Source organism: Aegilops tauschii, chromosome 4 (genome assembly GCF_002575655.3).
Source record: "Aegilops tauschii subsp. strangulata cultivar AL8/78 chromosome 4, Aet v6.0, whole genome shotgun sequence".
NCBI lineage: Eukaryota > Viridiplantae > Streptophyta > Magnoliopsida > Poales > Poaceae > Aegilops > Aegilops tauschii.
The window spans coordinates 370,574,158-370,646,087 of record NC_053038.3 but is presented as its reverse complement, the minus strand read 5'-3'; the positions used below and the strand labels follow the sequence as shown (position 1 = coordinate 370,646,087).

The window sequence follows — 71,930 nt, the reverse complement described above, 5'->3', positions numbered from 1 at the left end:
GCATGATTTAAGCATTTTGTGTGACGAAGATGGAGCATGGCCAAACTATATGATTTTGTAGGGATGAGCTTTCTTTGGCTATGTTATTTTGAGAAGACATAATTGCTTGGTTAGTATGCTTAACGTATTATTATTTTTATGTCAATATTAAACTTTTGTCTTGAATCTTTTGGATCTGAACATTCATGCCACAATAAAGAAAATTACATCGAAAATTATGTTAGGTAGAATTCCACATCAAAAATTCTGTTCTTATCATTTACCTACTCGAGGACGAGCAGGAATTAAGCTTGGGGATGCTTGATACGTCTCCAACGTATCTATAATTTTTTATTGTTCCATGCTATTATATTATCTATTTTGAATCTTTAATGGGCTTTAATATGCTCTTTTATATTATTTTTGGGACTAACCTATTAACCGAAGGCCCAGTGCCAGTTTCTGTTTTTTTTGCCTATTTCAGTGTTTTGCAGAAAAGGAATATCAAACGGAATCCAAACGGAATGAAACCTTTGTGATGATCTTTCTTGGAACAAACACAATCCAGAAGACTTGGAGTTGAAGTCTAGAACTCCGCGAGGCGGCCACAAGGCAGGAGGGCGCGCCCAAGGGGGGTAGGTGCGCCCCCCACCCTCATGGGCCCCACGGAGCTCCACCGACATACTTCTTTCTCCTATATATACTCTTATACCCTAAAAACATCAGGGGGAGCCACGAAACCACTTTTCCACCGCCGCAACCTTCTGTACCCGTGAGATCCCATCTTGGGGCCTTTTCCGGCGATCTGCCGGGGGGGAATCGATCACGGAGGGCTTCTACATCAACACCATAGCCTCTCCGATGATATGTGAGTAGTTTACCACAGACCTTCGGGTCCATAGTTATTAGCTAGATGGCTTCTTCTCTCTCTTTGGTTCTCAATATAAAGTTCTCCTCGATGTTCTTGGAGATCTATTCGATGTAATACTTTTTGCGGTGTGTTTGCCGAGATCCGATGAATTGTGGATTTATGATCAAGATTATCTATGAATATTATTTGATTCTTCTATGAATTCTTATATGCATGATTTGATATCTTTGCAAGTCTCTTCGAACTATCGGTTTAGTTTGGCCTACTAGATTGATCTTTCTTGCAATGGGAGAAGTGCTTAGCTTTGGGTTCAATCTTGCGGTGTCCTTTCCCAGTGACAGTAGGGGCAGCAAGGCACGTATTGTATTGTTGCCATCGAGGATAAAAAGATGGGGTTTATATCATATTGCTTGAGTTTATCCCTCTACATCATGTCATCTTGCCTAATGCGTTACTCTGTTCTTATGAACTTAATACTCTAGATGCATGCTGGATAGCGGTCGATGTGTGGAGTAATAGTAGTAGACGTAGAATTGTTTCGGTCTACTTGACACGGACGTGATGCCTATATTCATGATCATGCCTAGATATTCTCATAACTATGCGCTTTTCTATCAATTGCTTGGCAGTAATTTGTTCACCCACCGTAATATATGCTATCATGAGAGAAGCCACTAGTGAGACATATGGCCCCGGGGTCTATTTTACATCATATAAGTTTCCGATCTACAATTCTAGTTTCTTATTTATTTTATTTTGCAATCTTTATTTTCCAATCTATACAACAAAAATACCAAAAATATTTACTTTACTATCTTTATTAGATCTCACTCTTGCGAGTGGCCGTGAATGGATTGACAACCCCTTTATCGCGTTGGTTGCAAGGTTCTTGATTGTTTGTGCAGGTACTAGGTGACTTGCGTGTTATCTCCTACTGGATTGATACCTTGGTTCTCAAAAACTGAGGGAAATACTTACGCTACTTTGCTGCATCACCCTTTCCTCTTCAAGGGAAAACCAACGCATGCTCAAGAGGTAGCATTAACGGCTTGACCTCGGCTGTCGCCGAACATTAACCGGGGGCTAATATTTGACCTCCCAACTTTAAGCTACTATGACTAAGTGAAAGTTATAAAGCCCGCATATCTGATTGCTTCGTTTCCGCTAACACAACCGCCTTCGGGCACCGAGACGTTGGCTAAGGGTTGTTTGTTATTGCGGAAACACCCTGCATAGCATCTACAAGGGGGTGGAAGCCGACGATGGGACACTTTCAACTGATAAACGGTCGCAACGGAGTCAAAATAAACATATCATCGGCATTTGTATTTAATATAGAAGGGCTGCCTTCCGTAATCATCGTTATAATGCCATACATATGCATCAATTTGACTTAAGATTTTGGCCAAGCTGGGTTGCCTGGCTCCTGTGCTTACCCCTACGTTCCCGATTGTTCGGCTAGGCGGTAAAGGGAGCACCTCTATGATTGTTACTACCGGGTCATCCGGGTTAGTACCTCAGACTGGGTGAAGCCGAAAGCTAACCATCTTAAAGGATATAATTGGTCGGCAACGAAGGAAGTGAAAATTTGGGTTCGCTAAAGACCACATAGTTCGGGAACTTTCCCCAAACTAAATCCTTAATATTTTGCTCCCCCATTGATCGGAGCTGAGGTTTTATGATCATGCTTAGCATGACAACCCAAAGAAAGGAGCCGATAGCGGGACTATTTTCTTTGGAAGACATTTCCTATGTTAAATAGTATTATAACATATCTCTCTGCGTACCTTTGTTTATAAAACCGTATAGCCAGATTGCCTTGTTTGTCGTAAATCTTTTCCCTCATAAAGGCTATATAAAGTAGGACAAACACTCCTCGGCTATTGGCCGAGGAGGTGGAAGCCGATGGTCGGTCAACAAAGTTTTGTACAATGTGGATCCGAGCATTAATGATGTAAAGTACTTGGATACATAGAATCATTACACATAATTTGTGATTTTACTCTGGATATCGATCCTTAATTCGGCCATCCGTGCCCGCATTAAGGCTCGGGGACTACTGGGCTTCGGGCTTATCATTTACTAATATTAAAGTGGCACATCGATCCCCCGATGTGGTGTTGCCACCTGACCAGTGTCTCAGGGGCTACTGCATCACCTATTCAATGCAGAAAATTCAAAGTGCTTAGTGTTCGGCTTGACCAAACTATGAGAAAACACGTCTTCGGACAACAATAGGCACCATTTGGGCCCAATCCGTCATCAAGCTAAGATATTACGGCGACTTCTCAAAACTCTCTCTCAAGGGCCCGTCCGCCGATCACTATCTCCTCTAATGTGCATCTCGGATTTTAGGCCGACACACACCTTGAGGGCTACTGGCTATATATCTCGTCAGTAAATAAATTGCATCAATCAGAAATAAAATGATCAAACAATCAGCCCGAGCCTGAGGTGGTGCATCACCTCGGAGGCAGTCCAGCATAAAGTTCGGCTGCGAGCGGCTAGCTCCATAAAGAACTTTTCAACGTTAAGCTCGGATAACACCCTTCAAACTTTTTCAAGCCAAGGTGATCTATGACACCTCGGATATAGTCCGGCGTTGGAGCTCGGATACAGTCCGGCGTTGGAGCACGGATACAGTCCGGCGTTGGTGCTCGGCTGCAAAAGATACCTCGAATGCAGTCCGGCGTTGGGGCTCGGATGCAAGAGGACACCGCTGCACGGGAACTACTTCAAACCCGAGGTGGGCGTAAAAATAACAAGGCATTGATAAAGGCCGATAACTTAAAGGGACTCCTCGGATACCCGACGTGTAAACTCTTCGGATTTACTTCGGCGATCCTCAAGATCGAAGATGAGAAGATTTGTTGAACCAGTTTTCAAGACCGACGACCGAAGATGAAGAACAGTTCGAAAGGATCGAGGAGCGTCCCCAACTTGAAGACCGGTTCAGGGGGCTACTGACGAAATCCTGGACTAGGGGGTACTCACCACATCGTCTCTCGACCAGGTGGATCGGGCCGAGGACCCCCATGGCGGTTCACTCATGGGCCACTTCGGGCAGCCCATGCCGCATACAAGGAGTATTCCACAAGACTTGGTGATCAAGACAAGGACTCCTCTCCACCAACGTATTCGGCTAGGACTCTTATCCTAGGCCTCTGGTGCATTATATAAGCCAAGGCCAGGCTAGTCGATAGATTATTATGACATTAATCATCATACCCCTAGGGTTTAGACCACAACATATGATCTCGGGGTAGATCAACTCTTGTAATCTCTATATTCATCAAGATCAATCAAGCAGGAAGTAGGGTATTACCTCCATTAAGAGGGCCCGAACCTGGGTAAACATCGTGTCCCCTATCTCCTGTTACCCTTTGATCCATGACACACAACTTGGGACCCCCTACCGGAGATCTGCCAGTTTTGACACCGACGCCTGCATCTATGCCTGTGGATTGGTCCCTCCCTTCTGCGGATGAATGCCAGAGCAAATTTATGGGTCAGCATTGGAGATGTATTTATATTTTCTTTGCAGAGGGAGTACTATGCTATATGCCGACTATAAGGTTGACTCTAGATGACATGACAATTTTTTATAGGCGCTTCTTACAGGTGTTAGGGCATGTACAATGGTTGATAAGATAGTCTTATCTTAAGTCTTGCATGTAATTTAGAAATGACAAAAAAAGATGTCTACTACAATGGGTCATCTCTTAAGAGATCATCTCTTGTCTTCTCTTAAATAAGAGGAGACAAGCCCTTTTCTTATGAGTTCTCTCTCCTCCATCTCATCATTTTTCCTACATGGCACTCCTTGTACAATGGTTGATAAGGTAGTCTTATCTTAAGTCTTGCATGTAATTTAGAGATGACAAAACATTTTGTCTACAATAGGTCATTGTCGGTGTCAAAACCGGCGGATCTCGGGTAGGGGGTCCCGAACTGTGCGTCTAGGATCGATGGTAACAGGAGACGGGGGGCACGATGTTTACCCAGGTTCGGGTCCTCTGTATGGAGGTAATACCCTACTTCCTGCTTGATTGATCTTGATGAATATGAGTGTTACAAGAGTTGATCTACCACGAGATCGTCATGGCTAAACCCTAGAAGTCTAGCCTATGTGAATATGGTAATGAGTATTCTCTCATTTGGACTACGCTCTCCGGTTTATATAGACACCGGAGAGATCTAGGGTTACATGGGGTCGGTTACATAAGAAGGAATCTTCATAGTTGGTCGCCTAGCTTGCCTTCCATGCTGGAGAGTCCAATCCGGACACGGGTATAGTCTTCGGCCTTCATATCTTCACGGCCCATCAGTCCGGCCCAATGAATAACAGGCCGGACGTCCAAGGACACCTTAGTCTAGGACTCCCTCAGTAGCCCCTAAACCTGGCTTCAATGACGAGGAGTCCAGCGCGCAGATTGTCTTCGGCATTGCAAGGCGGGTTCCCTCCTTCCAAACTCCAGAGTAGTCTTCGGATGCGATGATTGTATCTAGACCTGTTACACACACCACACACAACCGCAGAGAGAGTATATATTTTTACGCGAGTTCCATCCGCTGACAACTTTCTGCAACGTAAAATCACGTATGTCCGGTCATAATTTTGAACCATTTTTCGTCTGCCATCCCACGTTTCAAGACGCGGTTGTTATTGGCGTGTCTTGTCGAAGTAGAGGTCGTGTCCCCTTATTGCGGGATTCTCATCAATGCGGGCATGGGTAACCCAACCGTGTCATTTATACAGCCCTTGGGAATAGGCGGATCTTAAGGCGAGTGAGGAAGCATTTAATATATGCTGCCTTTATAAGGGGATAAGGATTCCCTCTTCCTCTTCTCATGCTTTGTCTCTGTCTCCGCCTTTCCAATCTCGAGCTCCAGCGCCCAAGTTCTCATCTCCTTTCCACTCAAGCAACCATGGCCGGATCCGGCGGTCAGGGCAAGTGGATGGTCTCCTCCGTCAAGGAGGAGGACATTACTGAGCTCCGAGCGGCCGGATATTTGGCGAAGGGAATCGCCCACCGCTTGTCGGCTGAGGGACAAATCGTCCCCACGCGGGAGCCCAACGAGAGGGTAGTATTCCTCCCTCATTTCTTCCGTAGGCTAGGGTTTCCACTCCACCCTTTCGTCTGCGGGCTAATGTATTATTACGGGGTAGATTTCCATGACCTGTCCCCGAATTCCTTCCTCAACATCTCGGCGTTTATCACGTGTGTGAGGCCTTCCTCCGCATCCAACCCATATTCGGGTTGTGGCTCAAAGTCTTCAACGTGAAGCCGAAGGTGGTGGATGGCCAGCACGCAGAGTGCGGAGGAGCCATGGTGAGTAAGTTGTCCAACGTCTCTTGGCCCAAGGGCACCTTTGTGGACACGGTAAAGGAGTGGCAGAAGCAATGGTTCTATATCACTAAACCTCGCGGCACCACCTGGGCCGCGGCTGCTGAATTCCGCCCCGACGCTCCCATGCGACTCACCTCCTAGGTCGAGAAGAGTCCGGACTGGTGTTCGCCTGACGAGCTGATAGCACTGCAGACGCGCGTCCAAAGCATGGTGACCAAGAATGTCAAGCTCGTCGATGTAATCCAGGTGATGCTAGTTCGCCGGATTCTTCCGTGCCAGCGCCGAAGCCGCCCTCTGTGGGAGTTCAATTCGAAGAAGCACCAGACCTTGGTGAGGCTCTTCGCGACTACTCACGAAAGCGCCTGGAAGTTGCTTTTTAAGGGCAACGAGAAACCTCCGGCCACGGATTCGGACCGTGGTCACGATTGTAAACACCCCGCCAGCGAGGTATGGTATTTTTGATGTACCCCCAACTTAATTGTTTCGAGGATGATGTGTGAGCTTTTATTATTGCCTTTTCAGGACTGGATGGAGAGGGCGAAGCAGATCCAATGTCCGGCTCCGCTGCCTGAAGAACCAGTCATCCCGCGTCTGGCGAAGATGCTGGTGTCGGCGCCATACAAGGTGCCGGAGAAGAAGGCCAAGAAGAGGGCAAAGGGGGCCAAGAGTGGCCCCCGTCGCAAGGGCACTTCGGACGTGACGTTCGAAGACGACGAAGCCCATTTCTCTGTCCCTGAGGATAATGATGAGGAAGAGGAGAAGGAGGAAGAAAACAACCCTCCCCTGAGGAGAAGGAGAAGAAGAGGGCGGCTTCGGCGCATCTAGAGGCGGAAACGCCCAAGAAGGGGAAGGGCGTCCCGGCGGTCAACACCGCGTGGGACGTTGACAGCAGTCCGGAACGACGCCCCCGTGCTAAGCCCCAGGCCGCATCGTAAGTGACATGGCTCGCTTGTGCGCACATCCGGCCCTTTCTCTCCATTATCTTGACATAGCTAACTGTACTATTGCAGTCCGGCCCGCGACCTAATCCAACGATCCTCGTCTGGAGGTTTGTTGGCTCCGTCAGAGATGGAGAGCATGTCGCCACCGCCCGCTTATTCCCCCGGGGCCAGGGATGACACCGAAGTGTTGTCCCGGAGGGCCGCTCCGAGCCGGGGAGGAGCCCAGGACGCCGTCCGGGAGGCGCCACGAGGCGAAGCCTCCACTGCTGGACACATGGGGGAGGCGACCCCCATGGAGACTGGTGAAGAGGGCCGCATCCAGCTCGGCCCTCAGCCGAATACGATTCCGGAGACCCATATGGCTCCGGAGTCGGACAAGCAGCCCCCTTTGAAAGAGGGAGGTGCGCCACTTCCGCTGGTGGCCCCTGTCCATCCAGGGATGCCGGATAACCTGGTGGAGGCGCTACGAGGCGCCTCCGTTATGGACGAGCACCGTGTCCTTATGGGCGCGGTGGTCGAGAAGGTTCAGTCCGCCAAGAGTGGACTGAACGAAGCCTGCAGCAACCTATTGACAGGTTTTGAGGTAAGTGACATAGAAAGAGAAAAAACCCATGTAGTCAATAGCCCCTGAGACACTGTCCGGTGCTCGGCGAGGAGAACCGGACAGGGGATCAATCTTTTATTGTAGGATACTAACATGATATGTATGCATAAGCAGGCGTCGCTGTTGGCCGCAACCTCGCATGCTGCCGAAGTCTCTGAACTGAGGTAGAGGCTGGAGCGGACCGAGAGCGAGCTCGGCGAGGTTAAGGTTCGGCTCCATGAGCAGCAAGGTAAGTAACGACTTGTTGTGTATTCGGAAAGCATAGCGCTGTGTATTGACTGTAGTATCGTAATATGTGCAGGAGCCGCGACCGAGGTCGAGGCCCTGAGGAAGGCACTGGGCGAGGCCGAGGAGAAGGCTGTCCAGCAGCAAGCCGCCCGGAAAAAGCTCAAGGCCCGGGTCAAGGAGGTCCAGCGGGAGCTCCAGGATGCGGTGAAAAAATGCGAGTCCTTGGAGCATGATGCGTCGGTTCAAGGGGCCGAACTCGCCAAGGCTCGCCAGAGCATGGAGACCACACAGAATGAGGCCCGGGCCGCCCTCCAGGAGATCCAGGAGGCCAAGAAGATCGCGGCGGGTAAGTCATTTAAGTTGCAAAGCAAGTATGCGGAAAAGCAGTACCTTTTACTAACCCGGGTTCGGAGTTCCCCAGGGGCTTTTGCGGATCTGCCACGCAGCGTATCAGACGCTGCGGAGTTCTACCGAGCCGAAGGAGGGGGTTCTACGGAGAAGCTATTCTGGTCGCAGTATGCGGCGCCAGAGCATCCCGTGTCCTTCACCGATCAGCTGAAACAGCTGGTGGAGCTGCACAGGGTGGCCGAACTAGCCATGAGGGATTTGATGATCCGGTTGTGGCAGCCGAAGTTGTGCCCGGCAGCTACTTCGGACTCGTGAGGCGGCTAGTGGAAGCCTGTCCACGGCTGGACGTTTTGAAGCGCTCTGCCTGTATTGAAGGTGCTCGTATGGCCTTCGCTCGTTGCAAGATGTGGTGGGCGAAGATGAACGCCGTTGAAGTTGCCAGCGGGCCGCCTGAGGGCAAGGAGCACCGCACACCCGAGAGATATTTTGCGGATGTCATAGAAGGGTCTCGACTTGTGGCAGCTCAATGTTCGCATGACATTTTATTTGAATAAATGTATTCATGTTGCCCTTGCCTTGTATTATGGAAACAAAGCCTGTAATGTAATTTTGTTGTGCTTTAATTGTTTCCTCCTGTGCGGCCGTGTTATTTGTAATCTGAGGGTTGGCCAGTCATTGGCTTCTGCCCTCGCGTAGGTAGTACGAAGGTGTTCGGGATGGAATCTAAACAATCTTGATCCAACTATATGGTCCTTTGAAGGAGTTGTTTAGCGCAACGAACAAGGCAATCAGACTATACGGCTTAAACGCCCTCACTTAGCCATAGGAGTTTTATAATAAAGCTAGTGCACAGCCCCTGGTCCAAGCCAGGGGGCTGCCAGCATCTGATTGGGAAGTGTCGATCCTTCGCATAACGCGGAAAAAATCTCCAACGATTTTGTAACCCTCGAACAGCTGACCGGCTCTCGCCGTATCATGATAGTCAGTTTTCGGCTTTCTCTACTGAGGTGCTCATCCGGTCAAGGCCAGGGCACAATCGCAGTAGTTCTCCCTTTACTACCCTAGCCGATGGAGCGGAACGTAGGGTAGCAAGCACAGGAGCCGGGCAACCCAACTATTGACCAAAGACATGATTCGGAGCCAATGCATATAATGCTAAATTCGGGGTGCCAAACTTATATATAAGAAGTGTTCGGACTTTGCTGCCATATGATGGGGCGTTGGGGAGCCCCTGGCGAATATGAAACGTACCAAAGTGTACGGATGCAGTCGATAAGCAGATCGAAGTAAAATGAAGTAAGAAACGGAAACCACATGAACTGGGCCGCAAACTATTTTCATTATAACTTGATGGATACGTCAAGGCGTATCTAGTACAAATATTGTGATAAGCATCCGGGCTATTTAACATGCCGGAATCAAGAGGGTGCAGCATGCAGGTCCTGAGAAATGAATATAAATACCGTCAAGAAGACGTATAGAGGTTACTCTACGCACCTATGCTGCTTGCATCCTTTATATGCCGATCCTTCAAAGGGACTGGTCAGCAGGCCCGTGGGGAAAGGAACCTGAAAAAAAGAAGAAGGTGAAAGTATGTGTGTCCGGGATCGGTCTAGCCAAACTGTAGATCCCAGGTTAGCTTCTGCCTCCGTCGATGTCCATGGGATTTTGAGTGTGTAATTATGTATGAGTGGTGCGATGCCACTACTTCATCGGGACTGGGACGGAGTGTAGGATCGAAAGTATGTCTAGAGGGGGGTGATTAGACTACTTGACCAAATAAAAATCTAGCCTTTTCCCAATTTTAGTTCTTGGCAGATTTTAGCATCTTAGCACAAGTCAAGCAATCAACCTACACATGCAATTCTAAGAGTATAGCAGCGGAATGTAAAACAATTGCATATGAAGGTAAAGGGATGAGTTTGAAGGAGCAAACGCAATGTTGACACGGAGATTTTTTATCTGTGGTTCCGATAGGTGGTGCTATCGTACATCCACGTTGATGGAGACTTCAAGCCACGAAGGGTAACGGTTGCGCGAGTCCACGGAGGGCTCCACCCACGAAGGGTCCACGAAGAAGCAACCTTGTCTATCCCACCATGGTCGTCGCCCACGAAGGACTTGCCTCACTAGGGTAGATCTTCACGAAGTAGGCGATCTCCTTGCCCTTACAAACTCCTTGGTTCAACTCCACAATCTTGACGGAGGCTCCCAAGTGACACCTAGCCAATCTAGGAGACACCACTCTCCAAGAAGTAACAAATGGTGTGTTGATGATGAACTCCTTGCTCTTGTGCTTCAAATGATAGTCTCCCCAACACTCAACTCTCTCTCACAGGATTTGGATTCGGTGGGAAAGAAGATTTGAGTGGAAAGCAACTTGGGGAAGGCTAGAGATCAAGATTTATGTGGTTGGAATGGAATATCTTGGCCTCAACACAAGTGTAGGTGGTTCTCTCTCAGAAAATGTATGTTGGAAGTGTAGGCATGTTCTGATGGCTCTCTCTTCGAATGAAGAGTGGGTGGAGGGGTATTTATAGCCTCCACACAAAATCTAACCGTTACACACAAATCACTAAACTCGGTGGGACCGATTCAAAGAACTCGGTCAGACCGATTTGGTTCATAATGTGACCGTTAGGTATTTCGGTGGGACCGACACATCAACTCGGTGGGACCGATATCATTAGGGTTAGGGCATAACGTAATCTCGGTGAGACCAATTACACAAACTCGGTGAGACATATTTTGGTAATAGACTAACAGAGAGTTGGTCAGGCAAACTCGGTGGGACCGATTCGCTCATCTCGGTTGGACCAAAACGTTACGAAAAGGAAACAGATTGTTTGCATTGCAATCTCGGTGGGACCGATCGCTCATCTCGGTTTGACCGAAATGTTACGAAGGGAAACAGAGAGATTACAATCCCATCTTGGTGAGACCGAGATCCCTATCGGTGAGACCGAAAAGACTAGGGTTTCTGGCAGTGGCTATGTCAACTGAACTCGGTGGCTCCGGATACGAAATTTCGGTGGGGCCGAGTTGGACTTTTGGTTTGCGACATATGTGGATATGAGAAAGTAGTGGAGGGTTTTGGAGCATATCACTAAGCATTTTGAGCAAGAACCTCATTAAGCAACACCTCATCCCTTCTTAATAGTATTGGCTTTTCCTATAGACTCAATGTGATCTTGGATCACTAAAATGGAAAATGTAGAGTCTTGTGCTTTGAGCTTGAGCCAATCTTTTGTCCTTAGCATTTTGAAGGGTCCACTTTCTAATCCATGCCATGCCAACCATTGAGCTTTCCTGAAATATTCATCTTGGAATAACATTAGCTCAATGAGCTATATGTTGTTAGGAATTACCAAAACCACCCAGGGATAGTTGCACTTTCAATCTCCCCCTTTTTGGTAATTGATGACAACATATAGATCAAAGCTTCGACAAATGATAAATAAGATTAAGAAACATCGTCGCTTTGAGAAGTATGTGATAAGCAAGAGCTCCCCCTAAATTTGTGCATTATTTAAAATTTGCTTTGGATGCAAATGCACAATCGATTAGGATCATGGGTTACTCTTCCATGTCACATACATCTTGGTGGAGCACTCAAAATGACAGAAATTAAAACACATGCACTCATCACCAAGCGAAGTGAATGATCATAAGAGGATATAAAGATAATATCATCCAACAAGCATTAAGGTAGCATATGATCGAACACATGATCAAACAAGTATCTCACAAGGACACAAAGTAGTATATCACACAAGCACACAATAAAGTTTCAACCAAAATAGCAAGAGAGAATAAAAAGGCAACACTCTCTCTCGAAGCCTATGATCTATACATTTTTCTCCCCCTTTGGCAACAAGTTACCAAAAAGTTCAAAAATGCATAGTGATAACGACTCTCAGGCTTGATCTTCGGTAGGAGGTGTTGAGAGAACTCCAAGGACGAAGGCTTTAGATGAAGTAGCTGGAGCTGGTGGAGTAGCTGCTGGAGGTGGAACTGGAGCTGTTGCTGCTGGTGCTGATGTTGTAGCTCTAGTGTCTGTTACTAGCACTGCAGTAGATCTCTGTCCTCTGGGCACTCTGGCAAAAGCATATGTGGTAGACTTGCCCTTCTTCTCCTTAGCTTCCTCCTGGAGCTGCTCAACTGCAGTTTGGATCTCTGTCACCTTGACATCAAGGTCATAGAATTTTGTCTCAATAATCCTCTCCAGACTCTCCTGGTTCTTGGTCAGGGTGGCCAAGCCCTTCTCAATCCTCAGGGTGGATTGGATCAGATATCCAAGCTGGTCTTGCTTGCTCTTCAAGAATACCTGAGATGCCTCCTCTACTGTTGGCATCTTTGCAGCCTTCTCTGCCTTAGCCTTCTCTCTCTTCTCATGTGCTTGAGCTGAAGATGGTTCATTTTCATTCATCACTACTGTGTTATCTTCAAATTCAGGGTAGATGGGCAGGTGCTCCTTATCCAAAATGTACTTGCCTTTGCCCATCTTTGAGTTGACGAGCTCCTGAATATGTGGGGCATACCCACAGCTTCTCTTCTGGTCAGCACCAGTCCTCTTGATTGTCTCAACAATCAGGCTCATGACCTTGAACTTCTGTGGGACATCAAATATATGCAGCAAGTTGATGTGCCTTAAGATCCAGTTGATAGTTGGCAGACCAGACAACAAGTAGTGAACAGATCCAAACTTATGTGTATCCAAGGCAGCATCTGGGATCTCTTTGTACATGTTGGCCATAGTGTTGTGGTCTTTCTTCTTCTCTGCATAGACATCCAAGTCATCCTCGTGTTCCTCAGGAGCATTGATAAGCTTGGCCCATTCCTCAACTGTAGATTGGTACCTAGTACCTTCAGACATCCATACTATCCTTCCATCTGGATAGAAGTGGGCAGTGGAGTAAAACTGCATGATGAGCTCATCATTCCACTTGGTGAGCTTCTGGGCAACAAAAGTGTCAACTCCACATGCCTTGAAGCTATCAAGCACACCAGGGAAGTGATCCTCATTCTCCTTGATGAACTCCCAGTCAACCCATCTCATGTCACACACAATGGGCTTCTTATCAAGCAGAACTGTCTCATAGAAGTTCTGCTATTCCTTAGTGTGAAACCTATAGTCCACAGCAGTCCTTCTTCTGACAGCATATGGATCAGACTGTCTCCATAGACTCAATCCTGCATCCTTCCTGATTTTCATGTTCTCTGCAACTGGGTGTGCATCAGTGTGGTCAGGGATCTTGGGTTTCAGCTTCCTCAATACAATAGAATCTTCTTCTTCTTCAGCAGCAGCTTCAGGCACTGGGGCCTTGTTCTTCTCTTCAGCAGGGATGTTCCTAGTGCTCCTCTTGGGTTTAGGCTTTGGAGTTGGAGCAACAACCTTGGGAGCAGGTTTGGGCTTAGATGGAGCAGCCCCTGATTTGATTGCATCCCCCATAAGCTTTTGTGCTTTGGGTGCTGGTGTAGCATCCTCTTGTTCTTCTTCTTCAGAATCAATCCTCATAGAGGGCTTGCCAAGAACTCTGGCAGTAGTGGTTCTGGCCCTCTTCTTCTTCTTCTTATCTTCACCAGTTGCCTCTTCTTCAGATTCAATGGTGAACTTCATAGTTTCACCTGTGGCAACTTTTCTTGGCTTAGACATGGACTATCTTCTGGCTGGAGCCTTTGTTTCCAGACCAGGCTTTGTTGCAGCAACTGTGCCATACTCTTTCTTCAGCACCTTTTTCTTTGAAGTGGCTTCATCTTCAACTGGCACATAGTCTTCATCCTCAGAGTCAGAATTCCTCTTCTTCCTTGTCCTGGTGGCAGCCTTTGGCAAATTGCTAGGAGTGCTCCTGCTGCCATCATCATAACTGCTGGAGGGATCTGAGCCCTCACTCATCTCCACCTGCTATTCAGACTTGTTCTGGCTGTCACTCCGGTCAGACATTTTTGCAAACTCTCTGACAGCAGACCCTGTGAATAGATTATAGATGAGGTAGAGAAGATGAGCATCACAAAGTACAGGAGTTTTGCAAAATAGATGACTTAAAAACTTAGTTTTAGTTCTTCACAAAAAGCATTTCGGATCTACCGATTTGTAAACTCGGTGATACCAAAGCAGCTTTTGGAACCTAAACTAGTGAACTTGGTCAGACTGAGTCACAGTTCGGTGGTACCCGGACTGCTAGGGTTTCACAGAGAATCGAACTCGGTCACACCGATTTGCAATTTTCGGTCAGACCGAAAATGCATGTGCTCTGGCCTAAGGCAAATCGGTGAGACCGATTTCTACAACTCGGTCGGTCCGAGATGAATTCGGCGGAGACCTAACCCTAAATTTTCAAATCAAAACTAATCTACGGGATGTTTTCGTTAGACAGTATGATTTCAATCGTGGCAAGAATCATGGCAAAGCAATGTGCTAAGAATCAGAGTTAAGGATTAGCACAAAGTTCAAGTTTGTACCCTAGTTCGGCGGCAACGGTGGGCCAGACTGCCATTGACGGCGGCGGAGACCAGCAGCGGGAGGTCGCTGGTGACGAGAGGATGATCCGAAGACCCGAAGAGGCAGAGCAGGTTATGCGCGGGCGAGGAGGTTCGAAAAAATTTCCAAAATTTGGCCCGTCGGTATATATAACCTGACCCTTACGGTGTGACCGAGTGGAACGACTCGGTGGCACCAAGATGCAAAACTGCAAGCAGTTACTGCAACTCGGTGTGACCGAAAGGTTCTAATCGGTTGCACCGAGATTGAAAACCCTAGATCAACTTAGTGATCTCGGTAGGATCGAAAAGGATGAATCGGTCAGACCGAGATGCACAAAGAGGTTTTGAAGGTTTAAGTCTATGACGAATCGGGAACTCCGAGTGCTCCTCACACAGAGTGGTTCGAATCTGACTTGATCAAACTTTGTGATGTAGCATGAATAGAGTTTGAGACGAGGAAAGCATAGATAGCTAGAGGGAGTTCTTAGGCATTCTTGTCCATCCATTTGGCAAAAGAGAAAAAGCCAAACAATCAAAGCAACAAATGGATGTCCTCGAATCAGTAAAGTATGCAACCAACATGCTCACGCAATAAAATGGCAAATGAAATATGTGACAATGCATGCACAAACACTCTAGCATCTATCAAGCAATTTGGTGATGACTAGGTCATCTATATATGAGTATATTGACTTAGAAGTCAAATGAGAACATTTGATCATAGGTCATACTCATCGTTTAAGCACAAGTGGGGTTACCACTTTTACATAAAGCATTGTTGTGTTCACACCATTAGAGTTGCTTTAGCTCAATTGATTAGAGTAAAGCCCCCCTAGATGTGATATCCCCCTAAGAGGGATGAACTAACCTTGGGTTTTGTCGATGATGACTTCATGTAGGTGTTGAAGATGTAGATGCTCAATGTTGATGTAGATCATTCGGAGCAATCCTTTGGAGTGAGTTGCACTTTCAATACCTACACGGGTTAGTCCCACAAGGAACAAACAAGGATATCCATAGACATAGAGTGATGCATACACAAGATGATGTCCATGAAAGCATTAGGTTACCTTGTCCCTTGTCTTACCAACAAGAGGGTTTGTGACTCCTTGAACTAGTGCAAGATATGGAAGTTGTTTGCACTTTTCCTTGCCAAAATGATAAGAGTGAGGTATGTTGGCAGAGTCACCCTCAAGAACTTTCTGGTTCTTCTTCTTCGGGATCCACACCATCTTGATGGGAATCCTTGGAGTTGTAGTCGTACTTGATGAAGTAGAACTTGATGTAGTCTTGGGAACCCACTTGACCAAGGCCTTAGGTGCTTCTTCAAATGCATCAATTTCCTCTTGAAGCTTGTCCTTGCCTTTTTGCTTGTGGTCTTGTGGTGGAAGATCATCTTGAGCTTGTGTCCCTTTGAAAGAAGTAGGATCATACTTCTCTTGTTGAGGAACAAACTTTGTCTTGGGGTATTGAATCTTCTTCCCACTCAACTCCATTGGCATTGAACTTTCGTTCAAAACCAACACCTTGATTCTTCCGGTGTCTTCCTTGCTTGCGTACAATTTCCTCAAATTGCTTACTTCCGGCAAGGCTCTTGTAAACACCTTTCTCTATAATTCCCTTCAATAAGCTATTTTCTTGCTCAAGTGTAACTTGGCTAAGAGAATCATTAGTGGACAAGAGAACTACTAGAAGCAACAACATTGGATTTAGCATGATTGTTGTTACTACTAGATGAAGCATCTTTCTTGTTCTTGTTGCTAGATTTAACTTGTAGCATGTAAGTAGACAAGAGTAAACGCTTGGCAATGTAAGAAGAACTTTTCTTGCGAAGATCATCATTGATTGCCTTTAAAAACTCATGCTCTTGCTCAAGGTTGAGCTTTTCAAAGTGTAGCTTGTCATGAGTCTTTAAAAGTTCTCGATGATCTTCCAAGGTAGTTTCATGAGCTAACTTAAGAGTGTTTAGTTCTTTAGTTAGAAGCTCAATCTCCTTCTTATCATCATCATTCGTTTTATCTTGATTAGCAGGATTAATTGACGTTTCATCATAGTTTTCATCACTAGAGTTGTCAACAAGTAAATCATCATCACCTAGCAAATCATCTTCATCACTATTGAAATCAACATACTCGGGATGTGTTACCTTTGGACCTTTGGCCATGAAGCATCTTCCAATTCCTTCATTTGGTGCGTCAAATATGTCGTAGGAGTTGGTTGACAAAAGTGCTAGACCGGCAACACCTTCATCTTGAGTATATTCGGAGTCGGAGTGATAACTTCTTTCGGAGTGATTGTCGGAGTCGGGGCCGGATACCCATTCACCAACATGAGCTTGATGTCTTCTTTTTGTGTAGCTCCTTGATGACTTTTCCTTCCTTTCCGAGTCCTTGCTTCTCCGAGAGGGTTTTCGTTCATAACGATCATCTCTACTCCTCCTTTCTCTTGGTGGTGATTCCTCTCTTCTACTTCTTATTTTGGGAGAATCTTCTCTTCTTTTGTAGGGGGCGTACACTCATTGGAGTAGTGTCTGGGTCTTCCACAATTGTAGCAATTACGCTCACGACTAGAAGATCTTTTGTCATTGTAGGACCTTGACTTGGAACTCCTTTCCTTGCTTCTACTCTTGTAGAACTTGTTGAAGTTCTTCACCATTAGGCTCAATTCTTCATTGAAGGTTTGCTTCTCACTTGATGATGTGGGAGCATCACACGAGGCTTTGTAAGCACCACTTGACTTGTTGTGTAGATCTTCCTTATCCTTGAGTGACATCTCATGAGCAACAATTCTTCCAATGACTTCTGTTGGCTTGAGATCTTTGTAATAGGGCATCATTTGGATCAATGTGCACACGGTATCATATTTTCTATCCAAGGCTCTTAGGATCTTCTTGATGATGAATTTGTCGGTCATCTCTTCACTTCCTAAGCCGGCAATCTCATTTGTGATGAGAGCAAGCCTAGAGTACATTTCAGCGACACCTTCACCATACTTCATTTTGAACTTGTCAAGTTGACTTTGAAGCACATCCAATTTGGATTCCTTGATGGAGTCGGTACCTTCGTGCATATCAATCAAAGTGTCCCAAATTTCCTTTGCATTCTCAAGACGGCTGATTTTGTTGAATTCTTCGGGGCACAATCCGTTGAAGAGAATATCACAAGCTTGAGCATTGTATTGTAGAATCTTTAACTCTTCCGCGGTAGCTTCAGGTTTGGTTCTCTCCCATCAAAGAATTCACCTTGCAAGCCAATACACACAATAGCCCAAACAGCGGGGTTCTGTCCAAGAATATGCATTTTCATCTTATGCTTCCAACTAGCAAAATTTGTACCATCAAAGTAAGGACCTCTACGGTGGTAATTTCCCTCGCTAGACGCCATACTCTCCTAGGTTGTGAAACCAAGGCTATGACCACAAAAAGCTATGGAAATCAAAGCAAATGGAGACCTTAGCTCTGATACCACTTGTAGGATCAAAAGTATGTCTAGAGGGGGGTTGATTAGACTACTTGACCAAATAAAAATCTAGCCTTTTCCCAATTTTAGTTCTTGGCAGATTTTAGCATCTTAGCACAAGTCAAGCAATCAACCTACACATGCAATTCTAAGAGTATAGTAGCGAAATGTAAAACAATTGCATATGAAGGTAAAGGGATGAGTTTGAAGGAGCAAACACAATGTTGACACGGAGATTTTTTATCCGTGGTTCCGATAGGTGGTGCTATCGTACATCCACGTTGATGGAGACTTCAACCCACGAAGGGTAACAGTTGCGCGAGTCCACGAAGGGCTCCACCCACGAAGGGTCCACGAAGAAGCAACCTTGTCTATCCCACCATGGCCGTCGTCCACAAAGGACTTGCCTCACTATGGTAGATCTTCACGAAGTAGGCGATCTCCTTGCCCTTACAAACTCCTTGGTTCAACTCCACAATCTTGACGGAGGCTCCCAAGTGACACCTAGCCAATCTAGGAGACACCACTCTCCAAGAAGTAACAAATGGTGTGTTGATGATGAACTCCTTGCTCTTGTGCTTCAAATGATAGTCTCCCCAACACTCAACTCTCTCTCACAGGATTTGGATTTGGTGGAAAGAAGATTTGAGTGGAAAGCAACTTGGGAAAGGCTAGAGATCAAGATTTATGTCGTTGGAATGGAATATCTTGACCTCAACACAAGTGTAGGTGGTTCTCTCTCAGAAAATGTATGTTGGAAGTGTAGGCATGTTCTGATGGCTCTCTCTTCAAATGAAGAGTGGATGGAGGGGTATTTATAGCCTCCACACAAAATCTAACCGTTACACACAAATCACCAAACTCGGTGGTACCGATTCAAAGAACTCGGTCAGACTGATTTGGTTCATAATGTGACCGTTAGGTATTTCGGTGGGACCGACACGTCAACTCGGTGGGACCGATATCATTAGGGTTAGGGCATAACGTAATCTCGGTGAGACCAATTACACAAACTCGGTGAGACCGATTTTGGTAATAGACTAACAGAGAGTTGGTCAGGCAAACTCGGTGGGACCGATTCGCTCATCTCGGTTGGACCGAAACGTTACGAAAAGGAAACAGATTGTTTGCATTGCAATCTCGGTGGGACCGATCGCTCACCTGGTTTGACCGAAATGTTACGAAGGGAAACAGAGAGATTACAATCCCATCTCGGTGAGACCGAAAAGACTAGGGTTTCTGGCAGTGGCTATTTCAACTGAACTCGGTGGCTCTGGATATGAAATTTCGGTGGGGCCGAGTTGGACTTTTTGGTTTGGGACATATGTGGATATGAGAAAGTAGTGGAGGGTTTTGGAGCATATCACTAAGCATTTTGAGCAAGAACCTCATTAAGCAACACCTCATCCCTTCTTAATAGTATTGGCTTTTCCTATAGACTCAATGTGATCTTGGATCACTAAAATGGAAAATGTAGAGTCTTGTGCTTTGAGCTTGAGCTAATCTTTTGTCCTTAGCATTTTGAAGGGTCCACTTTCTAATCCATGCCATGCCAACCATTGAGCTTTCCTGAAATATTCATCTTGGAATAGCGTTAGCTCAATGAGCTATATGTTGTTAGGAATTACCAAAAACACCCAGGGATAGTTGCACTTTCACGAAGGCTGAATTGCTAATCGAGCTTTTGACGAGCCGCGCTGTCCTGCTGCAGTGTAGTCCGGAACCTCTTAATGATGTCCAGGGGCTCGCCAGCCGCACTATGGTGCTGCTTGAGAAGGCCGCTCTGTACCTCTGCTGCTAGGGCGGCGGTGTGCTCCTCTGTTTGGAGGGAGCGTTCCGTATTGCCATTGACTGTTATGACGCCGCGTGGACCGGGCATCTTGAGCTTGAGATAAGCATAGTGTGGCATTGCGTTGAATCTAGCAATCGTTGTTCGTCCGAGCAGTGCGTGGTAGCCGCTGCGGAAGGGGACGATGTCGAAGATTAACTCTTCGCTTCGGAAATTGTCCGGAGAACCAAAGACCACCTCCAGCGTGATAGAGCCTGTACAGCGGGCCTCTACGCCTGGTATGACTCCTTTAAAGGTAGTCTTTGTTGGTTTGATTCGTGAGGGGTCAATGCCCATCTTCCGCACTGTGTCCTGATAAAGCAGGTTGAGGCTACTACCACCGTCCATCAGGACTCGTGTTAGGTGAAACCCGTCTATAATTGGGTCGAGAACTAGTGTGGCTGAACCGCCATGGCGGATACTAGTTGGGTGATCTCGACGATCGAAGGTGATCGGGAACGATGACCACGGATTGAATTTTGGGGCGACTGGCTCTACCGCATAGACGTCCCTAAGTGCTCGCTTACGCTCCCTTTTGGGAATGTGTGTGGCATATATCATGTTCACCGTCTTGACTTGAGGCCGAAATTTCTTCTGCCCCCCAGTGTTCGGCTGTCGGGGCTCTTCGTCCTCGTCCTCACTTTGTGATCCCTTTTCTTTGTTTTCGGCATTTAACTTGTCAGCCTGCTTGAAAACCCAACAATCCCTGTTGGTATGATTGGCCTGCTTATCCGGGGTGCCGTGTATCTGGCACGGACGGTCTAGTATGCGGTCCAGGCTGGAAGGTCCTTCATTGTTTCTTTTGTAGGGCTTCTTCCGTTGGCCGGACTTGGAGCCAGTGAATCCGGCGTTGATTGTGGTGTCATCGGTGTTGTCGCCATTGCTTCGGCGTTTGTGTCTATTGCGTCGGAGCTTGCCAGTGCTATTCTTGGCCTCGGAGGGGCCTGTCTTGCTGGCTGTGTTGTTACTACGAGCCAGCCAACTGTCCTCACCCGCGCAAAAGCGGGTCATGAGTGCCGTGAGGGCTGCCATGGACTTCAGCTTTTCTTGGCCGAGGTGACGTGCTAACCATTCATCGTGGATGCTGTGTTTGAGGGCTGCTAAGGCCTCGGCATCCGGACAGTCAACGATCTGGTTCTTTTTGGTTAGGAACCTAGTCCAGAATTTCTGGCTGATTCTGCAGGTTGTTGAACTATGTGGCTTAAGTCATCGGCGTCTGGTGGCCGGACATAGGTTCCTTGGAAGTTGTCCAGGAAGGCTTCTTCCAAGTCCTCCCAGCTGCCGATAGAATATTCAGGCAGGCTGTTAAGCCAGTGCCGAGCTGGCCCTTTGAGCTTTAGTGGGAGGTATTTAATGGTGTGGAGGTCATCTCCTCGAGCCATATGGATATGGAGAATAAAGTCCTCGATCCATACCGCGGGATCGGTTGTGCCGTCGTATGATTCGATATTGACGGGCTTGAACCCCTCGGGGAATTCGTGATCCAGTACTTCATCTGTGAAGCAGAGAGGGTGTGCGGCACCTCTGTACCGGGCCGCATCGCGGCATAGCTCTAATGGAGTCCGTCTGCGGCATTCGGCCCGGGCGTGGTTGGGTTTATCACGTCCGAATAGGTAGCCGTCGTCGTGCCTCGAGGCACGTCCTCACGATCCGTAGATCGATCTTGTATGTTCTACTCTACTGTCCAGGGTCTGCCAGAGGTCGTACGTGTGACCCCGAACTCTTTCGTCTCTATTTTTGTGGGGTGGTGGGGCAGGCTGCTGTTCGGCCTGAGTTGCCGCATTATCCCGACCGCGGGGTGGCCAGTCGACCGCCCTGTCTCGACCACGTGGTGGTCGTTCCGCATTACGCGAGGGAGATGTGCGCTCCGGTGCCTCCTCATCGAATTGAGGTAGCAGTCTGCGTTTCGGGTAGCTCTTGGCTGGGCGCTTGAGGCCGTATTCTTCGGCTGTCAGGACATCAATCCATCTGCCGACGAGCAGATCTTGTTCAGCTTGAAGCTGCTGCTGCTTCTTTTTCAGGCTCCTTGCAATGGCTATGAGCTGAAGCTTAAAGTGCTCCTGCTCCAAAGGATCCTCAGGCACGATGAAGTCTTCGTCGCTGAGGCTTGTCTCCTCCTTGGAGGGTGGACGGTAACTATCGTCCTCCGAGCCATCTTCTATGGCCTGTTCATCAGGGTTGTCTTGCCTGTTGTCATGTTCCTCCTGTTCGGATGCCGCTCCGACACGGTCTTCATTGTTTTCGGCGTCGCCCGAAGTACTATTTTCTCTGGTGCCAGTGTTGCCATCTTTTGAGCGACGAGGCTTAGAACGGCGTTTGGGGCGCCGGCGCTTGGACTGTGTCTCAGAGGGTTTATTAGCATCTGGTTCTTCTTTGTCGTTGCCAGATCCTTTGGGTGTATCAACCATGTACACGTCATACGAAGAGGTGGCCGTCCAGCGTCCAGTGAATGGCGGGTCTTGGCCTTGCTCCTTGTCGGCATCGTCGTCCATACCATCGATGTCTTCGGAGCCATAGTCAAGCACGTCAGTTAAGTCATCGACAGTGGCTATGAAGTGGGTGGCGGGTGAGAAGCAAAATTCCTCGTCGTCCGCCTCTAGCTCGAACCGAATATAGTTCGGCTATGAGTCCTTTTCCAAGGACAAGTTCTTTAAAGAGTTTAGCACGTCACCCAAAGGTGAATGCTAGAAGATGTCTGCGGCGCTAAATTTGAAAATCGATAACCGATCCAGCTCGGTGTACGTAGGCGTACCTGGTCCGGAACGTATAGCCGGAGACGAGTCCGGAGTTCCATTGACGCAAACATTGCAAGATGTCGAGTCCGTGTGCGGCTCCAACGCCGCGGACTTTGTGGCTTCGGAGGGCACGATCTGCTTTGGTTCTGGGCCCGTTGCAGCAACAGGATCCATCTCCTGGTGGCCAGGGGCGTAGCTATCGATCTACTCCAGACGGCCAAGCGAGTTGGCCTGCAGTACGAAGCCGCCGAACACAAAAATCTGTCTGGGGAGGAAGGTTCTTCCTTGGACAGCGTCATTATTGACAATTGAAGGGGCCATCAAACCTTTCATCGACGGCATAGTGGAACTCTCAATGAAAGCACCAATGTCGGTGTCAAAACCGGCGGATCTCGGGTAGGGGGTCCCGAACTGTGCGTCTTGGATCGATGGTAACAGGAGACGGGGGGCACGATGTTTACCCAGGTTCGGGCCCTCTCTATGGAGGTAATACCCTGCCTCTTGCTTGATTAATCTTGATGAATATGAGTGTTACAAGAGTTGATCTACCACGAGATCGTAATGGCTAAACCCTAAAAGTCTAGCCTATGTGAATATGGTAATGAGTATTCTCTCATTCGGACTACGCTCTCCGGTTTATATAGACACGGGAGAGATCTAGGGTTACATGGGGTCAGTTACATAAGAAGGAATCTTCATAGTTGGTCGCCTAGCTTGCCTTCCGCGCCAAGGAGAGTCCAATCCGGACACGGGTATAGTCTTCGGCCTTCATATCTTCATGGCCCATCAGTCCGGCCCAATGAATAACAGGCCGGACGTCCGAGGACCCCTTAGTCCAGGACTCCCTCAGTCATCTCTTAGCCTTATCTTCAATAACTAGTCATTCCTAAAAACATGGTGAGACATATTGTGCTAAGAGATCATCTCTTGTCTTATCTTAAATAAGAGAAGATAAGCCTTTTCTTATGAGTTCTCTCTCCTCCACCTCATCACTTATCCTACGTGGCACTGCTAAGATAGCACCATTGTACATGCCCTTAAGAGATCATCTCTTATCTTTTCTTAAAAAAGATGTCTACCATGCTCTCACGTGCGCAACTGTAAATGTTACTTGTTCCTACGTGAGCAGTATCTTCAATGCAGTGCTGCTGAAGTTATACTAGTAACTTTCTGATGCATGAAATCGTATCATCAAGTTAAAAAAACGAATACCATTACCATACCACCCAAGATCTGCAGCGATTCTAAAAAAATCTACAGTGACTTTGTGCGCGCGTGCTTGGCGTTGTTGGACTCGTAGCTAGCCTCACTGTTAGTGGCCGTGTTGTCCGCTCAACACGGCCACATGAATCACGAGATCGCGTTCTCGTCAACAGTAGCGTTACTCATTGTTGTGCGTCGCTTGTGTTGAGGACAGCATTATCCAGGCCTGAGTGAAGTCTAATTTAAACCTTGTGGTTGTAGAGGTTGTCGGGAATAAACCCTCACGTCCAAATCCCTGAAGTCTATACCCTGTACTCTTCAATCCCGGTCGTTTTTAACCTTAGAGTCGTATCCAAACAGAATTGGCCGGGGTGGGGATGAGACCCACATGTCAGCACGAGAAATGCACGGAGCGGGTGGCGCTACAGTGCGGCTCGGCCGCTCGGGACGAGCTAGTGCGCGATTATGAGCGAGGACAAGGCTGCGTCCATGCTCGTGGTGGCCCGAGGCCACAACGGCGAGCAGTTTAAGCGGCGGAAGACGGCTCTAGGAAGGAGCGAGCAAGCGCGGTTGGACAATGGCATACTCGACGGCGAGCAAGTGCAGCTGCACAACGGCCGCCTCGAAGGCGAGTAAGCAGGACGTTACGCTAGCTTCCCGTCCACCCTGTAGTGCACCGTCTATGCCTGGCCGCGCATGCCATCCACGAGCTCTGCTTTGTCCAAAGAGCCCATATTTGTGCATCTGTTTGAATCATAGGAAGAAGTGGGCTGCCTCGGGGCGCGACGACTCCGAGTTCACCTTGCAGCCGGCGCCCGCTCGCCTAGGACCCCGCTGTAGAGAAGAACACCTTTTAGTTGTAGTACAACTCTGCCTTTGCCGGCGTCGAGCATAGCTTCTGCGTCGTACGCCTCCGCTGCTGTCCATCTCTACTACAACACGCTAGGCGGAACAAGCCTTGAACAACACCCCCTCTGCGTGGCATAGCTCGTCTACGTGCTCTTCCTCCTCAGTTACATGGAAGTGTCGCTGCTCTTCTTGCTCCGAGTCGGCCGAGCTTTGCTGGCATGGGACACCGGGACTACGCGTGTGGTGCGCTCGTCCACTGGCACTGGCCGTACGGGAGGAACTTGTTCCGCGGCTTCCCGGCAGCCAACTCGTTGCCCACGTCCTTTAACCATCCATCGATCCATGCAAATAAAAACCATGCATGCATGTGTGCTCTGAAATCCAAGTTCAGTCAACAATCCCAGTGTCTCTGTGCCACGTCATCAAATCCCCTCCTAAAAAGGCATCAAGGTTAAAAACGACTGGGATTGAAGAGTATAGGGTATAGACTTCAGGGATTTGGACGTGAGGGTTCGTATACGACGACCTCTACAACCTCAAGGTTTAAATTAGACTTCACTCTCCAGGCCTTGATCTCGCAGCATGAGGCGGGGACCGGCCGGCAGCCACCTAACCGCGTCCACGACGAGCTACTACGACATGTCGGATCGCCAGTCTGCACGTACGACTACGACTGACAACGGTCTATGGTAAGACTGCTCAGTCAGTTTTTTTAGAAGATACTGCTCAGTCAGTGAGGTGCACCTGAAACCCGGGGGCCTGTTTAGGCTCGGCCCACCTTACGAGTAGGAGGAGAGCCTGGCTGCAGCTTGCAGGGCTGGGGGTGCGAGGCCCATCCTATCTTCCTCACTTGGAGATCGTTGTAAGATGCGATCCACAGCAAGCAACGCGGAGACTTCACAACCCGGCCCAAAACAGGCACAGTGCCATGTATGGGACACCGTGGGGCGCGGCAGGGAAGCGCAGAGAGCAACTAGTTAACGATTGCTCTTTCGGGAGCCTCGTAACGATCAGCGCTACTTGGCACGCTCTCAGCCGTTCGCCACGTATCGCGCTCTAGCCGCTCCCTCCGGGTTTTTTTCCGCACGCGTTTTCGGCTTTTTAAACGGTTTTTTTCGGGGTTTTTTCGACGTTTTGGTTTTCGACTAGTCTTCCTTAGATTTTCAATCAAAAAAATTTAGAAAAAAAAAATTTGCGCAAAAAAATGCGTTTTTTTCCTTTCGCGAGAGGCACGGGTTTGCTTTCGCGAGAGTCACGGCCGTGCCTCTCGGAAAGGAAAAAAACGTGTTTTCTGTTTTTTATTCTTTCGCGAGAGTCACGGTTTTCCTTCCGTGAGAGGCACGGGTGTGCTTTCGCGAGAGTCACGTCCGTGCCTCTCGGAAAGGAAAAAAACGCGTTTTCTTTTTTTTTCTGTCGCGAGAGTCATGGTTTTGCTTCCGCGAGAGGCACGGTTGTGCTTTCGCGAGAGTCACGGCCGTGCCTCTTGGAAAGGGAAAAAACGCATTTTCTGTTTTTTTTCCTTTCGCGAGAGTCACGGTTTTGCTTCCGCAAGAGGCACGGTTGTGCTTTCACGAGAGTCATGGCCGCGCCTCCTCGGAAACAAAAAAACGTGTTTTCTCTTCTTTTTTTCTTCCGCGAGAGGCACGGTTGTGATTTCGTGAGAGGCACGGCCGTGCCTCTTTCGGAAAGGGAAAAAACCCCGTGCTTCCGGGTCGGTTTTTTGTCTGGTTTTTTTCATCCATTTTTTTTCGTGAAAAAGAGTTCGTCAAAACCTATCAACATGGGATCTAGTCTTGAAGATCTCGACGCGAGGAATCCAACGGTGAAAGCGGTTCCAGATTTGGACGCACGGTTTGAGAGAAAACGTTTTGAATAGACGGATCTACGAAAAAAAGGGAAAACTCCCATGTTGCGACAAGTGGCGCGCTTTGCATGTGCGCCACTTGTCGCAACCAGGGGGATTGGAGTGATCTTTGCAACAAGTACTCCTCAATTAGTGATTTCGGTAAACGCATCCCGGAGATGCTGTGCATATTCCCCGCGGCGATACCGACCTCGTTTTGCGATGGCCGTCGTGCGGAAAGTTTATGCGCCTCTAGTCTTGTGGATTTTTTAGCGTGATTTCTCTACTCCGTCTGATTGATAATTATTTTTTCATAAATAAACAACAAATATTCATGGCTTTTAACATGCTAATATAATTATGAGGGCAGCTACGCGTCGGCCGGTAGATCTTTTCAAAAGATCCGCCGCCTCGCGAGCCATTCGATTGCGTGACGCGAGTCGTTCAATCCTGTTGGGAAACGCAGTAATTTTAAAATTTTCCTACGCACACACAGGATCATGGTGATGCATAGCAACGAGAGGGGAGAGTGTGTCTACGTACCCTCGTAGACCGAAAGCGGAAGCATTAGCACAACGCGGTTGATGTATCGTACGTCTTCACGATCCGACCGATCCAAGTACCGAACGCACGGCACCTCCGAGTTCAGCACACATTCAGCTCGATGACGTCCCGCGAACTCCGATCCAGCAGAGCTTCATGGGAGAGTTCCGTCAGCACGACGGCGTGATGACGGTGATGATGTTGCTACCGACGCAGGGCTTCGCCTAAGCACCGCTACAATATGACCGAGGTGGAATATGGTGGAGGGGGGCACCGCACACGGCTGGGAGAGATCAACAGATCAACTTGTGTATCTAGAGGTGCCCCCTGCCCCCGTATATAAAGGATGGAGGAGGGGAGGCCGGCCAGCCCCTAGGGCGCGCCAGAAGTGTGGAATCCTACTAGGACTCCCTGGTCCTAGTAGGATTCCTTCTCCCACATGGAATAGGAAAAAGGGAAGGGAAAAGGAGAAGGAAGGAAGGGGGCGCCCCCCCTCCCTAGTCCAATTCGGACCAGACCATAGGGAGGGGTGCGGCCACCTTTTGAGGCCTTTCTCTCCTTTCCCGTATGGCCCATTAAGGCCCAATACGAATTCCCGTAACTCTTTGGTACTCCGAAAAATACACGAATCACTCGGAACCTTTCCGATGTCCGAATATAGTCGTCCAATATATCGATCTTTACGTCTCGACCATTTAGAGACTCCTCGTCATGTCCCCGATCTCATCCGGGACTCCGGACTACCTTCGGTACATCAAATCACATAACTCATAATACAAATCGTCACCGAACGTTAAGCGTGCGGACCCTACGGGTTCGAGAATTATGTAGACATGACCGAGACACATCTCTGGTCAATAACCAATAGCGAAACCTGGATGCTCATATTGGCTCCCACATATTCTACGAAGATCTTTATCGGTCAAACCGCATAACAACGTACGTTGTTCCCTTTGTCATCGGTATGTTACTTGCCCGAGATTCGATCGTCGGTATCTCAATACCTAGTTCAATCTCGTTACCGGCAAGTCTCTTTACTCGTTCTGTAATGCATCATCCCGCAACTAACTCATTAGTCACATTGCTTGCAAGGCTTATAGTGATGTGCATTACCGAGAGGGCCCAGAGATACCTCTCCGATACACGGAGTGACAAATCCTAATCTTGATTCATGCCAACCCAACAAACACCTTCGGAAACACCTGTAGAGCATCTTTATAATCACCCATTTACGTTGTGACGTTTGATTGCACACAAAGTGTTCCTTCGGATATTCGGGAGTTGCACAATCTCATAGTCCGAGGAACATGTATAAGTCATGAAGAAAGTAGTAGCAATAAAACTGTAACGATCACAACCCTAAACCCTGAATGGGTCTTGTCCATCACATCATTCTCCTAATGATGTGATCCCGTTCATCAAATGACAACACATGTCTATGGCTAAGAAACATAACCATCTTTGATTAACGAGCTCGTCTAGTAGAGGCTTACTAGGGACACATTGTTTTGTCTATGTATTCACACATGTATCAAGTTTCCGGTTAATACAATTCTAGCATGAATAATAAACATTTATCATGAAATAAGGAAATAAATAATAACTTTATTATTGCCTCTAGGGCATATTTCCTTCAGTCTCCCACTTGCACTAGAGTCAATAATCTAGTTCACATCGCCATGTGATTTAACATCAATAGTTCACATCTTTATGTGGTTAACACTCATAGTTCACATCGACATGTGACCAACACCCAAAGGATTTACTAGAGTCAGTAATCTACTTCACATCGCTATGTGATTAACACCCAAAGAGTACTAAGGTGTGATCATGTTTTGCTTGTGAGATAATTTTAGTCAACGGGTTTGTCACATTTAGACCCGTAAGTATTTTGCAAATTTCTATGTCTACAATGCTCTGCACGGAGCTACTCTAGCTAATAGCTCCCACTTTCAATATGTATCTAGATCGATACTTAGAGTCATCCAGATCGGTGTCAAGGCTTGCATCGAAGTAACCCTTTACGACGAACCTTTTGTCACCTCCATAATCGAGAAACATATCCTTATTCCACTAAGGATAATTTGACCGTTGTTCAGTGATCTACTCCTAGATCACTATTGTACTCCCTTGCCAAACTCAGTGTAGGGTATACAATAGATCTGGTACACAGCATGGCATACTTTATGGAACCTATGGCTGACGCATAGGGAATGACTTTCATTCTCTTTCTATCTTCTGCCGTGGTCGGGCTTTGAGTCTTACTCAATTTCACACCTTGTAACACAGGCAAGAACTCTTTCTTTGACTGTTCCATTTTGAACTACTTCAAAATATTGTCAAGGTATGTACTCATTGAAAAAACTTATCAAGCGTCTTGATCTATCTCTACAGATCTTGATGCTCAATATGTAAGCAGCTTCACCGAGGTCTTTCTTTGAAGAACTCCTTTCAAATACTCCTTTATGCTTTCCAGAAAATTCTACATCATTTCTGATCAACAATATGTCATTTACATATACTTATCAGAAGGGCTGTAGTGCTCCCACTCACTTTCTTGTAAATACAGGCTTCACCGCAAGTCTGTATAAAACTATATGCTTTAATCAACTCATCAAAGCGTATATTCCAACTCCGAGATGCTTGCACCAGTCCACAGATGGATCGCTGGAGCTTGCACATTTTGTTAGCACCTTTAGGATTGACAAAACCTTCTGGTTGCATCATATACAACTCTTCTTTAATAAATCCATTAAGGATTGCAGTTTTGTTATCCATTTGCCAGATTTCATAAAATGCGGCAATTGCTAACATGATTCGGACAGACTTTAAGCATCGATACGAGTGAGAAAATCTCATCATAATCAACACCTTGAACTTTGTCAAAAAACCTTTTTCGACAAGTCTAGCTTTGTAGATAGTAACACTACTATCAGCGTCCGTCTTCCTCTTGAAGATCCATTTATTTTCTATGGCTTGCCGATCATCGGGCAAGTCAACCAAAGTCCATACTTTGTTCTCAAACATGGATCCCATCTCAGATTTCATCGCCTCAAAACATTTCGCGGAATCTGGGCTCATCATCGCTTCCTCATAGTTCGTAGGTTCGTCATGGTCAAGTAACATGACCTCCAGAACAGGATTACCGTACCACTCTGGTGCGGAACGTACTCTGGTTGACCTACGAGGTTCGGTAGTAACTTGATGTGAAGTTTCATGATCATCATCATTAACTTCCTCACTAATGGGTGTAGGCATCATTGGAACAGATTTCTGTGATGAACTACTTTCCAATTCGGGAGAAGGTACAATTACCTCATCAAGTTCTACTTTCCTCCCACTCACTTCTTTCGAGAGAAACTCCTTCTCTAGAAAGGATCCATTCTTAGCAATGAATGTCTTGCCTTCGGATCCGTGATAGAAGGTGTACCCAACAGTCTCCATTGGGTATCCTATGAAGACACATTTCTCCGATTTGGGTTTGAGCTTATCAGGATGAAACTTTTTCACCTAAGCATCGCAACCCCAAACTTTAAGAAACGACAACTTGGGTTTCTTGCCAGACCACAGTTCATAAGGTGTCGTCTCAACAAATTTAGATGGTGCACTATTTAACGTGAATGCAGCTGTCTCTAATGCATAACCCCAAAACGATAGTGGTAAATCGGTAAGAGACATCATAGATTGCACTATATCCAATAAAGCACAGTTATGATGTTCAGACACACCATTATGCTGTGGTGTTCCAGGTGGCATGAGTTTGTGAAACTATTCCACATTGTTTTAATTGAAGGCCAAACTCGTAACTCAAATATTTGCCTCTACGATCAGATCGTAGAAACTTTATTTTCTTGTTATGATGATTCTCTACTTCACTCTGAAAATCTTTGAACTTTTCAAGTGTTTCAGACTTGTGTTTCATCAAGTAGATATACACATATCTGCTCAAATCATCTGTGAAGGTCAGAAAACAATGATACCCGCCGTGAGTCTCAACACTCATTGGACCGCATACATCGGTATGTATTATTTCTAATAAGTCAGTGGCTTGCTCCATTGTTCCGGAGAACGGAGTCTTTAGTCATCTTGCCCATGAGGCATGGTTCGCAAGCATCAAAATGATTCATAATCAAGTGATTCCAAAAGCCCATCAGCATGGAGTTTCTTCATGCGCTTTACACCAATATGACCTAAACGGCAGTGCCACAAATAAGTTGCACTATCATTATTAACTTTGCATCTTTTGGCTTTAATATTATGAATATGTGTATCACTACGATTGAGATCCAACGAACCATTTTCATTGGGTGTATGACCATAGAAGGTTTTATTCATGTAAACAGAACAATAATTATTCTCTAACTTAAATGAATAACCGTATTGCAATAAACATGATCAAATCATATTCATGCTCAACGCAAACACCAAATAACATTTATTTAGGTTTAACACTAATCCTGAAAGTATAGGGAGTGTGCGATGATGATCATATCAATCTTGGAACCACTTCCAACACACATCGTCACTTCACTCTTAACTAGTCTCTGTTCATTCTGCAACTCCCGTTTCGAGTTACTAATCTTAGCAACTGAACTAGTATCAAATACTGAGGGGTTGCTATAAACACTAGTAAAGTACACATCAATAACATCTATATCAAATATACCTTTGTTCACTTTGCCATCCTTCTTATTCGCCAAATACTTGGGGCACTTCCGCTTCTAGTGACCAGTCCCTTTGCAGTAGAAGCACTTAATCTCAGGCTTAGGTCCAGACTTGGGCTTCTTCACTTGAGCAGCAACTTGCTTGACGTTCTTTTTGAAGTTCCCTTTCTTTCCCTTTGCCCTTTTATTGAAACTAGTGGTCTTGTTAATCATCAACACTTGATGCTCTTTCTTGATTTCTACCTTCATCGATTTCATCATCATGAAAAGCTCGGGAATCGTTTTCGTCATCCCTTGCATACCATAGTTCATCACGAAGTTCTACTAACTTGGTGATGATGACTAGAGAATTCTGTAAATCACTATTTTATCTGGAAGATTAACTCCCACTTGATTCAAGCGATTGTAGTACCCAGACAATCTGAGCACATGCTCACTGCTTGAGCTATTCTCCTCCATCTTTTAGCTATAGAACTTGTTGGAGACTTCATATCTCTCAACTCGGGTATTTGCTTGAAATATTAACTTCAACTTCTGGAACATCTCATATGGTCCATGACGTTCAAAACTTCTTTGAAATCCCGATTCTAAGCCGCTGAGCATGTTGCACTAAACTATCAAGTAGTCATCATATTGAGCTAGCCAAACGTTCATAACGTCTGCATCTGCTCCTGCAATAGGTCTGTCACCTAGCGGTGCATCAAGGACATAATTCTTCTGTGCATCAATGAGGATAATCCTCAGATCATGGATCCAATCCGCATCATTGCTACTAACATCTTTCAACTTAGTTTTCTCTAGGAACATATCAAAAATAAAACAGGGGAGCTAAACGCGAGCTATTGATCTACACATAGATATGCTAATACTACCAGGACTAAGTTCATGATAAATTAAAGTTCAATTAATCATATTACTTAAGAACTCCCACTTAGATAGACATCCCTCTAATCATCTAAGTGATCATGTGATCCATATCAACTAAACCATGTCCGATCATCACGTGAGATGGAGTAGTTTTCAATGGTGAACATCACTATGTTGATCATATCTTCTATATGACTCACGCTCGACCTTTTGGTCTCCAGTGTTCCGAGGCCATATCTGCATATGCTAGGCTCGTTGAGTTTAACCCAAGTATTCTGCGTGTGCAAAACTGGCTTGCACCCGTTGTAGATGAACGTAGAGCTTATCACACCCGATCATCACGTGGTGTCTCGGCACGACGAACTTTGCCAACGATGCATACTCAGGGAGAACACTTTTATCTTGAAATTTAGTGAGAGATCATCTTATAATGCTACCGTCAATCAAAGCAAAATAACATGCATAAAGGATAAACATCACATGCAATCAATATAAGTGATATGATATGGCCATCATCATCTTGTGCTTGTGATCTCCATCTCCGAAGCACCGTCATGATCACCATCGTCACCGGCGCGACACCTTGATCTCCATCATAGCATCGTTGTCGTCTTGCCAACTATTGCTTCTACGACTACCGCTACCGCTTAGTGATAAAGTAAAGCAATTACACGGCGATTGCATTGCATACAATAAAGCGACAACCATATGGCTCCTGCCAGTTGCCGATAACTCGGTTACAAAACATGATCATCTCATACAATAAAATATAGCATCATGCTTTGACCATATCACATCACAACATGCCCTGCAAAAACAAGTTAGACGCCCTCTACTTTGTTGTTGCAAGTTTTACGTGGCTGCTACGGGCTGAGCAAGAACCGTTCTTACCTACGCATCAAAACCACAACGATAGTTCGTCAAGTTAGTGCTATTTTAATCTTCTCAAGGACCGGGTGTAGTCACACTCGGTTCAACTAAAGTTGGAGAAACTGACACCTGCCAGCCACCTGTGTGCAAAGCACGTCGGTAGAACCAGTCTCGCGTAAGCGTACGCGTAATGTCGGTCCGAGCCGCTTCATCCAACAATACTGCCGAACCAAAGTATGACATGCTAGTAAGGAGTATGACTTGTATCACCCACAACTCACTTGTGTTCTACTCGTGCATATAACATCTACGCATAAACCTGACTCTGATGCCACTGTTGGGGAACGCAGTAATTTCAAAAATTTCCTATGCACACACAGGATCATGGTGATGCATAGCAACGAGAGGGGAGAGTGTGTCTACGTACCCTCGTAGACCGAAAGCGGAAGCGTTAGCACAACGCGGTTGATGTAGTCGTACGTCTTCACGATCCGACCGATCCAAGTACCGAACGCACGGCACCTCCGAGTCAAGCACACGTTCAGCTCGATGACGTCCCGCGAACTCCGATCTAGCAGAGCTTCACGGGAGAGTTCCGTCAGCACGACGACGTGATGACAGTGATGATGTTGCTACCGACGCAGGGCTTCGCCTAAGCACCGCTATGATATGACCGAGGTGGAATATGGTGGAGGAGGGCACCGCACACGGCTGGGAGAGATCAACAGATCAACTTGTGTATCTAGAGGTGCCCCCTGCCCCCGTATATAAAGGATGGAGGAGGGGAGGCCGGCCAGCCCCTAGGGCGCTCCAGAAGTTTGGAGTCCTACTAGGACTCCCTAGTCCTAGTAGGATTCCTCCTCCCACATGGAATAGGAAAAAGGGAAGGGAAAAGGAGAAGGAAGGAAGGGGGCGCCCCCCTTCCTAGTCCAATTCGGACCAGACCATGGGGAGGGATGCGGCCACCTTTTGAGGCCTTTCTCTCCTTTCCCGTATGGCCCATTAAGGCCCAATACGAATTCCCGTAACTCTCCGGTACTCCGAAAAATACACGAATCACTCGGAACCTTTCCGATGTTCGAATATAGTCGTCCAATATATCGATCTTTACGTCTCGACCATTTCGAGACTCCTCGTCATGTCCCCGATCTCATCCGGGACTCCGAACTACCTTCGGTACATCAAATCACATAACTCATAATACAAATCGTCACCAAACGTTAAGCGTGCGGACCCTACAGGTTCGAGAACTATGTAGACATGACCGAGACACATCTCCGGTCAATAACCAATAGCGGAACCTGGATGCTCATATTGGCTCCTACATATTCTACGAAGATCTTTATCGGTCAAACCGCATAACAACATACGTTGTTCCCTTTGTCATCGGTATGTTACTTGCCCGAGATTCGATCGTCGGTATCTCAATACCTAGTTCAATCTCGTTACCGGCAAGTCTCTTTACTCATTCCGTAATGCATCATCCCGCAACTAATTCATTAATCACATTGCTTGCAAGGCTTATAGTGATGTGCATTACCGAGAGGGCCCAGAGATACCTCTCCGATACACGGAGTGACAAATCCTAATCTTGATTCATGCCAACCCAACAAACACCTTCGGAAACACCCGTAGAGCATCTTTATAATCACCCATTTACGTTGTGACGTTTGATTGCACACAAAGTGTTCCTCCGGATATTCGGGAGTTGCACAATCTCATAGTCCGAGGAACATGTATAAGTCATGAAGAAAGCAGTAGCAATAAAACTGTAACGATCACAACCCTAAACCCTGAATGGGTCTTGTCCATCACATCATTCTCCTAGTGATGTGATCCCGTTCATCAAATGACAACACATGTCTATGGCTAAGAAACATAACCATCTTTGATGAATAAGCTAGTCAAGTAGAGGCATAATAGGGACACATTGTTTTGTCTATGTATTCACACATGTATCAAGTTTCCGGTTAATACAATTCTAGCATGAATAATAAACATTTATCATGAAATAAGGAAATAAATAATAACTTTATTATTGCCTTTAGGGCATATTTCTTCAAATCCTCCTCTCTAATTTCCTGCAACGATGCTCTTTTTGCAGGATCTGGTCATCTGTGATTTTCTATAACAAGACCTTTGTTGCGAAACCTCATTTTCTACAATTTTCTGCAACTAAGACCCATGTTACAAAACCTCTTCTTCTTTAGTTTTCTGCAACAAGACCCTTACAACAATTGCAACACATCTCCCGCCGCGTCTAATTTTCTACAACAACATTTTTCACGCATCTAATTTTTTGCAACATCTTTCACGCGTCTAATTTTCTGCAACATCTTTCACGCGTCTAATTTTCTGCAACAAGATCCTTGTTGTAAAAATTACAACAACATATTCCGTTGTGTCTAATTTTCTGCAACAAGACCCTTGTTGCAAAAATTAGAACAACATCTCCGTCGCATTTAATTTTATGCAACAGGACCCATGTTGCAAAATTTGCAACAGCATCCCGACCGCTCGCGTACTTGCGCAGTCTGCCACCATTCCGCAACAACACTGTTGTTGCGGAGATAAGATGGCGCCACAACACCAGGAGGGCTCGCGCCTGAAGCTTCTGCGCTGGACGACGACTCCGCTGCCCACCGGCGAGCCCTTTCTCCGGCGCGCCGCGCCTCTCCCCTCCCATGACCTCTCCCCCTCTCTCTCACCCCCATCTCCTTCTCTTCACAAACATGCCAGTGGCAGTCGAGTCCTTCGCCTCCGGCTGCTTTCCCGGCGAGCTCGAGCCAGATTTGCACCCAGGGAAGGAGAGATGTGAGTAGCACGGGGAACCGCTTCGCTTGGCCATGCTGATTCATGAGGAAGGAGATTCGGGAGAAGAGGATAAAGTACGAGGCGAGGCGTGGCTGTTGCAAATAATGTGGTGGTGGGGTCCAGAACGGACGCGTGGCACGCAACCGAGGCGGCGGACATGAGCGTGATTATCCGCCGGGTGATCCGAATCGTTTCCCTATAATTATTCCATGACCCCGTGAAAAGATAAGTACTCCCTCCGGCCCATAATGTAAGACGTTTTTTGAGTCTACACTAGACTCAAAAAAGTCTTATATTATAGGACGGAGGGAGTAATTTATTTCATGAAAAGGACATTATCAACTGGAGCGTCTCTTTCTCTCCAAGTCGCAAAAAAAAAAAAACGGTCTCGGCTTTCACCAGAGCCCTCGTTCCCCTGCGTCTTTATTCGCGCCTGCCGACCCACACCGGAAACAAAAAAAATAAAAAAAAATTCCCAAACCCTAAGCCCTGCGTCCACAGTCCGCCCCCAACTCTAGGGTTTAGTGACGACCGCCTTGCCTCGCGCGATCCTCCTGCGCGCCGATCCGGTCACTCGCGCTAGTGCCCACGCCCCAGAGGCGGCGGTGGACTGGCGACGAGGGAGGGGGCGGATGCAGACGGAGGCGAGCGTGGGGATGGCCGCCGCGACCGTGGACGGCGCCGCCGCCGTCGCCGCGCGGAGGTACTCGACGCAGCAGCAGCAGCAGCCGCAGCCGCAGCAGCACCACAACCAGCCCAAGCTTGGGACGACGCTCCACCTCCTCGCCGGCGGCGTCGCCGGCGCCGTCAGCAAGACCTGCACCGCGCCGCTCGCCCGCCTCACCATCCTGTTTCAGGTGCGCCGTTTATCCAGAGGGCCAATTCGCCCTTCCTCTGCCCTTGTAATACCCGCTCGCACTGCTTTATTATCTATTTTCTTCACCAGACTGCTCTAGCCTCTGATGCTAACTGTGTGTCTGTATATTAGTATAAGCAACGAGTGGCATCTTACTTCATTGAGCTCCTCGGGAATGATTCTGCTCTGGATACTGGAGAAATGGGAATTTTATGCATTTCTTGAGCAATTCTAGCACCAAGGCAAAAGAAAAAACAAACTGTAAAGACAAATCAAATCCTAATACACACACATATATATGACTTCTGCTGCGGTGCGATGTCGCATATGCGCGGCGCACTCCACGCCCTACACCTCAGCCGGATGTTATCATGAGCTTGTGCGCACATGGACGCACGGCCGACCTGACAGTGCTGAACCCGGTTGAGCTCATGCGCTAGATTTTTTTTTTTACATATATACTGGTTTGGTCTATATGGGTAAAATCATCTCTTTTTGCTCTTTTCTTAATAATAGTATGATTGCCATTGAAATTTGTATCATTTCTATGCGCAGGTGCAAGGAATGCACTCAGATGTGGCTACGATGCGCAACACTAGTATATGGCGTGAAGCGTCCCGCATTGTCTATGAAGAAGGGCTACGAGCTTTCTGGAAAGGAAATCTTGTAACTATTGCACATCGGTTACCTTACTCCTCGATTAGTTTCTATACATACGAGAAATATAAGAATGTAAGTACATGTGTTTTTGTATAAAATTCACATGCAATTCTTGCCACTTATGATATGTGCTTAATTTGATTAATTTTGAGGCGTGCAGTGGCTTCAGATGATACCTGGTCTCGACAGCAATGGTGGATTGGGTGCCGATGTTGGTGTCAGAATGGTAGGCGGTGGCTTGTCTGGGATAACTGCAGCTTCTTTGACATATCCACTGGACTTGGTACGGACACGTCTGGCTGCTCAGGTAAGCTGCTATCACTAACTCTGTAGAAATTCACACTTGAAACTTGAAATGCCTGTGATCAAATTAATATCTGTTTGGAGAAGACTACAGTTTCAATAACATGGTTGATGATTCTCATTTTCTATTGGAGAGAAGTAATACTTTTGTCACCTCTTGCCATGCCCTGCAAAAATATTAGTAAACAAACTGTTTGATGTTAGCGTTCTTGACATACTGCTAGATGGGACACATAATTGCCAGCAATAAAACCTGGGCAATGCCCATGCCAAGAGCGAACATACACAGCCTGCATACTCTCCCCCTTCCCCCTCATCCTTTCCTTTATTTCCTTGCAGTCAGGATGGGGAGTTATTTGCTTTGAGCATACTTGAAGACTGTTTCCAACATTGCCTCACAGTGTTCAGCTACGCATCTGAACCAATTTTTCTTTTTCAATGATTGCAGACGAACACAGCCTACTACAGGGGCATATCCCATGCTCTTTTTGCGATCTGCAGAGATGAGGGTCCCAGGGGGTTGTACAAGGGTCTTGGTCCCACTTTACTGGTATGGACATTTGGCACTTATTTGATTTTCCAGTTTATTGAGCGTTTCCATTATAAAATCTCATTTTGGCTATTCTTTGAAATACAGGGAGTAGGCCCCAGTATAGCAATAAGCTTCTCAGTTTATGAAACTCTGCGTTCACATTGGCTACTAGAGCGGTAAGTTGTACAGGAAGGATACATGTTGGGTCATATTCATGCAACTATCAATTTAATTTGTGTTACCTGCAATTCTTTTCAGGCCATGTGATTCCCCTATCTTTATCAGTTTGGCTTGTGGAAGTCTTTCAGGAGTTGCATCATCAACTTGTAAGTGATCTATAAATAAACTGCCCTTGTTACCAGAAACTCATTGATAATCTAGTAGGCTTAATCAGATCCTCAGAAACTCATTGGGCCGTTTCATGTTGGAAAATACTTAGTTTGTAAAGAAAAGCCTAAATGCCTATTCTCTATGTAAAAAAATCCCACCAACTCTCTAGATCGTCAATGGTAGATCTACCTTGCAATGTTGTTAAATTAGAAGTGAGGAATAGTATCATCTGTATTACTAAGACCGAGTTTGTGGTTGCTAAACTGTCCTGTGCTGAACATATTTTATTATCTGGTGTGGGATTGTAGCCGTGGAGATAGGAAAAGGCTTGTTAGCCAAACGGTACATACGAAAAAGCTTGTTAGCCAAAAGGGATTATCAGAATTGTCCACAAATGTTAAACAATAAACACAGCCTAACAATACAAATTTTCTGAAAAAGAATTGACATGATTAAAATGTTTACCTGATTATGAAATTATATGAAATTGAGACAGATAGTTTTCTTGTTAACAAATTGTCATGTAACTGATGCTAGTATTTTTGTTTATTACTTGACACTTGCCTATTCCTTTTAATTTGGTCTCAAGTGATTTTGTATGTAAGGTGTTTTTATTTGAATTATATCAATTACCATAGAAACACTAGCTTATTCTTTGTTATTATTACTGAACATGGTCCTGTCAAACTTAGTGAATGTTGTTTTGATCATTTACGTTTATTATTTTCCAGTTACATTTCCATTGGATCTTGTAAGACGCCGCAAGCAGTTGGAAGGTGCAGCTGGGAGGGCCAATGTCTACAAGACAGGACTTGTTGGAACGTTTGGGCATATTATTCAGACAGAAGGTTATAGAGGATTGTATAGAGGGATCTTGCCTGAGTACTGCAAAGTGGTTCCCAGCGTCGGCCTCATTTTTATGACGTACGAGACACTGAAGTCCATGTTCACAGGAGGGGCATCAGATGAATAGATCTCCAATGTCTGATCATGCTCGACAGTTTTGACACCTGGGCCAGAGTAGCATTGGAAGTGATTAGGGAGGGAGGGGGAGGAAGAGATGTGTTTGTAGCATATGGTAGGATTTAGGTGGTGCTAAATTTTGGAGTTCATAACGTAGCAGTATCATCAAACAGTATTTATATGGCTATAGGTTTTCTTGTAGTGCACCCAAGAAGATCAGTAAGTGCCATAGGTCTTCCAAAATTTTGCTGTCCACCCTTGTTTTGTGTATGTTCACATTTTCAGTTGGTAATGTACTGGCTATCATCTTCAGCCTGGCGATTTCATACCTCTGGAATACGGCCTCTGATATAATTTATGTTGTTACAGTGAGATTATGACTCATGGCCAGTGATTTTGGTTGTAACATTGCAGTTAGTCTTGTCATTCGGACATCTTGATATGGATCCTGGATCTGTTTGGTTTATGCCTGTAATGTACCTCAATTGTAGAAGGCCAAAGCTCTATCTTGATTTATGTTGCACTATCTTCTCTGTTGTTAAACTTTCTGATGTATCGATCCTCTAGTGATAAACTGTCTGATGTATTGATCTTCTCTTATGTTTAACTGTCTGGTGTACCGATGTTGCATAATTACTGGGTCTGACATTGTAAAAGTGTTCAAGTTCCTCCTGCCTCGTCCTTGCATGGTGATTATGTACTTCTATCAGAGTATTGGAAGTTCTAGAATTACTTTAGCTGTTTATTACTGGACCGATTGATTGCATTTTTGTTTCTTATCCTGCATGAGCCGGTGGCCTTCTACATAAAAACATACGCAAACAACTCATGGTGAAGACAAAATGCAAGATTTCATTGAAATATATGCTAATGTGTTTTATGTTGTAGAGGCCGCCCAGCATCAGTCCTGCTGTATGGACTGCAAGAACTGATCCACAGCAGACGTCAACTGTGTCTCCTCTCAAAGGTAAACTCTGTTTGATGCTTCGTTTGCTCCTTATGAATGATGATGTCATTTGGTTCCATTTCTGACTTGCACTTAGTTAAGAACTGGCTAAATAATGTGAAGGCAATGATTGGTGCTAATGGATAGGTTAGTGAAGCCTTCTTAAGAAGCGTAGGATTCGAGGTTAATGGTTTTTCTGTAGGTATGCTTAGTTAGGATACTTACGATTTTCTTTTCTTTGCACTTCGCCTGATCGGTGCCCATGCTTATGCAATAATAGACAACTTGACTTTACACATATACATACATAAATACCTCAATACATTAGCATTGGTAATGCTGCTAGTTACATTGGTATTTCTTATATGTCATCTTATTACACCTTCCATCCTGTTACTTCGAGCAAATGCAGTTCCTTTCCTGATTCACTCTGAATGACCCCTCTGAAAATGCAAGGTCACTGAAATCCGAACCCTTTTTCTGTAGCACATTCATCTCCTTATGTATGTGCATATGATCTCTGCATTTCTCCGATATGGACATGGTGTTTCCTTGTGTTACACAGGAAACCCTCCAGTTAAACGTATATGGTTCAGTGTCTGGCGAAGGCCATACTTGTTGACAGCTTTATAGGCAGTTCTGAATCCGTCACCATACGCTGTTGAGGTGTCATTGGCAATCTGATGCATGAAGAACTCGCCAAGCTTCTTCTCGGTGTGAGATATGCCACCCTTCTTGGATGATGGTGGTCGATACGAGGAAGACGACGAGGATGAAGCATAAGAGGTTGAAGGTTGAGCGTGTCTTGTAGAAGCTGGAAGAATCTCCGACTCGAGCCACAAGTAAGACATGACTTGGCATATACCCTCCTCAACCTCTGGGCTTAGGTTTCGGTAACCTGAAGGTGCCATTAATCGAACAAAGCTCACAATTCAGATCAGGTAACAGAAATATGGCCGTAGAAGGTTCAGTCAGCACAAGTTGTTTGCACACGTACCTTTGAGGCGCAACCACCCGTGCATCAATTCATGGGCAAGGATGGAGCCAGTTAGTAGCCTGCAATCATGTGGGGAATATTTTGATTTCATACAAATAATGCACCAGTCATAGAATGACAAAGAACTCCAGCATTTGGTTCTGATCTCAGTGAAGAATGAACTGACCTGGGGAGTCCATACAAGACAAGAATTGCAGTGACTTCACATCGGCGAGTCAGCTTTTGTGGCTGGGTTCTCATATCTAGTAGCCTATGTCCACCAATCCTGGGCCTTCTAAGTATCTGAGAAGCCAAGCCGCAAAGGGTCAAAAAGAATCATCTACTGGATAATTTGATCCCTGAAAGTCAATTTAGGCTGAGAGGTTGTACTTACACTGCTCACAGTCTGCTCCTCCGACAGACACAGGCCTCTTGTCTCAGGCATGTGGTGAGGTCCCTGCAGAAGTGCAGATGATCGTTAACATTTGCAAAGATTACGCGACGATTTGCTTCGACCGATCGACTGAACATAAGAACTCACTTTGCACTCTCCTTCCATTGCCTCGTTGAGGGCTTGCCGCTCAACCAGGAGCATGGGTATCTGCTGGTCGAGTTTCATGTTCATCCCTTCGTAGTAGTCTCTGATGGAGTGGTACAGGGGCTGGCATTCACCCGTGTCCATGACCGCAGAATCCAGGCATTCCATGCACAAACTGCGCCCGTCTCCCAGCGACATATACTTCGTGTTCCTTGGCTGCAGAATTTGCATAACAAAGTATCGTGGTTGGAGAGGCAATTCAAGGAAATTAAAATGCAGGAGCATCACCCTAAACGCTGCGGATGTTTCGCAACACAGTTATATAACTGACACCCCAAGCATTCATCTCCTGAAAATTGAAGGAAAAGCAGAAGGGAAAATTTGTACCTCCATTTTCTCACAGCTACAACAACGAGGTGTGCGGTCAAGCTCATGTGAGGGGCAATACTTCTGGCCCCAGAATGGATGGGCTCTGTACTCTATCAAGCCCGTCCTGTTTGTTGCGATCTGCAGAAATGCACGCACACAAAAATCAAGTTACATGCTAATCCAAACATCAGTTCTAGCTCTTTGCCAGACGGAGTTCATTCAGAGAAGAGTCTTACAAATTGAAGGCAGACATCACATTTCGGGTGGTGTAACTCCTTGTAGCACAATTTGTGGTATGGCTCTGCGCCTAGCAAGGTGAACTGGGAAATACAAAGATGAAGAAAAAGGGTGACGGTCACTTTCTATTTTCCAAGACACCTGATTAAAGGATTGTCTGAAATACAAGAATTTCAACAAAAACAGTTCAATTCCCGCCGAAACTCTTAAGGTTTAAGGGAGTGTAGGATGGTTACCTCGGTCTCGCGGATAGGGTGGGTGCAAGAAGAGCAACGGAAACATTGAGGATGCCAGTACATTCCCATGCAGCTCAAGTAATGGCCATGTCCTACCTCATGCTTGCAGCCACCACAGACCCTGCAGGATGTACATGGTTTCTTTACACACTAGCTCTTTCAAGGGCATTGGAGGAAAGGCGACGAACAAAGGTATGTAGCTGACCTTTGCCCTCTAGGCAAGGCCTGGGAGGGGGCATAGGGATTGTGTGGCATGTAAGGATTCATGTTCAGACTGTCCTGCATGGCCTTGGCGAGGTCTTCATCGTTCTCTCCCTTGTTATGGTTTCGCTCTGCATTGGAATTCAACCGTAATCACACTGTCACGAGATAGTTGACCAGAAAGGCGCGACGGACAGGGTTACATTGGTGTATATGTGCACCTTTAGGACGTTTGGCTTCCTCTGCAAGAGAGAGTGCAATCTGACGGTCCAATTCTTCATTGTCATGTCTAGGTGGATCCTCCCTCTGGAAACAGTAAAAAAAACAAGGGCTTAAGCAGCTATTTATCGATGATCGCACAAAATAGGTTAGTATGAAGTGCTTGAATAAATGTGGCGGTGAATTGAATGTGACTCATGCAATGGAATTTCAGGAAGATATGAAAGAAAAATGGCGACTCTGGCAAGGAGAGGGTATCAGCACCTTTGGCCGGACCGGTTCTTGTTGCCAGAGCGAGCTCTCTTCTCCCGCAGTCACCCGAGGCCGCCGCCGGTGGTTTGACTCCACGGGCTTCGTCCCCTTGAGGAAATTGCAGAGCCACTTCATGAAGCTGGATCTCCTTTCTGTGTGCAGCAACGTTACGTTAACATATAATAGGCCCAAGCGAAATGTCAGCAGGATTTCAAGCAAGTGGCTCAACTGAATAGTGGAGAGCAACGTCCTACCAACTAATCCCTGTCAGGTGAAAGTCTGGAGTGACTATGGTCAGAAGCTTTAGAACTTCCATGAGCAGCTCTCAACCATCATGAGCCGACACTCTGACAGTTATATGTATATAGAATTTCAGTCACTATGTGATGCACAGACTACAGGAACTGTTCTTGTTCGGCACCATGGAATTCCACTCAAATAAAATCAGCGCTTAACTACATCCTTTTTTTTAACTATTGTTACTATTAGGCGCTTAATGGGAACATTATTGAGAAAAGGGCAGATGACAAATGCGGAATACCTGCATTGAACAGGATCAAGAAACACAGGGACAGAACACCACAGGAAATTGCTTGGGTTGCTAACATGGCCGTCTCTACGCCGTCCTAATCACAGTTATATATCTTCTTTTTTTCAGTTCTACCACCGGTTCAGTCACCGACAGCAACGCAGGCGCAATCAGGGTCAGGGTCAGGTTCAGTCACTATCTTGGCGGACCTCAGTTTATCCTGAATTATAAGAGTCAGTTTCAGTCTAAATTTCCCTCTTGTGAATATAGCATGCATGACTGTTAGAAAATGTTGATTGAAAGGCTTTCCCACATTGATTGATTGCAACATAATTTGCTCCACGCCATTGGCATGGGTTGCACTGCACATGATGTGACCGGCCTAATTGATATTGCATAAGCAAAATGGTTCGTTAGCCGACACATCGATCGACCGGTAAATCAATCGAAGTTTGCTATGAAAGGGATAGACTGCAGACATAGACTAAACTGTTGTCGTTTTACGTTTCACAGAAAGATATAGCTGAAAACCATCTCGCCTTTTCTCAACTCGCTTCCTTTTGTCCTGCACCTATACATGTTGTTAAACGGATCGCCGACAGTTTACTCTGCGTTCTCTAATCTAAAGGTTGAAACGACCTCACGATTCAAATCGAAAGGAGAACGACGGCTGCCGCCGCCGAAGTACGTAAAATCTACGAGCAACCATGCACGGACGGCAACGGTAATGAAAATAGAAGAGCAGAGAGTTCTGATTACCGTGGCCGCACTGATTATAAGCCCTCGAGGGGTAGGCCATCTACTGAGGAACCACCGGCGTTCCAACCCGGCATATATATACACGCGACGCGCCGGGCTGACAGCCGCCGAGGAATAACAGCGGGGAACTTTCAGGTGTCAAGGACAACGGCGGCGATCACGATGTTTGCGGGGAGCAGGGGAGGAGGATCGAGAGGCAAGAGGTGCTGGAATGGACGGAGGAGGGAGGGGAAGAGGGGGGCTTAAGTTCTTGGAGAATAAAGCTATGTGGTGGAGCTGGCCGCGACAGAAAGGAAAGGATTGAGGGTGAAGCGAAGGGCGGCCGGCCGCCCACACCTCACGGACGGCATCTCGGCCTCGCCCTCCTCTCCTCTCCTCCGCGTAAAAGCAACGAAGGGCGGGCGGGCGATTAGCGCGATCCCGGCCGTCGGCTTTAGGAAATTCTCTTCGCCGATGGCTGGCTGGCGCCAGTTGATGGCGCATTAGCGGCGAGTGCACGGCCGGGGGCGCGAATATTTGCTGGTCTCGTGCTGGGCGGAGGGGAAAGAGGAGGGAGGAGAGATTCGTTGTGTCAACGGGAATGTATGCCCCTCGTTGGCTTTTCGATTTCTTTGTTATGTTTTTCGTGGAGGATGCTCTGGAGAAACGCGGGAACGGGGGAGAGGAGGAGCCGGCCGGGCGATGATGCGGGAAGAGTACGCTTGCTTGGAATGAATTCTCCCCCGAAAGCTGCCGCTGGCGTCGCCGTACGTGCAAGTGCGCAGCCTTTTCGGCGGCGCTGTGGCGCCTCGTTCCAGGCAGGAGCGTTCTGCTGCCCCCCTGGGTTTGAGCTCGGTGGTAGCCACCGGGCTAGCTAGGGTCATCCACGAATTTCATAGTCCTGAGATTCTCCACCATTGATGACAGAGTTAAACAAGAGAGCCAGCGTAACATTAGTAACAATGTTACCGTTCAACTCAGCCTAGCCCACACCCACCCATGTTCCGGACATTTATACGCACATCAGTCAGCATTAAGCGGAGCGCCCACTTCATCCCAAAAGTCCGGACATCTCATCCCTGAGAAGCTCCTCAGGAAGGCATGGCGATGCTGACTTTGATACCAGATGTTAGCGTCCAACTTGGGCTAGCCCACACTCACCACGTTTTGCACGTTTATGCGCACATGAGTCAGCATTAAACACAGAGCCGACTCCATCCGAAAAGCCCGGACTGAAGTGAGGAAGGAATCTCTCCCTTATAAGCTGGTCATGGCCTCCTCCCACAAGCGAGGTGGGACTAAACCGAGCCAGCCTCACCTGCCTACAGCAGCCCTAACAAACAATCGCTAAAAGTAAGGCAACATAAAGAAACGTAGCATGAGGGGTTTTATCACCAATAGTCTGCGTGTGCATCATGTCATTTGTAATATCCAAGTACTAGTGTAAAGCCCGTGCTTTGTAGCGGTGTTATTTGATGTTCCGGTGAGTTCTTTTAGAGATCCCCCAAAGAGAGTTCATTTAGAGATATTTAAATGTAATTTATATTTTTTTCGAAAAGTCTAACGCCCACAAGTGTGGGCGTCTGGCAACTCGCCCACACGCATGGATCCTCGTCCAATCAATTCTGCATGAATCTTGGCGCGTTCTAGCAGTTTTTGTGTGCCACGTAGGACTAAGCTGGTGTGTGGGCATTCATCCGGTCGCCCACACGTCCTTTTTTCACCACACGGGGGGCTGGTGTGTGGGCGTTTAGCAATTCGCTCACACACTAGTTTCACACACGCAGAGGGGGCTGGTGTGTGGGCGTTTATCACTTCGCCCACACGCCCGTCTCCTAGCCCACACCCAAAGCTGGCAGTTGCCATGTGTTTCTGCAGGTATATGGCAACTGCCCTAGCTTTGCTTGTAAGCAGATGGCAACTCTTTTTACCCGAGTTGCCATGTGTTTTTGCATGGTACATGGCAACTGCCGTAGCGTGCATGTAAGCAGATGGCAACTCTTTCTTTTACATGGCAACTGCCCTAGCGTGCTTGTGAGCACATGGCAACTCTCTCTTTTACCCGAACATGTTTTTTTGCCATGCCTTCTTGTAGTGCTACATGGCAACTGCCTAGTGTTTAGTGGGTGGCAGCTCCTAACGTTTTGAAATCATGGCAACTGCAGTAGATCAGACCATACATGGCAACTGCAGTTGAGCAACCATGGCAACTGTAGTTGTCCGACATGGCAACCGAAGTTCAGCGACATGGCAACTGCAGTTAAACGAACATGGACGAGGGTCTGGACCATGGCAACTGCGGGACGCGCGGTGACTGTCACGCGGGCGTGCGGGACCACGAGGTACGAGGCCTGACGTACGGGGCGTGTGGGCGTTATTTATTTCGCCTACACGCACGCTGTGAGAGGGATCGGGAGGAAAAAAAAAGGTGTGCGGGCATTACTTTTTTTGCCCACACGTGGGTGTGTGGGCTGTTCCTCTTATACACCACACAAAATGTGTGGGCAGCCCCCCTAACACCCACACGTGTGGCACTTATCGGCGTCCAATTTTTTATGCATGGGGTTGTAGAGTTTGATTTTTTTAAGTATATAAACGAATTGAAATGATAAATTTTGGTACATTAAATGACCGCATCGTTTGGGAAGTTACAAAATGAATTTTGTAATGTGTTAATCTTACAATCGTTGTGCTTCTTTTCATTCTTATGTGGTATATCTTTCCACAAAGAGATGCCATTTTATCAAGGAGACTGTCTTTTCATGAATAGACATCTTTTCATCAAGGGACGCGTCTCTTCATGAAAAGATGCATCCCTTGGCGAATTTGTGGAGTGCGACCGAGAACTTGGATATAGATTGTGTCCCATAAGGGAGATGCTGAGAGGAAGAGAGCAGACTTCATATATCCCTTTTTTACTCAATCAACAAACAAGGTCAGACGTGACTCTAGGATTACTAGAAAGCCTTTCTTTATTTCAATATGATTTTTTTGAATCACTCTAAACTCACTTTTCTACCAATTGAGCTATCTTGCACTAACTGCCAAGATCTAATGGACTTGATAGATCGTCGATATAATTGAATGACTATTCTTTTTAGGGTGATGTAGCTTAACGTGGATGCTACACTAGTAGTCGGTTTTAGAATAAAAAGGGAGTATTCTCTAGTCATAGCTTAAGAAGCAAGTTAACAAATATTTAGTTGAATGCCAATCTATGTGGCAATCCCCCTAGACTAATATATCCTTGTATGACAAATCTCATGCCTCCATGCCCCCGAGCCGCCCTCCCTCCCTCGAGAGGCGACTCCCGCGTATGTCCATCGGTCTTCCCTTCTCCCTGCTCTCACCCTCGCAATTGTTGCCAGCATCGCTATACTAAGTCCCACCTCCCATGCGGTAGGCACCGGGGCGTGGGGTTGGAGGGCTCTCTCCTCCATATGAGAGGCCCTCATGGTGCCATGGATCGGGGAGCGTTTCCTTAGTCCAAGATCCATGTGCTACCGCCAAGGGCCTCACCTTCTCGCGCTGGCGGATGTAGTCGGCCTGGGATGGGGGTCGTGGCCAGGAAAGCCTAGGACTTGCTTCGCCGTGGGCTGCGGGCAAAGTACACGGGTATGGGCACCACCCTTGGCTTGTTCCAAGCCTGGGGAGGCGCCCTAGTATCGTATCACCATCCTTTTATCATCATTATATATCTTAGTTTGATCTTTAGTTATTTTTTGATTTAGAAGAACAAAGTTTTAGTATGATATATTTTTGAGTGCTTGTTCAGTGATCTATCTATCTATGTAATCGAGTGTGAGAGTTATATAATGAAGAGTAGTTTGAGTTGAGTTATTTTACTTTCTTGTTTCAATCTAAGAAATAAAAAGAATAAAAGGATCATATGCTAATCCCATGGGGAGTGATGACTTCACGTAAAAGAAGTATAATCGATGGAATTTGTTGAAGTTAACAAACATAACATTGGTCATTGATGCAATTCATGAAAAGTAACAAATAAAGGGAGGTCTCACATATAAATATACTATCTTGGACATCTTTTATGATTGTGAACCCCCATTAAATATTCTATGTCAACTAGTTGATGTTGGACAAGGAAGACAACGTAATGAGTTATGTTTGCTTACATTCACGGAGACGTTATATTGTCATGGATCCTCTAACGTGTGGTGCTTGCTCATAATCTTTTGCTAGCCAAAATTCGCACTAAGTAGAGATACTACTTGTGCATCTAAAAACCCTTGAACCCAGTTTCATGTCATGAGAGTCCACCATACCTACCTATGGATTGAATAAGATCCTTCAAGTAAGTTGTCATCAGTGCAAAAGCAATAAAAATTGCTCCTAAACATGTATGATCTTTTATTGTAAGGGAAAATAAGCTTTTGTACGAACTTGTGATGGTGAAGAAATAAAAGCGACGGACTCCATAATAAAGATCGCCATTACAAGTGGCAATACAAAGTAACGTTCCATTGCATTAAGAGCTTGCACATCCAAAAATAAAAAGCGCATGACAACCTCTGCTTCCCTCCGCGAAGGGCCTATCTTTTAATTTATCTATTTACTTTCATGCAAGAGTCAATAGTGTTCTTCTCTATTCCATTTTTATTTTACCTCTTGGCAAGCATCATGTGGTGGGAAAGATTCAGGCATATATATCCAGTTGGATGTAGGCAATCATGACTTATTATCATTGACATTACCCTCGAGGTAAATAAGTAGGAGGTGAAAGCACAAGTGCTCCCTGGGTGATTTTGATAATTAATCTCAACATATCTCTTGTTGGACTAATGGTTTTATCTAGTATATTTCAGATAAGTTCAACAATAGAGTGGCAAGGACGAGAGGATGTGGAACCCCCTCAAAATGCTAAGGACACATATTGGCAAAAGCTCAAGACTCTTCATTTCTATTTTAGTGATCCAAGATCACATTGAGTCCATAGGAAAGCCAATACTATTAAAAGGGGATGAGGTGTTGCTTAATGGCTTACTTGCTCAAATGCTTAGTGACATTGCTCCAAAACCCTCAACCACTTTATCCATCGAAATATGTCAAAATCCTAAACTCCAACTCGGCCCCACCGATTCATTCTATCCGGCGCCACCGAGTTCATATGACATAGCCACTGCCAGAACCCCTAACAGTTCGGTCACACCGATACGGATCTCGGTCTCACCGAGATGGCCTTGCCAACTCACTGTTATCAGTTGCAATTATTTTGGTCTCACCGAAATTGCAATCGGTCTCACCGAGATGGCTTGACCAATTCTCTGTTGCCCTATTGCTTCACTTCGGTCTCACCGAGTTGATGCAATCGGCGCCACTAAGATGAGTTTTGCCCTAAGCCCTAGCACATCGGTCCCGCCGAGTTGTTCCTGTCGGTCCCACCGAGATTCCTAACATTCACATTTTGAACTAAATCGGTCTCACCGAGTTCATCTATTCGGTCTGACCGAGTTGGGTCAAATGTGTGTAACGGTTGGATTTTGTGTGGAGGCTATATACACCCTTCCACCCCCTTATCCATATGTGAGAGAGCCATCAGAACGTGCCCACACTTCCAGCATACATTTCTGAGAGAGAACCACCTACTCATGTGTTGAGATCAAGATATACCAATCCTACCACAAGAATCTTGATTTCTAGCCTTCCCCAAGTTGCTTTCCACTCAAATCATCTTTCCACCATATCCAAATCTGTGAGAGAGAGTTGAGTGTTGGGGAGACTATCATTTGAAGCACAAGAGCAAGGAGTTCATCATCAACACACCATCTATTACCTTTTGGAGAGTGGCGTCTCCTAGATTGGTTAGGTGTTAATTGGGAGCCTCCGTAAAGTTGTGGAGTTGAACCAAGAAGTTTGTAAGGGCAAGGAGATCGCCTACTTCGCGAAGATCTACCCGAGTGAGGCAAGTCCTTCATGGGCGATGGCCATGGTGGGATAGACAAGGTTGCTTCTTCATGGACCCTTAGTGGGTGGAGCCCTCCGTGGACTCACGCAACAGTTACCCTTCGTGGGTTGAAGTCTCCATCAACGTGGACGTACGATAGCACCACCTATCGGAACCACGCCAAAAATCTCCATGTCTTCATTGCGTTCACTCTAATCCCATCTCTTTACTTTATTGCAAATTAGCATGCTTTGTCCTTTCTGCTGCATATACTCTTGTCATGCTTTCTTGAAATGTATTGAGAATGCTTAAACTCATGAAAAAACTCCACCTTAACTTGAAGAGATTAAAAAACTACCACTTTTACTTGTGAAGGGTCTAATCACCCCCTAGATCCCTCTTCTCAATCCTTTCAGGAGGCGAAACAATAAGCCCCCATCTTCCTATGTGTTTGACTGAACTTGGTCCATAAATATGCCATGAGTGCCAGCAATCATAGACGACTCAATGGTAGTTGAGTATGTGAACTTGCAAAACAAAGCTCTCACATAGACTCTTTCCGATGATATGATAAATTGCAATTGTTTCAGTGACTGAGATCATAGTTTGTTAGTTTTCAATGAAGCTTATGATTCATACTTTATCCTGTGAATGAATTGTCACTTGTTCATGAGAAGTTTCATGATGATATATTGTTGCTATGATAATGATCATGATGCTTTCATGTCTGTATTTTGTTTTATCGACACCTATCTCTCTAAACATGTGTTCATGATTATCGGCTTCGGCTTTCGCTTGAGGACAAGCGAGGTCTAAGCTTGGGGGAGTTGATACGTCCATTTTGCATCATGTTTTCCTACTGTTATTTATTATGTTTTGGGTCATTGTTTCACTTTATGATACTATTCTTATGCCTTTTCTCTCTTATTTTACAAGTTTCACATGAAGAAGGAGATTGCGTGCAGCTAGAATTCTGGACCGTAAAAGGCTACAACAGAGATAGCTATTCTGCACAACTCCAAATGACATGAAAATTTACGAAGAATTGTTTCGGAATATATACAAATTATTGGCAAAAGAAATACTAGGAGGGGGCCCACTAGGGAGCGCTCCCTATGAGCCTGTGGGCCCCTGGCTGGCCTCTAGCACCCATCTTTTGCTAGTAATCCATTTGCCCTAGAAAAATAAAGAAGAAGACTTTCGGGATGAAGTGCCGCTATCTCGAGGCGGAACCTGGGCAGGAGCACTTTTGCTCTCCAGCAAAGCTATTCCGTCGAGGAAACTTCCCTCCGGGAGGGGGAAATCGAAGCCATCGACATCACCAACGATGCTTCCATCATGGGAGTGTTGGAAATATGCCCTAGAGGCAATAATAAATTGGTTATTATTATTATTATATTTCCTTGTTCATGATAATCGTTTATTATCCATGCTAGAATTGTATTGATAGGAAACTCAGATACATGTGTGGATACATAGACAACACCATGTCCCTAGTAAGCCTCTAGTTGACTAGCTCGTTGATCAATAGATGGTTACGGTTTCCTGACCATGGACATTGGATGTCGTTGATAACGGGATCACATCATTAGGAGAATGATGTGATGGACAAGACCCAATCCTAAGCCTAGCACAAGATCGTGTAGTTCGTTTGCTCAGAGCTTTTCTAATGTCAAGTATCATTTCCTTAGACCATGAGATTGTGCAACTCCCGGATACCGTAGGAATGCTTTGGGTGTACCAAACGTCACAACGTAACTGGGTGGCTATAAAGGTGCACTACAGGTATCTCCGAAAGTGTCTGTTGGGTTGGCACGAATCGAGACTGGGATTTGTCACTCCGTGTAAACGGAGAGTTATCTCTGGGCCCACTCGGTAGGACATCATCATAATGTGCACAATGTGACCAAGGAGTTGATCACGGGATGATGTGAGTTACGGAACGAGTAAAGAGACTTGCTGGTAACGAGATTGAACAAGGTATCGGGATACCGACGATCGAATCTCGGGCAAGTAACATACCGGTAGACAAAGGGAATTGTATACGGGATTGATTGAATCCCCGACATCGTGGTTCATCCGATGAGATCATCGTGGAACATGTGGGAGCCAACATGGGTATCCAGATCCCGCTGTTGGTTATTGACCGGAGAACGTCTCGGTCATGTCTGCATGGTTCCCGAACCCGTAGGGTCTACACACTTAAGGTTCGATGACGCTAGGGTTATAGGGAATAGATATACGTGGTTACCGAATGTTGTTCGGAGTCCCGGATGAGATCCCGGATGTCACGAGGAGTTCCGGAATGGTCCGGAGGTAAAGATTTATATATGGGAAGTCTTGTTTTGGTCACCGGAAAAGTTTCGGGTGCTATCGGTAACGTACCGGGACCACCGGGAGAGTCCTGGGGGTCCATCAGGTGGGGCCACCGGCCCCAGAGGGCTGCGTGGGCCAAGTGTGGGAAGGGACCAGCCCCTAGGTGGGCTGATGCGCCTCCCACAAGGGGCCCAAGGCGCAAGGAAGGGGGGAAAGGGGAAACCCTAGGCTCAGATGGGCCTAAGGCCCACCTGGTGGTGCGCCCCCCTTCTCTCCCCCTCTGGCCGCCCCCCTAGATGCCTCTAGGGCTGGCCGCACCCCTTGGGGGGGGAACCCTAGATGGGGGCGCAGCCCCTCCCCCTCCCCTATATATAGTGGGGTTTTGGGGCTGCCATAGACATGAGTCTCCCTCTCTCTTTGGCGCAGCCCTACCCCTCTCCTTCCTCCTCTCCCACGGTGCTTGGCGAAGCCCTGCAGGATTGCCACGCTCCTCCATCACCACCACGCCGTCGTGCTGCTGCTGGACGGAGTCTTCCCAACCTCTCCCTCTCTCCTTGCTGGATCAAGGCGTGGGAGACATCACCGGGCTGCACGTGTGTTGAACGCGGAGGCACCGTTCTTCGGTGCTTAGATCGGAATCAACCGCGATCTAAATCGCTACGAGTACGACTCCCTCATCCGCGTTCTTGCAACGCTTCCGCATCGCGATCTACAATGGTATGTAGATGCACTCCCCTTCCCCTCGTTGCTAGATTACTCCATAGATTGATCTTGGTGATGCGTAGAAAATTTTGAATTTCTGCTACATTCCCCAACAGTGGCATCATGAGCTAGGTCTATGCGTAGTTTCTATGCACGAGTAGAACACAAAGTAGTTGTGGGCGTCGATTTTGTCAATTTACTTGCCGTTACTAGTCTTATCTTGATTCGGCGGCATCATGGGATGAAGCGGCCCGGACCGGCCTTACACGTACACTTACGTGAGACAGGTTCCACCGACTGACATGCACTAGTTGCATAAGGTGGCTAGCGGGTGTCTGTCTCTCCCACTTTAGTCGGATCGGATTCGATGAAAAGGGTCCTTATGAAGGGTAAATAGAAATTGGCATATCACGTTGTGGCTTTTGCGCAGGTAAGAAACGTTCTTGCTAGAATCCCATAGCAGCCACGTAAAACATGCAACAACAATTAGAGGACGTCTAACTTGTTTTTGCAGGGTATGCTATGTGATGTGATATGGCCAAAAGGATGTGATGAATGATATATGTGATGTATGAGATCGATCATGTTCTTGTAATAGGAATCACGACTTGCATGTCGATGAGTATAACAACCGGCAGGAGCCATAGGAGTTGTCTTAATTTATTGTATGACCTGCGTGTCAATGAAAAACGCCATGTAATTACTTTACTTTATTGCTAACTGTTAGCTATAGTAGTAGAAGTAATAGTTGGCGAGACAACTTCATGAAGACACGATGATGGAGATCATGATGATGGAGATCATGGTGTCATGCCGGTGACAAAGGTGATCATGCCGCGCCTCGAAGATGGAGATCAAAAGGTGCAAGATGATATTGGCCATATCATGTCACTTTATGATTTGCATGTGATGTTTGTCATGTTTACATCTTATTTGCTTAGAAAGACGGTAGCATAAATAAGATGATCCCTCACTAAAATTTCAAGAGAAGTGTTCCCCCTAACTGTGCACCGTTGCGAAGGTTCGTTGTTTCGAAGCACCACGTGATGATCGGGTGTGATAGATTCTAACGTTCGAATACAACGGGTGTTGACGAGCCTAGCATGTACAGACATGGCCTCGGAACACATGCGAAACACTTAGGTTGACTTGACGAGCCTAGCATGTACAGACATGGCCTCGGAACACAAGAGACCGAAAGGTCGAACATGAGTCGTATAGTAGATACGATCAACATGGAGATGTTCACCGATAATGACTAGTCCGTCTCACGTGATGATCGGACACGGCCTAGTTTGACTCGGATCATGTATCACTTAGATGACTAGAGGGATGTCTATCTGAGTGGGAGTTCATTAAATGATCAGATGAACTTCATTATCATGAACATAGTCAAAAGGACTTTGCAAATTATGTCATAGCTTGCGCTTTAGTTCTACTGTTTAAGATACGTTCCTAGAGAAAATTTAGTTGAAAGTTGGTAGTAGCAATTATGCGGACTGGGTCCGTAAACTGAGGATTGTCCTCATTGCTGCACACAAGGCTTATGTCCTTAATGCACCGCTCGGTGTGCTGAACCTCAGCGTCGTCTGTAGATGTTGCGGAACATCTGACATACACGTTTTTGATGACTACGTGATAGTTCAGTGCGTAATGCTAACAGTTTAGAATTGTGGCACCAAAGACGTTTTGAAACGTCACAGAACATATGAGATGTTCCGAAGACTGAAATTGGGATTTCAGACTAATGCCCACGTCAAGAGGTATGAGACCTCTGACAAGTTTCTTAAGCCTGCAAACTAAGGGAGAAAAGCTCAATCATTGAGCATGTGCTCAGATTGTCTGAGTACCACAATCGCTTGAATCGAGTGGGAGTTAATCTTCCAGATGAGATAGTGATGGTTCTCCATAGTCACTGCCACCAAGCTATTAGAGCTTCGTGATGAACTATAACATATCAGGGATAGATATGATGATCCTTGAGCAACTCGCGATGTTTGACACCGCGAAATTAGAAATCAAGAAGGAGCATCAATTGTTGATGGTTAGTAAAACCACTAGTTTCTAGAAGGGCAAGGGCAAAAAGGGATATTTCATGAAACAGCAAATCATTTGCTGCTCTAGTGAAGAATCCCAAGGTTGAACCCAAACCCGAGACTAAGTGCTTCTGTAATGAGGGGAATAGTCACTGAAGCAAAACTACCCTAGATACTTGGTAGATGAGAAGGCAGGCAAGGTCGACAGAAGTATATTGGATATACATTATATGAATGTGTACTTTACTAGTACTCCTAGCAGCACCAGGGTATTAGATACCGGTTCGGTTGCTAAGTGTTAGTAACTCGAAATAAAAGCTACGGAATAAATGGAGACTAGCTAAAGGTGAGATGACGATGTGTGTTGGAAGTGTTTCCAAGGTTGATGTGATCAAGCATCGCATGCTCCCTCTACCATCGAGATTGGTGTTTGCGTTGAGCATAAACATGATTGGATTATGTTTATCGCAATACGGTTATTTATTTAAGGAGAATAATGGTTACTCTGTTTATTTGAATAATACCTTCAATGATCTTGCACCTAAAATGAATCTCGATTGCAGTGATACACATGTTCGTGCCAAAAGATATAAAATAGTAATGATAGTACCACATACTTGTGGCACTGCCATTTGAGTCATATTGGTATAGAACGCATGAAGAAGCTCCATGTAGATGGATCTTTGGACTCACTCATTTTTGAAAAGATTGAGACATGCGAACCATGTCTATTGGTATATATGCATGAAGAAACTCCATGCAGATGGATCGTTTGGATTCACTTGATTTTGAATCACTTGAGACATGCAAATCATACCACATGGGCAAGATGACTGAAAGGCCTCATTTTCAGTAAGATGGAACAAGAGAGCAACTTGTTGGAAGTAATACATTTGATGTGTGCAGTCCAATGAGTGCTGAGGCACACAGGATATCGTTATGTTCTTACTTCACAGATGATTTGAGTAGATGCTGAGAATATTTACTTGATGAAGCACAAGTCTAAATTATTGAAAGGTTCAAGTAATTTCAGAGTGAAGTTGAAGATCGTCGTGACAAGAGGATAAAATGCCTGTGATATGATCATAGAGATGAATATCTGAGTTACGAGTTTGGCACACAATTAAGAAATTGTGGAAATTGTTTCACGACCAATACCGCCTGGAACACCATATTGTGATGGTGTGTCCGAACATCATAACTGCATCCTATTGGATATGGTGCATACCATGATGTCTCTTATCGAATTACAACTATCGTTTATGGGTTAGGCATTAGAGACAACCGCATTCACTTTAAATAGGGCACCACGCAATTCCGTTGAGACGACACCGTTTAGAGAAACCTAAGTTGTCGTTTCTTAAAAGTTTGGGGCTGCGATGCTTATGTGAAAAAGTTTCAGGCTGATAAGCTCGAACCCAAAGCGGATAAATGCATCTTCATAGAATACCCAAAACAGCTGGGTATACCTCCTATTTCAGATCTGGAAGCAAAAGTAATTGCTTCTAGAAACGGTTCCTTTCTCGAGGAAAAGTTTCTCTCGAAAGAATTGAGTGGGAGGATGGTGGAGACTTGATGAGGTTATTGAACCATAACTTCAACTAGTGTGTAGCAAGGCACAGGAAGTTGTTCCTGTGGCACCTACACCAATTGAAGTGGAAGCTTATGATAGTGATCATGAAACTTCGGATCAAGTCACTACCAAACCTCGTAGGACGACGAGGATGCGTACTACTTAAGAGTAATGCGTGATCCTATCTTGGAAGTCATGTTGCTAGACAACAATGAACCTACGAGCTATGGAGAAGCGATGGTGGGCCCGGATTCCGACGAATGGCTCGAGGCCATAAAATCCGAGAGAGGATCCATGTACTTGATGGTCGTAAGGCTGTTGGGTGCAGATGGATTTTAAAAGGAAGACAGACAATAATGGTAAGTGTCACCATTAAGAAAGCTCGGCTTGTCGTTAAAATGTTTTCCGACAAGTTCAAGGAGTTGACTACGATGAGACTTTCTCACTCGTAGCGATGCTAAGAGTCTGTTGGAATTATATTAGCAGTTACTGCATTATTTATGAAATCTTGCAGATAGGATGTCAAAAAAAAAATTGTTTCCTCGACAATTTTCTTGAGGAAAGGTTGTATGTGATACAACCAGAAGGTTTTGTCAATCCTGAAAGATGCTAACAAGTATGCAAAGCTCCGGCAATCCTTCTTAGGACTGGAGAAAGCATCTCGGAGTTGGAATGTATGCTTTGATGAGATGATCAAAGATTTTGGGTTTATACAAAGTTTATGAGAAACTTGTATTTCCAATAAAGTGAGTGGGAGCGATACAACATTTCTGATAAGTATATGTGAATGACATATTGTTGATCCGAAATGATGTAGAATTTCTGGAAAGCATAAAGGGTTGTTTGAAAGGAGTTTTTCAAAGGAAGACCTGGATAAAGCTGCTTACATATTGGGCATCAAGATCCATAGAGATAGATCAAGACGCCCGATGATACTTTCAAAGAACACACACCTTGACATGATTTTGAAAGAGTTCAAAATAGATCAGCAAAGAAGGAGTTCTTGGCTGTGTTACAAGGTGTGAGTATTGAGTAAAGACTCAAGACCTGACCACAGCAGAAGAGAGAGAAAGGACGAAGGTCGTCCCCTATGCTTTAGACGTAGGCTCTACAGTATGCTATGCTGTGTACCGCACATGAAGTGTGCCTTGCCATGAGTTGGTCAAGGGGTACAATGGTGATTCGGTGATGGATCACATGACAGCGGTCGAACTTATCCTTAGTATCTAATGGACTAAGGAATTTTCTCGATTATGGAGGTGAAAAGGAGTTCGTCGTAAAGAGTTACGTCGATGCGAACTTTGACACTAATCCAGATGACTCTGAGTAGTAAACCGGATTCGTATAGTAGAGCAGTTATTTGAAATGGCTCCAAATAGCGCGTGGTAGCATCCACAAGATGACATAGATATTCGTAAAGCACACACGGATCTGAAAGGTTTAGACCCGTTGACTAATAACCTCTCTCACAAGCATAACATGATCAAACCAGAACTCATTGAGTGTTAATCACATAGTGATGTGAACTAGATTGTTGACTCTAGTAAACTCTTTAGATGTTGGTCACATGGTGATGTGACCTGTGAGTGTTAATCACATGGTGATGTGAACTAGATTATTGACTCTAGTGCAAGTGGGAGACTGTTGGAAATATGCCCTAGAGGCAATAATAAATTGGTTATTATTATTATATTTCCTTGTTCATGATAATATTATCCATGCTAGAATTGTATTGATAGGAAACTCAGATACATGTGTGGATACATAGACAACACCATGTCCCTAGTAAGCCTCTAGTTGACTAGCTCGTTGATCAATAGATGGTTACGGTTTCCTGACCATGGACATTGGATGTCGTTGATAACGGGATCACATCATTAGGAGAATGATGTGATGGACAAGACCCAATCCTAAGCCTAGCACAAGATCATGTAGTTCGTTTGCTCAGAGCTTTTCTAATGGCAAGTATCATTTCCTTAGACCATGAGATTGTGCAACTCCCGGATACCGTAGGAATGCTTTGGGTGTACCAAACGTCACAACGTAACTGGGTGGCTATAAAGGTGCACTACAGGTATCTCCGAAAGTGTCTGTTGGGTTGGCACGAATCGAGACTGGGATTTGTCACTCCGTATAAACGGAGAGTTATCTCTGGGCCCACTCGGTAGGACATCATCATAATGTGCACAATGTGACCAAGGAGTTGATCACGGGATGATGTGAGTTACGGAACGAGTAAAGAGACTTGCTGGTAACGAGATTGAACAAGGTATCGGGATACCGACGATCGAATCTCGGGCAAGTAACATACCGGTAGACAAAGGGAATTGTATACGGGATTGATTGAATCCCCGACATCGTGGTTCATCCGATGAGATCATCGTGGAACATGTGGGAGCCAACATGGGTATCCAGATCCCGCTGTTGGTTATTGACCGGAGAACGTCTCGGTCATGTCTGCATGGTTCCCGAACCCGTAGGGTCTACACACTTAAGGTTCGATGACGCTAGGGTTATAGGGAATAGATATACGTGGTTACCGAATGTTGTTCGGAGTCCCGGATGTCACGAGGAGTTCCGAAATGGTCCGGAGGTAAAGATTTATATATGGGAAGTCTTGTTTTGGTCACCGGAAAAGTTTCGGGTGCTATCGGTAACGTACCGGGACCACCGGGAGGGTCCTGGGGGTCCACCAGGTGGGGCCACCGGCCCCAGAGGGCTGCGTGGGCCAAGTGTGGGAAGGGACCAGCCCCTAGGTGGGCTGATGCGCCTCCCACAAGGGGCCCAAGGCGCAAGGAAGGGGGGAAAGGGGAAACCCTAGGCTCAGATGGGCCTAAGGCCCACCTGGTGGTGCGCCCCCCTTCTCTCCCCCTCTGGCCGCCCCCCTAGATGCCTCTAGGGCTGGCCGCACCCCTTGGGGGGGGGGAACCCTAGATGGGGGCGCAACCCCTCCCACTCCCCTATATATAGTGGGGTTTTGGGGCTGCCATAGACATGAGTCTCCCTCTCTCTTTGGCGCAGCCCTACCCCTCTCCTTCCTCCTCTCCCACGGTGCTTGGCGAAGCCCTGCAGGATTGCCACGCTCCTCCATCACCACCACGCCGTCGTGCTGCTGCTGGACGGAGTCTTCCCAACCTCTCCCTCTCTCCTTGCTGGATCAAGGCGTGGGAGACGTCACCGGGCTGCACGTGTGTTGAACGCGGAGGCACCGTTCTTCGGTGCTTAGATCGGAATCAACCGCGATCTGAATCACTACGAGTACGACTCCCTCATCCGCGTTCTTGCAACGCTTTCGCATCGCGATCTACAATGGTATGTAGATGCACTCCCCTTCCCCTCGTTGCTAGATTACTCCATAGATTGATCTTGGTGATGCGTAGAAAATTTTGAATTTCTGCTACGTTCCCCAACAGGGAGGACCAATCTTCATAAACATCTTCACCAACACCATCTCATCTCAAACCCTAGTTCATCTTTTGTATTCAATCTTTGTCCTAAAACCTCAGATTGGTACCCGTGGGTTGTTAGTAGTGTTGATTACATCTTGTAGTTGATGCTAGTTGGTTTATTTGGTGGAAGATTATATGTTCAGATCCTTAATGATATTCAATACCCCTTTGATCTTGAACATGAATATGATTTGTGAGTAGTTACTTTTGTTCTTGAGGACATGGGAGAAGTCTTGTTATAAGTAATCATGTGAATTTGGTATTCGTTCGATATTTTAATGATATGTATGTTGTTGCTTCCTTTAGTAGTGTCATGCGAATGGCGACTACATGATACTTCACCATATTTGGGCCTCAGGGAAAACATTTTGGAGTAATAAGTAGATGATGGGTTGACAGAGTGACAGAAGGTTAAACCTAGTCTATGCGCTATTCCGTAAGGGGCTGATGTGGATCCATTTGTTTCATGCTATTGTTAGATTTATCTTAATTCTTCTTTCGTAGTTGCGGAATGCTTGCGAGAGGGGGTAATCATAAGTGAGTTGCTTCTTCAAGTAAGAGCAGCACTCAAGCACCGATCCACCCACATATCAAATTATCAAAGTAGCGAATGTGAATCAACTAAACGTGATGAAAGTGACTAGACGATAATTCTCATGTGTCCTTGAGAACTCTTTGCTTATTATAAGAGACCGTTCTGGCTTGTCCTTTTCTATAAAAAGGATTGGGCCACCTTGCTGCATCTTTGTTACTATTACTACTATGTAAGGTGTATTGTTTTGGGCATGGTGACCAAGGCAACAAATTATAGATAATTTAGGACAAAATTACCCTTGCTAAATTTGTTGGTTAGTGGGAAGTTAATCAATTAGGCTAGGAAAGAAAAAGATACATGCTATCAGGGGAAAGATACTTTCCTTTTTTTCTAGAAAGAGAGATACATGCAATCGGGAGAAAGATATTTTTCTATTTTTTGGAGGGCTAAAAAAGAGATTATAAGGAATTAGAAAAATGCACCTTACATTGTGGAATTTTATCAAAAAAATAATACACCTTCTGGTTTATAAAGGAACGGAGGGAGTATCTTGCTATCAACCTATCTGTCACCACTATTTTCAGTACTTGCAGAGAATACCTTACTGAAAATTGTTTATCATTCCTTCTGCCCCATTGGGTTCGACACTCTTGCTTATCGAAAAGACTATGATTGATCCCCTATACTTGTGGGTCATCATGCGCCGACTTCTTATTTGTTGTGACCCATGGCGAATGGACCTCATGGCCGCCTGGCCCGCCATCGCGACCACCGACCGGATGGTCCTCTTCAATCACTCGACACACGCCGCCCCAAATCGGGCGATGTCTGTGTCAAAACTGGCGGCTCTCGGGTAGGGGGTCCTGAATTGTGGATCTTGGATCGATGGGGAACAAGGGACACGGGACACGATATTTACCAAGGTTTGGGCCCTCTCTAAGAGGTAATACCCTACGTCATGCTTGATTATATTCCTTGTGTATATGGGGATTACAGAGTTGATCTACCATGAGATCGGATGAACTAAACCCTAAACTAGTAGGATGGCGATTGTTCTCTCTTAGCCTCTACGGACTAAACCCTCTGGTTTATATAGACATCAGGGTTACTAGGGTTTACATATAGTCGGTTACATCAAGGGAGCGCCGAATCTTCCATCTTGACTTGGAGTACACACCAAGGCACAAAAGGTCTTCGGTCCGGATAAAGTGCAGCCCAACAGCCCGGCCTATGAGAGATCGGCCAGCAACCCGAGGACCCCCTAGTCCAGGACTCCCTGAGTAGCCCCCAAACTAGCCTTTAACGTCGACTTCCTGTAACTCCCATGACTGCAGACTTCGGCTTGTAGGCGAGTTCCCTTTCTTCTGAATATCCGGGATAATCTTTCTCCAGCTAAAGCTTCAAACAGTGCTTGATCTAATTCGGTCATGCGTCGAGCTGTATCTGGATTCCGAACTGTAGATTTACTTAGCCTCGAAGAAATCATTGAAGTGTGAACAATATTTTTGACTGACAACTTTCGGCGAAGGGTCGTGTCCGGTCATAAACATGAAGACTCGATGCGCGGCTCGAGGCAACCCCTTCAATGGCATGTCCCGTCGGGGTGGAGATCGTGTCCCGCTTTTCAAGGGATTTTGATCAATGATTAACAGTATCCCGCTCGCGCATAACGCCACGAGTATATCCGGAAGAGGCGAGGTTGGCGGCGCATTTACATGACTCTTGGTATCACGTCTGCTTTATAAAAGAGACCAGCCACAGTCGTCCCCGTACGCCCTTCTTCTTCCTCTCGCCATAGCCTTTCCCAATCTACAGAGATCGAGCGCTCCAAACAAACTTCCCGCAAAGTCGAGTTCGGCAATGGCCGGATCTAGAGCGAAGGGCAAGTGGGAGGCTGATGGAAATATGCCCTAGAGGCAATAATAAAGTTGTTATTATATATTTCCTTATTCATGATAAAGGTTTATTATTCATGCTAGAATTGTATTGACCGGAAACTTAAATACATGTGTGGACACATAAATAAATACCGTGTCCCTAGTGAGCCTCTACTAGACTAGCTCGTTGATCAAAAGATGGTTAAGGTTTCCTAACCATAGACATGTGTTGTCACTTGATAACGGGATCACATCATTAGGAGAATGATGTGATGGACAAGACCCATCCGTTATCTTAGCATATGATCGTTCAGTTTATTGCTACTGCTTTCTTAATGCCAAATACATGTTTCTTCGACCATGAGATCATGCAACTCCCGGATACCGGAGGAATACCTTCTGTGCTATCAAACGTCACAACGTAACTGGGTGATCATAAAGATGCTCTACAGGTATCTCCGAAGGTGTCTATTGAGTTGGCGTGAATCGAGATTGGGATTTGTCTCTCCGTGTATCGGAGAGGTATCTCTGGGCCCTCTCGGTAATACACATCACAAGAAGCTTGCAAGCAAAGTGACTAAGGAGTTAGTTGCAAGATAATGTATTACGGAACGAGTAAAGAGACTTGCCGGTAACGAGATTGAACTAGGTATAGAGATACCGACGATCGAATCTCGGGCAAGTAACATACCAACATACAAAGGGAATTACGTATGTTGTCATAAAGGTTCAAACGATAAAAGATCTTTGTGTAATATGTTGGAATCAATATGGGCATCCAGGTCCCGCTATTGGTTATTGACCGGAGAGGTGTCTCGGTCATGACTACATAATTCCCGAACCCGCCGGGTCGCACACTTAACGTTCGTTGATGCTTGAGTAGTATTGGGATATTTGATGAGTGGTAACCAAATGTTGCTCGGAGTGGCGAATGAGATCCCAGACATCACGATGACTCTTGGAATGGTCGAGAGGTAAAGATTTATATATGGGAAGTCATATTTTGGGTTCCGAAAAAAGGTGCAGTTTTTTCGGTATTGTACCTGGAAGCTTCCAGAAGGTTCCAAAGGATTCTGGAAGGGTCCGGAAGTCCACAAGTGGGTCCACCACAACCCAAAGGAACGCATGGGCTGCGGGGAGGTGCCCTGGCCTTATTGGGCTAGGCGCACCAAGTCCTCAAAAGCCCATTTGGCTAGGGAAGGCAAAAAAGGAAGGAGTCCTAGTAGGAATAGGATTGGACTTGGAGTCCAAGTCCTCTCCCCCTTAGTTGTGCCCTAGGGCTTGGAGGGGCTGTTTCACACGCCCCTCCACCTATATATAGAGGGGAGGGGGCACCCCAAGAGGATACACCAAGCCCTTGGCGCCCCTCTCTCTCCTGTTACTCCGTAGTTCCACCGCCTCATCCCAGTGACGCTTAGCGAAGCGCTGTCAATACTCCACCACCACCATCACTACCACACCGTTGTGTTGGTTGTGATCCCATCTACTTCCACTACAAAAAAAGACACATCCGTGACATTTTGGGCCGAACGATTTTTTTCCTGTCATGCTTATGACACTTCTATGACGATAATCGTGACAAAACCCAGTATCATCATAGATGTGGTGGGCTCCTACTTCTATGACAAAAAATCATGACAGAAAATGGGATTTTTGTCCTAGGCGGGCCGGAGACGCAGCTGCATGACATTCCTTGGGCCGTCCATGACGGAAAAAACCATGGTAGAAGCGAGGGCGAGGAAAATATCGGGAGTTCCCGGTTACGGTGGGTGGTCGGGGGCCGAGCGATGCGCGTTTCTCTCATACACGTACGTGGGTGGGTGCGAGGCGTTGGGATCTAACTGAACCCGAGCGAGGCGTTCACCCTGAACCCGAGCGATTGCACTGCAGGCTACACGTTACTGAACCCGAGCGATCGATCGATCCCTAGCTGTTAACTAAACCTGATCGAGCGATTCCTTCGCTACTGCTGCTAACTGAAGCCGATCGAACCTGCTACCTCTTGATGAACAGTGAGCATTGTTGGGGGGGGGTTGGATGAACAGTTCCGGGTGGGGATTGGATGAACAGGACCCCGTGGTAGTAGAGGCCGTTGTCGCTGGATGAACAGGACCCCGATCGATCGAGACGGTGGATGAAAAAGACCCTGTGGAGGCCTGGATGAATAGGACAACCCCGTGGAGGTCTGGTTGAACAGTAGTCGGTGGAGGGCTGGATGAACAGTAGTCCGTGGAGGGGTGGTTGAATAGGAGCCCGTGGAGAGGGCTGGTTGAACAGTAGCCGGTGGAGGAGCGGTGGAGGCTGGATGAATAGGAGCCCGTGGATGAACAGTCGCAGGTGGAGGCTGGAGGAGGTCGACGGTGGATGAACAGTAGCCCGTGGAGGATGGAGGAGGTCGACGGTGGAGATGAACAGTAGCCCGTGGAGTCCCGTTTTGCGGTACGCCACACCCCTCCCGATGAACAGGACCCCCGTTTCGACCGTAGCGCTCCAACACAAGTCCGTTTCCTCTGTTTTACGGTACGCCACACCCATCCCGATCAATAGGACCCTGTTTCGACCATAGGCACTTGAACACAAGTCCGTTTCCTCCGTTTTGCGGTACGCCACACCCCTCCCGGTGAACATGATCCCGTTTCGACCATAGGTGGTCGAACACAAGGCCGTTTCCTCCATTCTGTGGTACGCCAGGCCTCGTTTCGATCGGCTGTTCCGTCCAAGCCGGTTGGCTCCCGATGAACAGCATGCGTTCTGACCCAGCCGGTTGGCTGTCGATGAACAAGACGCCATCGCTGCCTCTCCATGTACACGAGTGTCACATCCCTAGCTTTTGGCAATGAACTAGGCTAGCCTCATGAGTGTCATCATGTTTAAGTTTCAAATGAACTTGAAGTGGGGATTGTTTAAACCCTAGCATCTAAAGGAATTCACTAGGTTCAACTAAAATATTCTCAGTGAATCCAAATGGCTTTCAAAAATGTTCATCATTTCTGGAAAATGCTAGAAGCAATAACCAGAGGTGTTGCACATTTTTCCATGACATATTTGGGCTCTGAATTAAATAATATAGTATTTGCATTTGGGCATATAAATGCTATTAAATATTTTAAATGCTCAAATAATCATAAACTAAAATGTTTGCTGTTGGTTATATTCCAAACAGTGGCATTGAGCAGTTTCATGATTTTTGGATCTGTTTAAGTATTTTTAATAAAGCCCTAAAGACAACAGAATAATAGAAAACAGAAACTAAAATAGGAAAACCAGAGAGAGAGCCTACCTGGGCCACTTACCTGGCGCCCCACCACGGCCCAGCAGAGGCCCAACCCACTGGCCTCTACCAGTCATCACCAACCTCCCGCCAGGAGGACAGCACGCGCGTGGCCGCCGCGCGCGAGCACACGCTTTGCCACCTCCTGCTTGCCGCTGAGCTCCTGGACGCCCTGGACGCCGACACGCACCCCCTGGAACCCTCTCACTCTCTCCCGACCTCTTCCCCCTCATCTGCTCTCTCTCCCTCTCGCACCCGAGAGCGACCAACGCCGTCGCTCGCCGTTGCCGCGGCCACAGCCACCGCCTCGCCTGACCGAGCTGCTCCCGAGCTCCGCTGCGACGTCGTCGTCCTCCCCACCTACTCACACGACGCCGGACGCCCCGACGCATCATCCCTGACGTCTTCTTCTTCCTCGCGCCACCGAGATCGCCGGCGACCTCCCGTCGACACCAGCCCCTCCCCGAGCTCGCCGTTCGCTCCCCTGCACTCGCAGTGAGCCACTGACCCTTCTCCCCCTCTCCGTTCTCGCTCTCGTGCACCATACGCACCGCCTCGAGTTCGCCCGCACGCACCGCCGCCTGTGCTCGCCGCCGACGAGTCTCCGGCCACCTAATGGTCCGGCCGTCGTGCCCAGCTTCGTCCCCGCGCCGCGTAGAGCATGTACGTGGCCCGCATGAGCCACCACGGCCGTCACAGCGACGACCCCAAGCTCACCCGAGCTCCGGCGACCGCCAAGGTCGACGTCGGCGACGACTCCGGCCACCCCAGGCCCAACCACCTACACCACTCGACGCGGACGAGTGCCCGCGTCACGTAGATGCCCTCCGCCGGCCATTTGGTCGCCGGAGGAGGAAACCCGCACCCCTCCGCCATCCCTAGCCTTGCCGGCGATGAGCCCCGGGTCAACTCCGGTGAGTTTGACCCGGGTTGACCCCAGTTTGACTCCCCCTCCCGAGTCACAGAGAGGTGGGGACGCCCTGCTAACTAACCTAGATTAGTGTTAACTAAACCTAGTTAGTTTAGTTTAGTTACTGACACAGGGGACCCATTGGTCAGTTTGACCTGGACCGCCCCGTTGACCTGCTGACGTCACAGTGACGTAGTGCTGATGTAGTAACTCCTTTTTCTGGATTTATTCTTATTCAGGAAATTCTAGAAAATAGAGCTAACTTCTAAAAATCATAGAAATTAATCTGTAACTCCAAATGCAAAGTGTTATATATGAAAAATGATCAGAAAAATCCAATCTATCCATCTATACTAGTTTCATGCATGTTTAAACAAGTTAACTTGCTGTTTAGTGCAAAACATGATAAGGCACTATTTAAGATCACAAATGAGTTTGAACTTTGAATCTTTGGTTCAAAATAGCTCAAACCCATCTGGTTGTAGTTGCATTAGCCCAACACACTCATTTTACCATGTCATGATCATGCATCATATTGTGCATTGCATTGATTGTGTTTCTTTCTCTGTTGCCGGTATTTGTCCCCTCTCGATAAACGTGGTTCTGACGATGAGTTCGATGACACCGATGAAGAACTATACTATCTTCAGAAGTGCCAGGCAAGCAAAACCCCCTTGTTCATTCCGATACAACCCCACCCTCTCGCTCCTGCTCTCTTTTACTGCATTAGGACAACAACGATTCATCTGTTACTTGCTGCGGTAGTTGAACCCCTTATCCTCTACATGACCTGTCATTGCCATAGTAAATAGATGAAACCCACTAGCATGAGTAGGAGTTGTTTGAGCCCTGATGTGCCTACTCATTCATGCTTGTTTGTCATGCCTGCTACTACTTAGAGTTGAGTTAGGTCGGATTCATCGGGAATGAATTGGAATGGTGATGAACATGTCCTATTGTGTGTGAGCTAAGTGTGTGAACACGATTTGGTGAAGGTAGCGGTGAGAGGCCATGTAGGAGTACATGGTGGGTTGTCTCATTGAAGCCGTCCCCAGGAACTGAGTTCTGTGTTTGTGATCCATGAAACAGCTACTACCATGCATTGGGCCCCGAAATATGACCCCGTTCGACTTCTTAACCACCCTAGTCCTCTGTCCAGGAGTTGCAAGTAGTTTCTGGTGTTTGTAGTATGCTGGAGGCCGTGCACAGAGCTGACCCGAGGGGTGGGCTGTGATGCGGTAGGCACGTGGTCGGGTATGCCGGGCGCCCGTTTGGTGTCGCGGAACCCTGTACACATCGTTCGGGGCCGTATGTGGAAACCTCGGCCGGACTCCCTGCGGATGGAACCTGGATAGGCGATAAACCTGGACTAGAGACTTGAGTGTTTAGGTAGGTCGTGGTCTACACCCATGTCGGCTTTCGCTTGAAGTCTGCCGAGCACATGTCGTGTGCAGATGCTAAGTGGTGGAAACATGTATGAAGAAGTACACCCCTGCAGGGTTAACATCATCTATTCGAATAGCCGTGTCTGCGGTAAAGGACTACTGGGTTGCCTATACAGTTCATAGACAAGTGAAAGTGGATACTCTAAAACTCGCAAGATAAGCGTGAGTGCTATGGATGGCCTTCTCGTGGGGAGACGGGAGCGGATCCATAGTGGTGTATTGATATGGTGAATATGTGGACTCGTGTGCGCCACCTCAAAAGAGTTACTTGCAGTCATAGTTTAGGATAGCCACTGAGTCAAAGCTGGCTTGCTGTAGTCAAACTCCACCACCCCCTTTGTTGATACCGATGCATATGTAGCTAGTTCTGATGTAAGTCTTGCTGGGTACATTTGTACTCACGTTTGCCTATTTTATGTTTTGCAGGGAGACGTCAGTCTCGCTAGTAGTTCCGTGTGGACTTCGACGTTTAACTTGATACCTCAGCTACGATCTTGTGCCCTCGGCATGATCTGGTAGATAGTCAGGCTTCTCAGCCTTTTTCATTTGTAGATGTCTATCCTCAGACATGTTAAGCTTTCGCATGTGCTTTGACTTGTATGCTCTGAATGTTGGGTCATGAGACCCATGTTTGTAATATCTCGCTCCTCAGAGCCTAATGAATAAATACTTGAGTCGTAGAGTCTTGTTGTGATGCCATGTTGTATTTACACATATCGAGCATATTGTGTGTGTGATTTAAATGCTTGGTATGTGTGGGATCCGACAACCTAGTTGTTTATCCTTGGTAGCCTCTCTTATGGGGAAATGTAGTCTTGTGCTTCCATGAGCCATAGTAGTCCGCTACAGCCCGGTTCACCGGAGTCCTGCTAGCCCAGCACTACTGCTCCGGAACACTTAACTGGCCGGCATGTGAGTCACTTCGTTCCTGTGTCTGTCCCTTCGGGGAAAGGTCACACGGTGACATCCGGAGTCCTGCCTAGCCTGCTACAGCCCGGGTTCCCGGAGTGTTGTTAGCCCAGTGCTACAGCCCGGATTCGCACGCTGCTGACCGACATGCTCAATGTTGATTCATGTATGCCTGTCCCCGTAAGTTAGTGCCACTTTGGGTTCAAGACTAGTCATGTCGGCCCGGGTTCTCCATCATATGGATGCTAGCGACACTATCATATACGTGAGCCAAAAGGCGCAAACGGTCCCGGGTCATGGTAAGGCGACACCTGTGGGAATACCGTGCGTGAGGCCGCAAAGTGATATGAGGTGTTACCGGCTAGATCGATGTGACTTGGAATCGGGGTCCTGACAGCTTTGGTATCAGAGCCTGACTGCCTATAGGATTACCAAGCCAAACTGGTCAAAGTTGAGTCTAGAAATGCTTTAGTTATATATAGGGGAATTGATTGTGGAAGGGAACGTAAGGCTCTTTTACTCCTTTACCTTATGCCCTTCTGATCTGAGCCAACCTCCTCTTTTCTACGGGGATTAAGAACTAGGTTTCTCGTCTTTCTATCAGGATCACGTGTTACTAATCCGTGGAATCTTAGGATTGTTGGTTCGAGGCCTCAGTTTAGTTTCTACTACTTTTAGTATGTTGTCAGTTGAACCAGAACCTTGATATGATGTTGTTAAGTGATTATGCAAATCCTTGTGAATGTCTCAAATCTTTTTCTGAGCATTTACAGTCGTTATGCTGTCCGAGTCATCCCAGGTTTCTAAATAGTCTGATGCATTTGCAAATCCCTTCTTTCCGTTCCCGATGAACCTTTGGGCTAGATTAACCACACTAATCGCCGAGTTGAGGTACTCCGTTGCCTCGCCGTATATGTTGAAGCCATTATTATGACCCTAGGCGTCCTAGAGAACCACCCACTAATCTAGCAATGCTTTATGTTCCCAGTGTGATGATTCTGGCCCCCATTCTCGAAAGCATCCCGTGATGCCATTTAGTTAGTAGGCCTTCTATTCTGGGTTCTTAAGCCCAAGATTCACTCTACTTACCTCGTGTTGATAGTGTTGCTCGTACCTTCAGGATATTAGTAACCTTTGCGATAGTTCTCGAGGTCCATGGTATTTCCTTCTTCCAAATACCATGAACGGCTTATGGCAGAAGTTCTTTTGAACCAAAAGATCACAACCAGGGTGCTCTTGAGGAGTACTCCATTCATATTGTGAATCTGCCAGTTCTACCTTTCTGCATGGGTTATCCGGAAGAAATATGTTGAACTCGTTCGACATGCTAATCTATGAGTCCACAACTCAGAAAATGATATGTTCCTTTGAGTTATTCTCTTTAGTTGTATACTGACCTCCGTCTATCATTTGATAGTCAAGAGCATGTCATGCATTCATGCTCATCGATACCTCATATTCTTGTGGTCCGTCAAGCCATTCTATCCCGGACTGACTAGGAGAAACAAATACCTCATCCATATCTAGGATTGGGTCAAAGTAGTTGTATTCCGCAGATCAAAATGCCAAACCAGCTTTTGATTCTGTTCTACCCTGAAGTATTGCCCTCTTGATGTCAGGAATGTCATGATAATTGCACCA

The 71,930-nt window shown here is 46.4% G+C and overlaps 2 protein-coding genes across 4 annotated transcripts; one reads left to right on the top strand and one right to left on the bottom strand.

The window, feature by feature from the left end:
- Positions 1-36,898: 36,898 nt before the first annotated feature.
- Positions 36,899-40,495, top strand: LOC109769710 (uncharacterized). The gene is made up of 7 exons (XM_020328440.4): positions 36,899-37,336; positions 37,891-38,067; positions 38,156-38,302; positions 38,747-38,848; positions 38,936-39,006; positions 39,089-39,156; positions 39,892-40,495. Exons 1-7 carry the CDS (start codon positions 37,112-37,114, stop codon positions 40,131-40,133), a joined length of 1,032 nt encoding a protein of 343 aa, XP_020184029.1. The 5' UTR covers positions 36,899-37,111; the 3' UTR covers positions 40,134-40,495.
- An 843-nt stretch (positions 40,496-41,338) lies between these two features.
- LOC109769709 (LIM domain-containing protein HDR3) lies at positions 41,339-45,872 on the bottom strand. 3 transcript variants are annotated; one of them, XM_020328438.4, is made up of 13 exons: positions 45,386-45,617; positions 44,639-44,846; positions 44,110-44,249; positions 43,848-43,932; positions 43,631-43,757; positions 43,426-43,546; positions 43,189-43,272; positions 42,971-43,090; positions 42,587-42,799; positions 42,440-42,502; positions 42,233-42,348; positions 42,067-42,125; positions 41,339-41,967 (listed from the first exon to the last, which is right to left on the bottom strand). In XM_020328438.4, exons 2-13 carry the CDS (start codon positions 44,703-44,705, stop codon positions 41,627-41,629), a joined length of 1,536 nt encoding a protein of 511 aa, XP_020184027.1. In that variant the 5' UTR covers positions 44,706-44,846; positions 45,386-45,617; the 3' UTR covers positions 41,339-41,626. The 3 variants fall into 3 exon arrangements, with proteins under 3 accessions (XP_020184027.1, XP_073352864.1, XP_020184028.1); XM_073496763.1 differs by lacking the exon at positions 44,639-44,846 and adding an exon at positions 44,352-44,444 and having other exon boundaries at positions 45,386-45,612; XM_020328439.3 differs by lacking the exon at positions 44,639-44,846 and having other exon boundaries at positions 45,386-45,872.
- Between the last annotated feature and the right edge of the window lie 26,058 nt (positions 45,873-71,930).

Excerpts from the sequence above, each read along its gene's own strand:
- LOC109769710 (XM_020328440.4), top strand. The coding sequence starts at position 37,112 with ATGCAGACGGAGGCGAGCGTGGGGATGGCCGCCGCGACCGTGGACGGC. Across the intron at positions 38,068-38,155 it reads CATACGAGAAATATAAGAAT|TGGCTTCAGATGATACCTGG; the intron begins GTAAGTACATGT and ends TGAGGCGTGCAG. Across the intron at positions 39,157-39,891 it reads AGGAGTTGCATCATCAACTT|TTACATTTCCATTGGATCTT; the intron begins GTAAGTGATCTA and ends ATTATTTTCCAG.
- LOC109769709 (XM_020328438.4), bottom strand. The coding sequence starts at position 44,705 with ATGTTAGCAACCCAAGCAATTTCCTGTGGTGTTCTGTCCCTGTGTTTC. Across the intron at positions 43,758-43,847 it reads GGAAGCCAAACGTCCTAAAG|AGCGAAACCATAACAAGGGA; the intron begins GTGCACATATAC and ends ATTCCAATGCAG. Across the intron at positions 43,091-43,188 it reads GTGATGTCTGCCTTCAATTT|ATCGCAACAAACAGGACGGG; the intron begins GTAAGACTCTTC and ends GCATTTCTGCAG.